Source organism: Hypanus sabinus, chromosome 15 (assembly GCF_030144855.1).
Source record: "Hypanus sabinus isolate sHypSab1 chromosome 15, sHypSab1.hap1, whole genome shotgun sequence".
In the NCBI taxonomy this organism is placed as follows: domain Eukaryota; kingdom Metazoa; phylum Chordata; class Chondrichthyes; order Myliobatiformes; family Dasyatidae; genus Hypanus; species Hypanus sabinus.
In genome coordinates, this window is record NC_082720.1 from 85633929 (window position 1) to 85706017 (window position 72089).

At 42.0% G+C, this 72089-nt stretch overlaps 1 protein-coding gene across 2 annotated transcripts; it reads left to right on the forward strand.

Moving 5' to 3' along the window:
- Positions 1–19608: 19608 nt before the first annotated feature.
- Positions 19609–46350, forward strand: camlg (calcium modulating ligand). 2 transcript variants are annotated; one of them, XM_059990657.1, is made up of 4 exons: positions 19609–19798; positions 24523–24983; positions 29051–29116; positions 46253–46350. In XM_059990657.1, exons 1-4 carry the CDS (start codon positions 19633–19635, stop codon positions 46328–46330), a joined length of 771 nt encoding a protein of 256 aa, XP_059846640.1. In that variant the 5' UTR covers positions 19609–19632; the 3' UTR covers positions 46331–46350. The 2 variants fall into 2 exon arrangements, with proteins under 2 accessions (XP_059846640.1, XP_059846638.1); XM_059990655.1 differs by lacking the exon at positions 46253–46350 and adding an exon at positions 30055–31941.
- Positions 46351–72089: the final 25739 nt, after the last annotated feature.

Genomic DNA, 72089 nt, shown 5'->3' on the forward strand with positions numbered 1-72089 from the left:
TCCCACACCTTTAGAAGAGAAACCTTTTCCCAAAGAGAGAAACGTTTAATGGGGAGTAGTAGTACTACTCTGCCAGCTGCCTGATCACACTGGTCACCTCTCTTTGGGGTGTGGTATGCTTCGTTTAGCAGTCACCTCTGAGTTCAGTCAGCGGCACAGCCGATTACAGAGGCTCAGCATAGATGGCAGGCGATGCTCATAGAATGGTCTTGACAACCGGTTCACTTCTGCCCCTATATTAAAGCTGCAGTTTATATTGAGTATTGTGAACTCACTGGCAATCACAAACTTCCAATTTTAAGGTATTATATGGGGATTATATTTAGAATTGCTTTGGCAGTTGATTCTGTCCGAGTTCAACATGGTAGTTCTACTTTTCAATTATCTACCTCTGGGTAATGAATGCTAATGGAATACATGAGTATATTGTACGATATTAATGCATAAATTAGTAACTCAATGTATTGGTGCTTGTCCATCGTATCTGACAATAACAGGAAAGCTGTGCAGGGAAGTTTTTAAAGTGGAAAACCCACTGCACTGGGACAATTCCACTCTCTTGGCCCTGGGGGTCTGGGTCCAGTGGTATGAGTGGTCATCTCAGTTGGGGTCTTCTGTGGTTGCAGGGATGACCTGGTCTACATCTGTGCTTCATCATGCCCTTTGCTCTCCAGGGAGCGTTGCAGAGCCGCTATTCTGCCCATTGAATCTTACTGTAGATCTCATCCGCCCAGTCCACCCAAGCTGACTTCACAAGCTAGGACAGGCATGTCGCTATCTCATCAGCGTAAGAGGCCCACAGGCTACCCTCACCAGGTTTAGCCCAACTGTCGAAGTGGGGTACTGGGGTGCGACCACCATCGCACGCAAACAGCTACTTGGAGCCTCGGGTGAGATCTGAGTATCTGATGGAGATTGAAGGCGAGTGAGTTGCCCCAGAATGAACACGATGAGCCCCTTCACCAGAGGTGCTGCCCTTCCCTGGATTACACCCCAAAGTATCAACCAATAATTAGTACAGGGAGAGGACATTCAACTCATTTTTCCATCCCAACTCCCAGCAAAGTCATCATTGCAGCCCCTTCTCCCCCTCTGTTCTTTTGTAAATATATTTTATTTCCCATTTTGATTGATGTTGCCCATTACTTATACAGGGCACCTTATACAGGCATTTTCACAAAAGCCACCTCTAAAAACCAGACTACCATGTTCTGGGTCTCAGGAGTTCTGAGTTAGCGACACTAACTTACTCTGCCATTACGCCACCCATTGGGATGATTTTACAGTTGGGATATCACAGAGTGTATAAGATAGAACTTCACATTGCTTGAACTGGCTTTGAACACAAAACTTGTTAAAGATTTCAATCTCGTTCCATAATACTGGGTTGCAGGAAAGCAGTATCCATCACCAGGGACCCCACCACCCAGGACACGCTCTCTTCTCACTGCTGCTATCAGGAAGAAGGTACAGGAGCTTCAGGACCCACACCACCAGGTTCTGAATAGTTATTACTCAGGATTTTGAACCAAAGCTGAGTGAACTACACTCCACTTCATCATTGAAAAGTTTCTACAACTTATGGACTCACTTTCAAGGACTCTTCATCTCACGTTCTCGATATGTATTGCTTATTTATTTACTTTTATTTACTTTATTTACTTTTATTTACTTTAATTCTTTCTTTATTGTACTTGCAGTTTGTGTTTTTGCACACAAGTTCATGCCCAAGGTGGTGAGGTCTTTCATTGATTCTGTCATGGTTATTATGCTTTTATGGATTTATTGAGTATGCCTACAATAAAATGAATCTCAAAGTTGATAATAAATTTACTTTGAATTTTGAACTTAGAGAAAATGGGGGTAATAACCTAGCATAGATGGATGGTTCAAAATTATCTTTCTGTTAATAAAGAATCCTTAAATTCATCTATTCATTACTTTGTCTCAGTGACATATTCAATACTTAAAGTTCAAAATGCATGTTTTCCATTTCATCAAAAAAATGACTTTGAAGTGAAATATTTTTGAACATTGTATTATTGTTGGTGATAAGGTGCTAATAATGTATCCCGCCACGAGAGGGTGCATTCTACTGTATTTTAGAGTTTAGAGTGCGGATCTTAATTGATGGACGCAGCTATTGAGAAACATTCTTCAAAGTGCACCAGAAAAACAGTGTGATAAATGGTTTCCTATCACTGACTTTCACTTTTGTTCACTATTCCCTGTTTCCTTTCTCTATATCTTTGTATCTGATCATCATTATCCTGAAAGGTTGTCCACAATTTGTTCCCGAGCTTGTTGTTCACCTTTGAAACGTTTTTTTTGGACTTATTAAGCTAGTTACTGAAAATGCAAAACAGTTTGGATGCAATTCCATTCCATTCCAGGAAGCCCCACAAGTCAAAAGGGTCGTTTATGCTGTAATGTGATCATGTTAGAAGAGTAATCTACAGAACCATAGCCCACTAAGTACAGAGCATTTGAAAACTGTCTGGACTGGAGTAGAGAATACAGCCATCCTAATAGAAAAGTGCAAACCCTGAACATTTTTCTTCCCACCCTCCCCTTACACCTGTCTGGAAATGCCTTTTTCCCCCTTCCTCTGACAAGGTCATTTCTGGTACCTGGAATTCAACAATTATTTTCACAAACAAAGGAGTGTTTTCCATGCAATGTGTATGGCATTTCACGGAAATTGTGATCTCTAATAAATGTATTCAATTAAGTGTGTCAGTAATCAATCAATCTGTGCATTGTTATTTTGCTTGTGTAAGTTCCATAATACTTCCGATTTCTTTCAAAATAAAGCATAGAAAACCTACAGCACGATACAGGCCCTTCAGCCCACAATGCTGTGCCAAACATGTACTTACTTTAGAAATTATCTAGAGTTACCCATAGCCCTCTATTTTTCTATGCTCCATGTACCTATACAAAAGTGTCTTCAAAGGCCCTATCGTATCCGTCTCCACCACCGTTGCCGGCAGCCCATTCCACACACTCACCACTCTCTGCGTAAAAAAACTTACCCCTGACATCTCCTCTGTACCTATTTCCAAGCACCTTAAAACTATGCCCTTTCATGCTAGCCATTTCAGACCCGGGGAAAAGCCTCTGACTATTCACACGATCCATACCTCTGATTATCTTGTACACCTCTATCAGGTCACCTCTCACCCTCCGTCACTCCAAGGAGAAAAGGCCGAGTTCACTCAACCTAAGACATGCTCCCCAATCCAGGCAACATCCTTGTAAATCTCCTCTGCACCCTTTCTATGGCTTCCACATCCTTCCTGTAAATACTTAATTATCTTCAGAATTCCTCAGCGATATGTCCAAGCTTGTATGAGAAGGTGCAAAATTACCAGCTCACTGTCATGGGTCAGATTTACTCCATATTCCTTGAGCATATAGACATTAAGAAAGAGGATGTGCTGGAGCTTTTGGAAAGCATCGAGTTGGATAAGTCTCTGGGATCAGACAAGCTATTATGGGAGGTGAGGGAGGAGATTGCCAAGCTTCTGACGATGATCCTTGCATCGTCAATGGGGATGGGAGTGGTTCCAGAGGATTGGAGGGTTGCAGATGCTGTTCCCTTATTCAAGAAAGGGAGTAGAGATAGCCCAGGAAATTATAGACCAGTGAGTCTTACATCAGTGGTTGTTAAGTTGATGGAGAAGATCCTGAGAGGCTGGATTTATGAACATTTGGAGAGGCATATTATGATTAGGAATAGTCAGCATGGCTTTGTCAAGGTCTGGTCGTGCCTTACAAGCCTGATTGAATTTTTTGAGGATGTGACTAAACACATTGATGAAGGAAGAGCAATAGATGCAGTGTATATGGATTTCAGCAAGGCATTTGATAAGGTACCCCATGCAAGGCTTATTGAGAAAGTAAAGAGGCATGGGATCCAAGGGGACATTGCTTTGTGGATCCAGAATTGGCTTGCCCAAAGAAGGCAAAGAGTGGTTGTAAACAGGTCATATTCTGCATGGAGGTTGGTCAGCAGTGAAGTGCCTCAGGGATCTGCTCTGGGACCCTTACTCTTTGTGATTTTTATAAATGACCTGGATGAGGAAGTGGAGGGATGGGTTAGTAAATTTGCTGATAACACAAAGTTGGGGAGGTGTTGTGGATAGTGTGGAGGGCTGACAGAGGTTACAATGGGACATTAATAGGATGCAAAACTGGGCTGAGAAGTGACAGATGGACTTCAATCCAGGTAAGTGTGAAGTGACACACACAAAATGCTGGTGGAACGCAGCAGGCCAGGCAGTATCTATACGGAGAAGCACTGTTGATGTTTCGGGCCGAGACCCTTTGTCAGGACTAACCGAAAGGAAAGATAGTAAGAGATTTGAAAGTAGGAAGGGGAGGGGAAAATGTGAAATGATAGAAGACCTGAAGGGGTTGGGTGAAGCTGAGAGCTGGAAAGGTGATTGGCAAAAGGGATACAGAGCTGGAGAAGGGAAAGGATCATGGGACGGGAGGCCTATGGAGAAAGAAAGGGGGAGGGGAGCACCAGAGGGAGATGGACAACAGGCAGAGTGATGGGTAGAAAGAGAGAAAAAAAAAGGGGAGAAAAAAGCTAAATATATCAGAGATGGGGTAAGAAGAGGAGGACGGGCATTAATGGAAGTTAGAGAAGTCAATGTTCATGCCATCAGGTTGAAGGCTATCCAGCCGGTATATAAGGTGTTGTTCCTCCAACCTGAGTGTGGCTTCATCTTGACTGTAGAGGAGGCCATGGATAGACATATCAGAATGGGAATGGGAGGTGGAATTAAAATGTGTGGCCACTGGGAGATCCTGCTTTCTCTGGTGGACAGAGCATAGGTGTTAAGTGAAACGGTCTCCCAGTCTGTGTCGGGTCTCACCAATATATAAAAGGCCACACCGGGAGCACTGGACACAGTATACCACACCAGCCGACTCACAGGTGAAGTGTCACCTCACCTGAAAGGACTGTCTGGGGCCCTGAATGGTGGTGAGGGAGGAAGTGTAAGGGCAGGTGTAGCACTTGTTCCGTTTACAAGGATAAGTGCCAGGAGGGAGATCAGTGGGAAGGGATGGGGGGGACGAGTGGACAAGTTAGTCGCGTAGGGAGCGATCCCTGCAGAAAGCAGAAAGACAGAGTGAGGGAAAGATGTGCTTGGTAGTGAGATCCCATTAGAGGTGGCGGAAGTTACAGAGAATTATACGTTGGACCCAGAGGCTGGTGGGGTGGCAGGTGAGGACAAGGGGAACCGTATCCTGAGTGGGGTGGTGGGCAGATGTGTGGGAAGTGGGAGAGATGCGTTTAAGAGCAGAGTTGATGGTGGAAGAAGGGAAGCCCCTTTGTTTAAAAAAGGAAGACATCTCCTTTGTCCTGGAATGAAAAGCCTCATCCTGAGAGCAGATGCGGTGGAGATGGAGGAATTGTGAGAAGGGGATATCATTTTTGCAAGAGACAGGGTGGGAAGAGTAATAGTCCAGGTAGCTGTGAGAGTCAGTAGGCTTATAGTAGATATCAGTAGATAAGCCATCTCCAGAGATGGAGACAGAAAGATCACGAAAGGGGAGGGAGGTGTCAGAAATGGACCAGGTAAATTTGAGGGCAAGGTGAAAGTTGGAGGCAAAGTTAATGAAGTCAATGAGCTCAGCATGCGTGCAGGAGGCAGCGCCAATGCAGTTATCAATGTAATGAAGGAAAAGAAGGGGTCAGATACCCATATAGGCTTGGAACATGGACTATTCCACAAAGCCAACAAAAAGGCAGGCATAACTGGGACCCATGCGGGTGCCCATGGCTACATCTTTGGTTTGGAGGAAATGGGAGGAGCCAAAGGAGAAATTATTGAGAGTAAGAACTAATTCCACTAGACCGAGGAGAGTGGTGGTAGAGGGGAATTGGTTAGGTCTGGAATCCTAAAAGAAGCGGAGAGATTTGAGACTTTCCTGGTGGGGGATCGAGGTATATAGGGACTGGACGTCCATGGTGAAAATAAGGTGGTGGGGGCCAGGGAACTTAGAAATTATAAGCGTGAGAATTGTCATTAACATAGGTGGGAAGGAATTGAACAAAGGGGGTGATAAAACAATGTCAAGGTATGCAGAAATGAGTTCGGTGGGGCAGGAGCAAGCTGAGACAATGGGTCTACCTGGACAGGCAGGTTTGTGGATCTTGGGTAGGAGATAGAAATGGGAAGTGCGGGGTGTGGGAACTATGAGGTTGGTGGCAGTGGATGGGAGATCCCCAGAGCTGATAAGGTTGGTGATGGTATAGGAGACAGTGGCCTGGTGCTCCTTAGTGGACTCATGATCAAGGGGTAAATAAGAGGAGTTAACTGAGAGTTGTCGCTGTGCCTCGGCCAGGTAGAGGTCAGTATGCCAGACTACAACAGCTCCCCCTTTATCAGCGGGTTTTATAGTAAGGTTGGGATTGGTGCGGAGAGCAAAGTGTTTGGAAGGAGTGAGGTTGGAATTGGAAGTGGTTCATTTTGGTAGGTCAAATATGATGGCAGAATATAGTATTAATGGTGAGACTTGGCAGTGTGGAGGATCAGAGGGATCTTGGGGACTGAGTTCATAGGATGCTCAGAGCAGCTGCGCAGGTTGACTCTGTGGTTAAGAAGGCATATGGTGTATTGGCCTTCATCAATCATGGGATTGAGTTTAAGAGCCAAGAGGTAATGTTACAGCTATGTAGGACCTTGGTCAGACCCCTCTTGGAGCATTGCGCTCAGTTCTAGTCACCTCACTATGGGAAGGAATTGGAAAATATAGAAAGGGTGTAGTGGAGATTTACAAGGATGTTGCCTGGATTGGGGAGCATGCTTTATGAGAATAGGTTGAGTGAACTCGGCCTTTTCTCCTTGGAGCGACGGAGGATGAGAGGTGACTTGACTGAGGTATATAAGATGATGAGAGGCATTAATTGTGTGGATAGTCATTTTCCTAGGGCTGAAATGGCTATCATGAGAGGACACAGATTTAAGGTGCTTGGAAGTAGGTACAGAGGAGATATCAGGGGTAAGTTTTCTATGCAGAGAGTGGTGAGTGCGTGGAATGGGCTGCTGGCGAATGTTGTGGAGGCAGATATGATAGGGTCTTTTAAAAGACTCCTGAATAGGTACATAGAGCTTAGAAAAATAGAGAGCTATGGGTAACCCTGGGTAATTTCTAAAGTAAGTACATGTTTGGCACAGCATCGTGGGTCATAAGGCCTGTATTGTGCTGTATTTTTTCCTGTGTTTCTATGTTCTATGTTCCACTGTTGATGGTTAAGAGAGAAGTTAAAATATAAACAGGCAAATTATGCCTGGATTATTCAGTTCACTATCCAATTGTTCAAGCAACTGCAAAGAAAGAACAAGTTCTCCTTAGTAGTTATATTTTATTTCCAATTAAAGTTTGGCTTTCTGATTAAACAGCATTAAAATGGGATACACTGAGGCCCTCTTCATCATTGCTGGTGACTTCAACCAAGTCAATTTTAAGAGCATGTTACCGAAATATTACCAGCACATCTCCTGTCCCAGCAGAAGTCCAACACCCTTGACCATGGCTCAACAGCCATCAAAGATGCCTACTGATCTGACTCCCATCCTTGGTAAATAAGATGACCAGACTCTGTTCCTTATTAACCCTGCAAACAAACAGATCTGTAACCTGAAGGTACCATACAGAAAGTCTCACAACGCTTGTCTGAGGAAAAAGATGATCTTCCACGCAACCCATTTGAGTGACTAGACGGGTCATGTTGAAAGACACAGCTGCCAGCCTCAGTGAGTATCACCATCACGGACTTTATTAGCAAGTGTGTTAAGGACTGTGTACCGAAGAAGATAATCTGGGGGGTCTCAAATTGGAAGCCATGCATGACCAGGAAGATCCTCTCCAGATTGAAGTCTAGGACTGCAGCAATCTACCAGGTGACCCCAACCTTTACTGGAAATTGAGATTTGACCTCTATAAAACTATCAGAAATACCAAGAGGCAATACCAATCCAAAATTAAATTCCAGACAGCCAACAGTTTTAGCGGAGCTTACGCACTATAACGGGCTACAAAATGTATGTCTGGATGCATCTCTAGCTATGCCCTTAGGCCCAGTGCAGGTCAGCTGGCAGGAGAATTTGGAGAGATTTCCAATCTCTGTCTGCTTCAGTCTGAGATTCTCACCTTATTTAAGAAGGCCCTGTCATCTCAGTAACTAAGAAAACAAGGCAATGTGCCTTTATGACTACTGCCCAGTAGATCTGACATCCACCACTATGAAGAAGATTTGGGAGGTTGGTCATGACACGCATTAACTCCAGCCTCCCACACAAACTCAACCCACTGCAATTTGCCTACCACTGAAGCAGCTCTATACCAAATGCCAATTCCTGGCCTTCCAATCATCTCTGGAGCTCCTGGACAATAAAGACACTTACATTAACTTATTGCTTATTGGCGATTGACTGCACTTTCAAGCAAACTCATTCCCAGACTCTGAGACCTGGGAGTTAATGCCGCCCTCTGCAACTGGATCCTTAATTTCTTGACCAACAGACTGCAATCAGTGAGGATAGATAGCAACACCACCACCAGCTCTAGTGCTCGAGAAGATTATGTTCTCAGCTCCATATTCTACTCAAATTCAAGTTCAGGTTTATTGTCACTCAACTGTACTCATGTGCAACACCAAACAAGATAACGTTCCTCTGGACCATGGTGCACAAGACAGGACATACTCACACACAGCATATAATGTGATAACATTGCAAGTAAGTTAACACATAATAAGGTGCATTTATGACCCAAGTTATAAAAGTAAACTACATAATGCTACTGGCGCTTCATACACGGTAAGACCTGGATAGTGGCCGGGAACTCAGTAGACTCCTGGCCTGGGGGCCGAAGCTGTTTCCTATCCTAATCGTTCTTGTCCAAATGCTACAGTACCTCCCCCAGCTGATGGTAGGGGATTGTTGGATGGATGCGAGGGATCACAGACAATGCTAAGGGCCCTTTGTGCACAGTGCTCTGAACAAATATCTTTGACAGGTGGAAGCGAGACCCAGTGATCCTGTCAGTGGTCCTCAGAATCCCTTGGAGGGACTTGTGGTCAGATGCCTTGCCATTCCTATACCAGACATTGATGCACAGGTCGGGGCACTCAGAATCTCTCTCACGCCTGTGTGGCCAGGTTCTGCTCTCACGCCTACAAGTCTGCAGATGGTTTCACTGGGCTGGGCTGTAATAATGAGTCAGAGTACAGGAAGCAGATAGAGAGCTTCGTGACGTGGCGTCATTGCCACATAAGCGCGGAGCAAGAACCACAATGGAGCAACGTGATCAAACATTTTTATTGAGTCCTGATACACACCGGGAGCGGTGAACTGGGACCGCTGAGACGAAAACATGCCAGCATGAAAACAGAGAGCCTGCAAGCGTAGCAGGCCCCATTGATTCACAAACCAGTCAATGAGCTGCATGTGCACTTGCCATATTCTTGCAATCAGTCTGATAGGGTACAGTCATAACAACAACCTTTCCCTCAATGTCAGCCGAACTACAGAACTAGTCATTGACTTCAGGAAGGGAGTGGTTGCAATACACCTGTTTACATCAGTGGTGTTGAGGTCAACAAGGTTCCTAATTCCTAGGACTCAACATCACCAACAGCCTGTTCTCACTGCAAAGGGCTGTAAACTCAAACTCAGCCAGCTCCATCATGGGCACAAGCCCCCCAACAAGCAAGGATATTTCCAAAAGGCAATGCCTCAAAGTGGCACCATACAACATTAAGAACACCCCACCTCCCAGGACATGCCCTCTTCTCATTGCTGTCGTTAGAGGTCACAGAGGAGGTACGTGAGCCCGAAAACAGTTTAGTGACAGCTTCATGTTGTATTTTATAATGTGGTGCTTTGTACCACTGCCGCAAAACAACTAATTTCACCACATGCAGTATGTCAGTGAAAATAAACCTGAATCTGACAAGATATTCTGGTCCATATCAGACAGTGATGCAGCCTGTCAGAATACTCTCCATGGTACATCTACAGAGGTTTTCAAATGTTTTGTGTAACAACCCAAATCACTTCAAACTCCTAATGAAATATAGCTTCTGTCTTGCCTTCTTTATAGCTGCATCAAATGTCGGGAGATCTTGACATCTAGGAACCTGAAGCTGCTCACTCTCTCCACTTCTGATCTCTCTATGAGGAATGGTTCGTGTTCCCTCGCCTACCTTTCCTGAAGCCAACAACCACCTTACCAACATTGAGAGCACGGTTGTTGCTGCAACACAACTTAACCAGATGGTATATCTCTCTCCTGTACACCCTCTCATCTCCATCTGAGATTCTACCAACAATGGTTGTATCATCAGCAAATTTATAGAGTATTTGAGCTATGCCTAGCCACACAGTCATGTGTATATAGAGAGTAGAGCAGTGCGCTAAGCACACACCCCTGAGGTGCACCAGTGTTGATCATCAGTGAGGAGGAGATGTTATCACCAATCCATACTGACTGTGGTCTTCCGGTTGGGAAGTCGAAAGTCCAATTGCAGTGGGAGGGACAGAGGCCCAGGTTCTGCAATTTATCAATCAGGATTGTGGAAATGATGGTGTTAAATGCTGAGCTATAGTCAACTAACAACATCCTGACATAAGTGTTTGAATTTTCCAGGTGATCTAAGGCTGAGTGAAGAGCCATTGGGATTCTATCTGCCGTTAACCTATTGTGGCGATAGGCAAACTGTAATGGGTCCAGGTCCTTGCTGAGGCAGGAGTTCAGTCTAGTCATGACCAACCTCTCAAAACATTTCATCACTGTAGATGTGAGTGCTACTGGGCAATAGTCATTAAGGCAGCTCACACTACTCTTCTTGGGCACTGGTATAATTGTTGCTTTTTTGAAGCAAGTGGGTACTTCTGAGAGGTTGAAAATGTCCTTGAGTACTCCCGCCAGTTGGTTGGCACAGGTTTTCAGAGCCTTACCAGGTACTCCATCGGGACTTTAAAGACAGTCTAACCTCAGCCTCTGAGACAGAGATCACAGAGTCACCGGATGCACCAGGGATCTTCACAGCTGTAGTTATATTCCCCCTTTCAAAGCGGGCATAGGAGGCATTGAGTTCATCTGGTAGTGAAGCATCACTGCCATTCATGCTATTGGGTTTCCCTTTGTAGGATGGAATGTCCTGCAGACCCTGTCAGAGTTGCCGTGCATCAGATGTCACCTCCAACCTCATTCGAAATTGTCTCTTCACCTTTGATGTAGCCCCCTGCAAATCATACCTGATTTTCTGGTACAGGCCTGGATCACCAGACTTGAATGCCACAGATCTAGCTCTCAGCAGACAACGTACCACCTGGTTCATACACAGCTTTTGGTTTGGGAAGGTACAGTAAGTCTTTGTGGGCACACACTCATCCACACAGGTTTTAATGAAGTCGGTAACTGCAGAAAACTCATCCAGGTTTGACGATGAATCCCTGAATACAGTCCAGTCCACCAATTAAAAGCAGCCCTGTAGAAGCTCCTGTGCTTCCCTTGTCCAAACCTTCTTGGTCCTCACTGCTGGTGCTGCAGTCTTCAGTCTCTGCCTATACTCCAGGAGTATAAGTACAGCCAGGAGATCAGACTTCCCCAAGAGAGGGCTTGGAGTAGGTAGGCATTCTTGATGGTCAAGTGCGTTGTTTCCCCTGGTACTACAAATGATTAGTTGATGGTAATTATTTAGTGACTTTTTCATGCTGGCCAGGTTAAAATCACCCAAAATGATGTTGAAGGCTTCAGGGTGTGCTGTTTCGTGCTTGTTTTCACATCTCTTAGACCATCTGGAGCTTGTTTGACATTGGCCTGGGGTGGAGTGTACACTGCTACCAAACTGATCGCTGAAATGTCCCGTGACAGGTAAAATGGACGGCACTTAATTGCGAGCTGTTCCGGGACTGGTAAGCAAATCTGGGTCATCACTAACACATTTGTCACCAAGATGAGTTGATCTTGAGGCATACATCTCCACCTCGGTTTTTGAGAGACTCAAGAGTCCTATCCTGACTCTGTATAGTGAACCCATCAATCTGAATTGCAGCGCCAGGTATGGAAGGGGTTAACCAGGATCCCCCGATCTGACCAGCAGAGAAAGAAGAATCCAGGAAGAGTCATAATACAGTAAATCAACAGTCTCTCTCCCTCTTATCTGTAGCAAATGTTCTTGCCTGGGCTTTATCTCTCTCTCATGAGCAGCACAGCAACAGCAATAGTTCGTAGTTCTCAGGAGGGGGTTGGGAATGGTTAACTCTGCACCCCATTGACCATCAGGTCAGTTCATCACTCATAACACCAGACGTTATTTCTTCTCCCCTCTCATCAAGCAGAAATACAGAAATCTGAAAGCATCAACCACCAGGTGTAAGGGCCGTTTCTACCCACTGTTATATCTAATAGATCCCCAGTACAATACAATGGAGTTTTAGAAGATGGAGTCAGACTCTTAGAACCGCACAGTACAGAAACAGGCCTTTCAGCCCATCTAGTCCAAGCCAAACTATTATTCTGCCTAGTCGCATCCACCTGTACCTGGACATAGCCCTCTATACTACACCCATCCATGTACTTACCCAAATTTCTCTTAAGCGTTGAAATCGAACAAGCTTCTATTGGCAGCTCCTTCCACACTCACCACCCTGAGCGATGAGGCTCCCCCTCAAGTTGAACATTTCACCTTTCACCCTTAACCATGACTTTTAGTTCTAGTCTCAGCCAGCCTCAGCTGAAAAAGCCGGCTTGCATTTACCCCATCTATACCCCCTTTCTATTAAATTGTCTAGCTCTCTTTTGAATGTCATGAATGAAAAAAAATCCAAATGAATCAATGCCAACACTTTAAAATTTAACTTAAAACTCAAGACTCAAGTCCACTTCCAAATGGGATTCCAAAGCTTTCCCACTGGGAGAAGACATCCGGTCTGTTCCATGTCAACAGCCTGGACAAAAAATGAAGGAGATGACAGTTCTCAACTTTGTGATGAAAATTGGAAATGTCATGGTTGCATTGCATATTCCCAAATAATCTATTTGACATAAGTAGTAAACTAAACACTGTAAAATGCAACTGCAGGGTTTGACAGAACTGTAGCATGGTCTAAGTATTTCTATTCTAACTAGCTTTAACAATTGTAGTAACTGGTGCAGGGATCTCAGAAATTAGCCAAATGGCAAACAAAATTCTGACCTGAGCACAAAATGATAATCTATGGTGGAATCACATACAAACACCATGGCAAGCTAAAGTTGGATGCATATCCATTCTCCCTCTTCGCCTGTTATCTAAATCCCCCCCCCACCAAAAAAGCTGCTTTGTTATTGAAATCTGATGGCATAAAATTATTCAGTCTCCTTGGAAAAACACCCCCACTACAGATGTTAAAAATTTGGAAGAAGAATATCGAAAATGAAATAAAAGGAATCATATTGAAAAGTGACTTTAAACCAAAACATAACTCGACATTATATTGCAGATGTTATGCTGTAAGATGACAACTTTAGCTAAAGTTACCCTGAAAGACCACCTGTATTGGGAAAATAACAATAACCACAGTCATGTTGCGGTTAATGCGATGCTATTGCAGCTCCAGGAGCTCTGTAGTTTGAAGTTCAACTCCAGTGCCAGCTGTAAGGAGTTGTGTGGGTGAACCACGTGGGTTTCCTCCGGGTGCCCCAGTCCAAAGATGTACCGGTTACTGGGTTAATTGGCCATTGTAAGTTGTCCTGCGATTGAGCTAGTGTTACATAGCTGAGTTCCTGGGCAGTGTGGCTCGTTGGGTCAAAGGAGCCTGTTCTGAGCTCTATCTCTAAATAAGTAAAAGAACTAATTAAAGCAGCTTTACAATTTGATTAAGGCATTTATGGTTTACAAATAGAGATAGCAATTTAAAACATTGTTCTGAAAAGAATTCAGTAAACACTAAAATAATTCATTTTTTAAATTGCAGATACAATTCAGAATCAGATCTAATATCATCAGGGAATGTGAAATTTGTTGTCTTTGCGGCAGCAGCACAATGCAATACATAATAATAGAGAGCAAAATCTCTGAATGACAGTAAGCGTGTATATAATAGTCTCATTAAGCAAGCAGTGCAAAAATAGAAATTAAAAAGTAGTGAAGTGGTGCTCATGGGTTCAATGTCCATTCGGAAATCTACTCTGCAATTGAATAGGTTAGTGCAGGCATAATGAATTATTGTTTTGTCTACTTGGATATCTAGATATTTGGATAACTAGACATTTGAATAACCGGATACTTGGATAACTACAAATTACAAGCAAAAGAGAGGGCATACAAGGAAGCCAGAGTGAGTGGGAAGATAGAGGATTGGGGAGTTTTTAAAAATTTGCAGAAGGAAACTAAGAAGGTCATTTGGAAGGAAAAGATGAATTATGAGAGGAAGGTGGTGACTAATATCAAAGAAAATACTAAAAGCTTTTTTAAGTATATAAGGGGTAAAAGAGAGTCAAGGGTATATATAGGACCAATAGAAAATTACGCTGGAGATATTGTAATGAAAGATGCAAAGATGGCAGAGGAACTGAATGTGTATTTTGCATCAGTCTTCACAGTGGAAGACGTCTGTAGTATACCGGACATTCAAGGGTGTCAGGGATGTAAGGTTTGTGCAGTGAAAGTTACAACTGAGAAGGTGCTCAGGAAGCTTAATGGTCTGAGGATGGATAAATCTCCTGGACCTGATGGAATGCACCCTAGGGTTTTGAAGGAAGTAGCTGGAGAGATTGCGGAGGCATTAATTATGACCTTTCGAGAATTAATAGATTCTGGCATTGTACCGGATGACTGGAAAAATTCAAATGTTACTCCACTATTTAAGAAGGGTGGAGGCAGCAGAAAGGAAACTATAGACCTGTTAGCCTGACATCAGTGGTGGGAAGTTGTTGGAATCAATTGTCAGGGATGAGATTACAGAGTACCTGGAGGCACATGACAAGATAGGCCAAAGCCAGCATGGTTTCCTGAAAGGAAAATCCTGCCTGACAAACCTACTGCGATTCTTTGAGGAAATTACAAGCAGGGTAGACAAAGGAGATGCAGTAGATACAGTGTACTTGGATTTTCAGAAGGCCTTTGACAAGGTGCCACACATGGGGCTGCTTAGCAAGATAGATCCCATGGAATTACAGGGAAGTTACTATCATGGGTGGAACATTGGCTGATCGGCAGAAAACAGAGAGTGGGAATAAAGGGATCCTATTCTGGCTGACTGCCAGTTACCAGTGGAGTTCCACAGGGATCAGTGTTGGGACCACTGCTTTTTACAATGCACGTCAATGATTTGGACAATGGGATGAATATATTTGTGGCTAAATTTGCCAATGATACAAAGATAGGTGGAGAAGTGGGTAGTGTTTACAAAACAAAGAGCCTGCAGAGAGACTTAGATAGTTTAATGGAATGGGCAAAGAAGTGGCAAATGAAATACAATGTTGGAAATTGTATGGTCATGCACTTTGGTGGAAGAAATAAATGGGCACACTATTATTTAGATGGGGAGAGAATTCAAAATGCAGAGATGCAAAGAAACTTGGGAGTCCTTGTGCAGGATACTTTAAAGGTTAACCTCCAGGTTGAGTCGGTTGTGAAGAAGGCGAATGTAATGTTGGCATTCATTTCTAGAGATACAGAAAATAAGAGCAGGGATGTGATGTTGAGGCTCTATAAGGCTCTTGTGAGACCACATTTGGAGTATTGTGTGCAGTTTTGGACTCCTTATTTTAAAAAGGATATACTGACATTGAAGAGGGTTCAGAGAAGATTCAGGAGAATGATTCCAGGAATGAAAGGGTTACTGTATGAGGAACATCTGGCAGCTCTTAGGCTGTATTCCCTGGAGTTCAGGAGAATGAAGGGCGATCTCATAGAAATATTAAGAATGTTGAAAGGCCTGAACAGATTAGATATGGCAAAGTTATTTCCCATGATAGGGGATTCTAGGACAAGAGGGCATGACTTCAGGATTTAAGGACGTCCTTTTAGAACTGAGATGCGGAGAAATTACTTTAGTCAGAGGGCGGTAAATCTCTGGAATTTGTAGCCACGAGCGGCTGTGGAGGCCAAGTCATTGGGTGTATTTAAGGCAGAGATCAATAGGTTCTTGATTAGCCAGGGCATCAAAGGGTATGGGGTGAAAGCAGGGGAGTGGGGATGACTGGATGAATCGGATCAGCCCGTGACTGAATGGCGGAGCAGACTCAATGGGCCGAATGGCCTACTTCTGCTCCTAAATCTTAAGGTCTTAGGGTGTTATACAGCATTTTGCATTTTTAAGGAAAGTTTGGAGACCAACAAGAAGCAACAAACAGTGAATCAAAAATGAATTATGCTTGAAGCCAGCTCTTTAAAAAAATGTCAAGTTTTGTTCTGTTGAGAAAAGTCAATATGATGATTGATCGGAAAAATGCCAAATTGTAAAGGTCATACTATCATATTATCAAGAAAAAGACTAAAAACATGAGAAAATCTGCAGATGCTGGAAATCCAAAGCAACACACACACAATGCTGGAGGAACTCAGCAGGCCAGGCAGCGTCTGTAGAAATGAGTAACAGTTAACATTTTGAGGGCCTTCATCAGGACAGGAAAAGACTGATTTTATACGTATATGAAAAGGTTTGCTCTGTTACAGACATTTTTAGATTATGGAAATAGCTACGACAGATTTCCCAGAATATATTAGGTGTAACACTCATCCAGACTTGCCTCATACATCAGGCCTGAACACTGTTCTGAACAGTTTTATATAAAAAGCCTTTCTTTACAGTTTATACTGAATCAGCCAGTTGCTGGGGAAGGGGACTAAGGAGGGGGCATCAGATCCATCTTTTCCAACACTCTATTGATATCCACTAACTACTATCTTTTGTTTCTCTCATTTGTAAGCAAAGTTTCTTTCCTCTTACCTCTCTCTCCACTCTCTTTATTTACATACCCTCCAGTAAGGTATGTTGCTGTTAACAAACTTGCATCATCACTTCCGTGTCAATGCCATCCTTCCGTTCTCCATCCTACTGATAGGTCTCACCACAACCTTGCCCCTCAGCTTCAATAAACTTCCTGCTGGAATAGAATTAATTAACAAGACAAGTGAGAAATTGTTCAACCTACATAGCTACAAAGGTCCCCCAAACTTTAGTCATGGGCATTGGCAATGACAACATGGTCCAAGAACTGGTAAAAACTACCTTGAGGGGTGGGGCACAAACCTTCCTGAACTAACACAGAGTTTGAATCTAGAGATAGGAGGGAATAGATTATTAACAGCACTGATTTTGCAAAGTGGGCGATGAAAGCAGTGTGAGATTATTAACTGGAGTGTTTGTTGAATATACTGTGAGAAACCGATATATACTAAAAACTAGCAACTATATTTTTAGTTAAGTGACATTGGTCTGATGAAAATCCAAATTTTCGTTTTGGTTTTCTTTTGCTTTCTTTAAAATGCATTAACTACAAAGCATAAACGTGCTTAATATTAATAAAAATACATAGTTACACACACAAAATACGGGAGCAACAGGCCAGACAGCATACACGGAGAGGAATAAACATCCGACGTTTCAGGTCAAGAGCCTCCATTAGGACAATAGTATAATAAAAATACTCTACTGCTTAAGTTAAAACATTTGCAAGTGGGCATCGTTCCCCCAAAATACGCCACCTCTTTTTATTTTGGCTTTTTGAATTTCTTCCTCAGGCTTTCATCTAGTTACTCATTTGTCTTTATTGTAAGTGAAGGAATATTCTGCCCACTCACTGCTGGGCTTTGTACATGAACAGAGCACCAGCCTTTGTTTGGGATGGGCGTCGCTTGAGCTGGCACAGTGACACAGATTCACTTAGCTTACAAATGAATTTAAATGCAAGAAATATTTGTGAGAACAGGGGCGGTTCAATTTTCCAGCTTGACTTTGCCCCCGAGGATTGACTGCAGCCTGAAGTTGCCCCGGAGGTTTGACTGCAGCCTGAAGTTGCCCCGGAGGATTGACTGCAGCCTGACTTTGCCCCGGAGGATTGATTGAAGTTGCCCGGAGGATTGATTGAAGTTGCCCCGGAGGATTGACTGCAGCTTGACTTTGCCCCCGAGGATTGACTGCAGCCTGAAGTTGCCCCGGAGGATTGACTGCAGCCTGACTTTGCCCCGGAGGATTGATTGAAGTTGCCCGGAGGATTGATTGAAGTTGCCCCGGAGGATTGACTGAAGTTGCCCCGGAGGATTGACTGACTTTGCCCCGGAGGATTGACTGAAGTTGCCCGGAGGATTGACTGAAGTTGCCCGGAGGATTGATTGAAGTTGCCCCGGAGGATTGACTGACTTTGCCCCGGAGGATTGACTGAAGTTGCCCGGAGGATTGACTGACTTTGCCCCGGAGGATTGACTGACTTTGCCCCGGAGGATTGACTGAAGTTGCCCGGAGGATTGACTGACTTTGCCCCGGAGGATTGACTGAAGTTGCCCGGAGGATTGACTGACTTTGCCCCGGAGGATTGACTGACTTTGCCCCGGAGGATTGACTGAAGTTGCCCGGAGGATTGACTGACTTTGCCCCGGAGGATTGACTGACTTTGCCCCGGAGGATTGACTGAAGTTGCCCGGAGGATTGACTGACTTTGCCCCGGAGGATTGACTGACTTTGCCCCGGAGGATTGACTGAAGTTGCCCGGAGGATTGACTGACTTTGCCCCGGAGGATTGACTGACTTTGCCCCGGAGGATTGACTGAAGTTGCCCGGAGGATTGACTGACTTTGCCCCGGAGGATTGACTGAAGTTGCCCGGAGGATTGACTGAAGTTGCCCGGAGGATTGACTGACTTTGCCCCGGAGGATTGACTGAAGTTGCCCGGAGGATTGACTGACTTTGCCCCGGAGGATTGACTGACTTTGCCCCGGAGGATTGACTGAAGTTGCCCGGAGGATTGACTGACTTTGCCCCGGAGGATTGACTGACTTTGCCCCGGAGGATTGACTGAAGTTGCCCGGAGGATTGACTGACTTTGCCCCGGAGGATTGACTGAAGTTGCCCGGAGGATTGACTGAAGTTGCCCGGAGGATTGATTGAAGTTGCCCGGAGGATTGACTGACTTTGCCCCGGAGGATTGACTGAAGTTGCCCGGAGGATTGACTGACTTTGCCCCGGAGGATTGACTGACTTTGCCCCGGAGGATTGACTGAAGTTGCCCGGAGGATTGACTGACTTTGCCCCGGAGGATTGACTGAAGTTGCCCGGAGGATTGACTGACTTTGCCCCGGAGGATTGACTGAAGTTGCCCGGAGGATTGACTGACTTTGCCCCGGAGGATTGACTGACTTTGCCCCGGAGGATTGACTGAAGTTGCCCCGGAGGATTGACTGACTTTGCCCCGGAGGATTGACTGAAGTTGCCCGGAGGATTGACTGACTTTGCCCCGGAGGATTGACTGAAGTTGCCCGGAGGATTGACTGACTTTGCCCCGGAGGATTGACTGACTTTGCCCCGGAGGATTGACTGACTTTGCCCCGGAGGATTGACTGAAGTTGCCCGGAGACGGTCTCGGTGATGTCATCGGCGTGCGCCCGACTCGCTGTCGGGGATGGAGAGCGGCGGTGGCGGTGGCAGCGGCGGCGCGCTGAACGGCGGAGACGACCAGAGAAAGATGAGCTCGGCACGGAGAAGAGCCGAACTCCGCCGGAGGAAGCTGCTCCTAAACTCGGAGGATCGGCTGAACCGAATCATGGGCTTCAACAAAAACGGGGCGGGTGAGTTAGCAAGTGGATGGAGGAGGCGCGGCCTGGGGCCCGAGCTCAGGCCCTCGGTAACCAGCCGACCAGCGGTCCCTGGACCACGGGGAGCTCCCCCCGCCTTCACCTCTAGCGATTCACATGCACAGGCGGAACCATTGTTAGTGACAACAATAACGCAACAAACAATAAAACGCACCCACTCTTTTGAAACTAGACGCGATTACCGCGCACTGTATATCAGACAAAGGTGAGAAGGGAGGGAATGCAGATCCTGGAATCTCAGCAGGTCGAGCAGCATCTGTTCTCTCATCCATCATTCCTTCCCCTTCACAACTGCTCGACCCGCTGAGTTCTTCCTACAAATTCTTAATGCCGATTACGGAAGATTAGATTAAACGTTTTTGAAAAATGTGTTAATGTATTGGCGTTAATGTCCAATGCCAGGATAAGACAAATGGTTGGGGCCCATTTGCACGTTTAAAAGAAAAATCAAGAATTTGAGATCTTGATCACGTCTGGAGGTTTTCCCACTACTTGTGTCAAACCTAGGCTAATTATGCCTTGAGAATATGAATGGAATAGGTATATACTGTATGGTTGAGAAGGAGAGTAGGATTAATACAGGATAATAGCTTGAAGAAGATCTGGTACGAACAATAATATGAATTATAAACTTCTGAGGGTTTGCTATTTTCTGAGGGGGGTGTTGCAGTTTTGTGTAGGCATGACATAGCAAGAATTATTTTGCTAGCTGAAAAAATGACAGATTTATGACACAAAGATATGTATCTTCATTTATAAATAATGATCTTCAGTAACGTTTGGAACAAATGGAACAGTGTTTTGCACTTTGAACTTTAAATTACTATGCTTGCTATTTCAATATTTCCCATTCTGCTTCATTAATTACATTACGGAGAAATGTGCCTTTTCCTTTTCTAAGTATAAGCTGTACACTTAAAGTGCTTAAAATTAAGATGATAGGCAAATGTTGAAGGTTACGTTTGTCAGCCCAGAAAGGCTGTAGGCAAATAAAAAAGTGGAGATAAATTTCCCTGGATTCACTTTATGATTAACTCTGTGGATTCTAAATCAATCTTCTACTTCAAGACTAGAAGGCAACAATGAATTCTTCCACATATCCAATATTTTCTGTGCAGAACTGTTCACAGTGTTCTCAGCTTTGGTGCAGACCTTTCCTGGTGCTCCCAGGACATGCCTTTTGTAAGTATATATCATCCCTGAATTAATTAAAGTTTGTGACTACGGCAGTTTGGGATTAATTAGAATTGGTTTATTAGAACACGTGCTTGTTTTGCATACTGAGAAGGATTGTGAGGTTAAGAGCCATCTTGTCATACTTGCAGCCATTCAGTAGGTTTGTGGGGTAAAAACTTTGAGCCTGGTGGCACTTGCCTTCAGCATTTTTTATTTTATGTCCAGTGGGAGAGGGGGAGAAGAGAGAATGTCTGGCGTGGGTGGGGTCTTTGATCATGTTGGCTGCTTTACTGAGGCAGTGAGAAGTGCAGATGGAGAGTCCATGGAGTGGAGGCTGGTTTCAATGATGTGCTGGGCTGTGTCCACAACTCTCTGCAGTTTCTTGCAATCATGTATAGAGCAGTTGCCATACTGAACCGTTCTGCATCCAGAGAGGATGCTTCCTATGGTGTACTGATTAAAGATGGACAAGGTTCAATCTTTCTTTAGTAATTGCTTTAGCTTCCTGAGAAAGCAGACACATTGGTGAGTTTTCTTGGCCACGGCATCTATGGTTGGACCAGGACGGGGTATTGGTGATGATCACTCCCTGGTCCCTGAAGCTTTCAACCTCACACTGCTGATGTAAACTGGGGCATACACACTACACTGCCCCTGCCCCTGCCCCCACCCCCCATGGTTGCTGATTTTTGGGAGAAGGTTGGGGGAGTCAGAGTATTTATAAAGCTTTGAAATTTTCATCAGCTGGCCTTTCCTAATGATGACTGTGAACAAGCCATAGCCCTAACAAGCTAATTAAGGTCTGAGACCTTGGTAAAAGTAATCTGAGAGCTCAAATCTATTGGGGTGCCCAAACTTTTGCAGGGTGCTCCTTTCCTTTCTTCCCCACACTAAAATTGTACGAAACAAAAATAATACACTAATCTTAAAATGTTGAAAAGAATGTTTCATCTTTATGACTTTTGGAGATCAGTTCATCTTCTACTTGCTTAACTATTCACAGTAACAGAAATTTTGAACAGGGGTGCCCAAACTTTTGCATGCCACTGAATACCTATCAGAAAGGTCATAACTGACTTCTTTACTGACTAACCTCTGTTTAATATATATAATATATTTTATAATAACTATATATCTCCTAACAAGTGGTAAATTTCTTTCGGTCAATATGTTGAAACACCAGACAGATTTAATTTTTATAGGTTTTTTTTCCTGTTAATGAGTAATGGTTTTAATCTAATTTACCCAATCTATGTGTAGTGTATGTGTCATTAATTCTTAACACTGAATTCCACATGAACCCTATTCGTAGCCCATTAGCAGCTGAAACAGTTTTCTACATTGCATTTGCTAACCAGCCTCTACACTGGGGACACTTCATTCCAAGTTTGAATTGGACACTTCCATTTGATCTGATTTATGAGGGAAAGTTTTTCTGTTTTCTCCGCCTGCAGCAAAACTAAATTATTAATTTTCAGTAAAAACACAAAATGCTGGCAGAACTCAGCAGGCCAGACAGCATCTATGGGAGGAGGTAGTGATGAAGGGTTTCGGCCCGAAACGTCCTCACTACCTCCTCCCATAGATGCTGTCTGGCCTGCTGAGTTCTGCCAGCATTTTGTGTTTTTATTTATTTCCAGCATCTGCAGATTCACGCATGTTGCCTTATTAATTTTCAAGATGCACTATTACCATTTGCACCATTGATGTTGCAATTCCAGGAAGGCGATCTTGATCCTGATTTAAGTCCCTGACTGACGACCTGGTGCTTTATCTTTTGGAATAGCAAAGTTAACGCAGAACATATTGCCTGTATATCTCCTAGGCCACTTTTACCATGTGGCTTTATACTCAGCTTCACTAGTACTGTTTCTCACATCTTTCATTGAAGCTTCAGGAGAGTGTTAATGTGTGGATGAATGTAGGTACCCCACGGTAGCATAGCGGTTAGCATGAAGCTATTACAACTAGGGGCATCAGATTTGGAGTTCAATTCTGGTGCCATCTATAAGGAGCCTGTACGTTCTCCCCGTGGAATATATGAGTTTTCTCCAGGTGCTCTGGTTTCTACCCACAGTCCAAAGACGTGGTGGGATGGTTAATTGGTCATTGTAAATGTCCAGTGATTAGGTTTGGGATGAATCAGTTTTGTCAGGGAATGCTGTGCTGTGCAGCTTGAAGGGCCTATTCCATACTGTATCTTTAAATAAAAAAAGTAAAATCAAAAGCTCTTTTTTTAAAAAAAAGTAAAAGCTCTCAGCTTCACCCCTCCCCCTCCTGTCTTCTCCTATCATTTCAGATCTCCCCCCCCCCCCACTTTCAAATCTCTGACTATCTTTTCTTTCAGTTAGCCCTGACGAAGGGTCTCAGCTCAAAATGTCGACCGTGCTTCTTCCTATAGATGTTGCCTGGCCTGCTGCATTCCACCAGCATTGTGTGTGTGTTGCTTGAATTTCCAGCATCTGCAGATTTCCTCCTGTTTGCAAAATCAAATTTCTCGTTATTTAGACTTAATCACTAATTACATTAAAAGAAGCAAGTGTGACCACTGAAAATTTCTTATCCTTTGTCTTCCTGATTTTTAAAAAAAATTTGCAGATACAATAGGGTCTTTTAAGAGACTCCTGGATAGGTACATGGAGCTTAGAAAATGGGTAACCCTAGGTAATTTCTAAAGTAAGTAAACGTTCAGCACAGCATTGTACTGTTGGTTTTCTTTGTTTCTATCTCCACATGGTTTGTGCTGTTCTGTTATTTGTCTCCTCCTCTGACCCCGCTCTAAAATACAGAGCTCAGTAGCTTGCCTTGACAGCAAATGTTTGATTCTGGGTTCAACAGGAGCATAGTGCAGTTAGTGATGGTGTAAGATGGTTTTGCTCTTTAGGCCAATACAATACATGTGGGATAGCACATTGTTCTTTTATTCTGGGGTGCTGCAGTAGAATCCATCCCACCCAGACATGCCTAGGCAAGCAGCAAAGGGTGCTCTGCTCGGGTTGTAGACAAGCATATTGATATAACATATAATTAATATAACATCATACAGTAACCAGTTGGACTCCAAATTGCCAGAAACATAACTTAGCTTGTAATTTATTCTTTTGATTTGCTTCAAGCAATGAACTAGCAAACATTCTCATGGAACCAGGTAGCAGCATTGAAATTATTCCAGTTGTGGCTGTGCTGTGAACGCTTAGTAAAAGTGAAAATACAAATATATTAAATTTTAGTTCTGTAATGCTTTGCTCTTCCCAATAAAAAGGCATGCTAAATATGAAGATCCTACCATAAATCTGATCAGCTGTTCTGGTATACAATGTTATATGGGCTTCTAAAAGCTCTTCATCAGATTCAACATAAATTATTAAAATAAAAATGAGGACCTAGAATTGGAAGTAACCTTGTAACATGCCAACTTAAAAAATGAAGTGTCCATGATTTTTTTCATACACTTTGAATACTTATTTAATTATACTTACTTGAAAGATAAATACAGTATTTCTTTGTTTCTTTATATGCAGAAGAAGGGAACCGAGCAGATTCTCTTCCACCATATGAACTGGAGAAAACAGAATCTCTGCTGACTTCGGGCTTATCCAAAAGAACTCCAGGAATTCCAGACGAAACTGATGGTTCAGTGGCATCCATTCATTATGCTAATGGAACAGAGAGTCAAGGGCCATATTCTGCAGACAGAAAAGACTCAATTAACAAAACTAATGAGGCTGACGTTGATTTGGGTCCGGGAAGTCAGGACCTGGGAACATCAGAGTTGCCACTGGAGAATTCTCCCCGCCGTGGTATTGAGCAGTATATATCACGCTTTGATGAAGCAATGAAACTTCGAAATCAGCTGATGAGTGAAAAGCCTGTTCAGGAGAATGGAGGTGAAAATGAAGAATTTGGCACATTTCGGGTTTTCCGCTTGGTGGGTAGTGCTCTTCTAGCCTTAATGGTTAGAATCTTTGTATGCAGATATCTGGTAAGTGCTGCATCTGGTTTCTAGTGTAAAATATTTAACCATTTTCGTAGGAATTTCTTTTATGTATGCTTGCAAAGGACCTATGGCATTCCTTAGCAAATGGAAGAATGTGCAATTGCAGTCACAGGGAGATGCAAATGAACCAAGTGAGACAGTGAAGCGAAAGTTTTGGAATTGATTGCTAGTTAATACATACAGTAAAGGCAGAACTGAATTCAGTTTTGCAGAAAGCTTTTGACCAAGGCACTATTCAACTTAAACTTTTCCTTCATCTTGCTCCTGAGATACTGCTGAAGACAAGTCTTTTATTGAATTTTGATTCATTTACATTGTGTACCTGGACATTGCTCCATGACAGTCCCTGGTTTTGTTGGTTTATAGGAACGCTGATGTGCACAGGGACTCCTGGATCAGGCTTTGTGTTGGCATAAATTTGGAAAATTTCAGTACACTGTACCTGCTGTATGCTTCATTACAAATTATTTTATTACAAGACATAGATTAAGCTTTGTTATATGAGGTTTGTTTTCAATGTTTCACCGAGCTAAAGTAACAGCTTGGCAAACTTCCATGCTCGTGCTTTTTTTGTGGAGAGAAGCTATTTCCTATCTTGTAGTATGTTTTATAAGGATTTTTCCATGTGATTTAGTTCTCAGTGAACTTCCTAACAACACCAGGGATGACAATAAATATACCTTGGAATGACTGACTTTGCAACATGGACCTCCCTTTTCCAAGGACAGTTAGGTCTTTGTGAATGTTGGTGAAGCTCAGCTTTGACTTTTATTTTAGCTTAGTAACGAACATTATCTTCATCATGATGGATGGTAGAATCCAGTCATTTATATTGGTACTCTTATTTCCAGAAATCAATTTCTTATTGATAATACCAATGATTATTTTTGAAAAAAATACATTAAATGATTTGATTTTGTTTTCAAAATATTCTTGTCAATGTTATTTTTGAATTCAGATGTTGAAGTTTTATGGTTTTTATAACCATACAGCACAGAAACAGGCCCTTTGGCCCATCCAGTCCATGTCAACCTGTTTTTCTGTGTAGTCTCATCTACCCGGACCCAGACCATAACCGTCCATATCCCTCTCATCCATTTACTTGTCCAAACTTTCCTGAAGTATTGCAATAGAACTCGCACCCACCACTTCTGCTGCCAGCTCATTCTGCACTTGCACCACTCTGAGTGAAGTAGTTCCCCTCAGGTTCCACTTAAGTATTTCACCTTTCACCCTTAGCCTATGGCCTTTAGTTCTAGTCTCACCAGCCTCTGGAAAAAGCCTGCATGATTCACTAACTATATTTTCATAATTTTAAACACCTCTAATAGAGGTATGCAAAATTATGAAGGAGTGAAGTCCTGACGTGTTCAACCTCTCTCTATAACTCAGGTCCTCAAATCTTGGCAACATCCTTGCAAATTTTCTCTGCACTATTTCTATCTTATTGACATCTTTCCTGTAGGTACATGACCAGAACTACAGGCTATACTCCAAATTTGGCCTCACCTACTCTAACATATCGTCCCAACTCTTGTACTCCGTGCACTGATTTATGAAGGCCAGTGTACCAAAAAAAAATCCCTTTACAACCCCATCAACCTGTGATGCCACTTTCAAGGAATTGTGGATCTGTACTCCCAGATCCCTCTGCTTTACTGCTCACCTCTGTGTTCTACAGTGCACAGTTATCTCTGCTGGTGCCAAAGTTACTGTTTGTTGAGTTGGGACTTGTTAGTTTTATAAGACAAATGTAGGAAAAATGTTCTTCACACGCTCTACCAGTCTGTTGTCGCCAGTACAGTCTTCTATGCGGTGGTGTGCTGAGGCATTGGCATCAACATGGGTGATGCCAACTGGTTCAGTAAACTGATTAGAAAGACTGGTTCTGTTTTAGGAGTTAAACTAGACACAGTGGAGGCCCTGGTAGAACACAAGACCCTACGGAAAATCCTGGCAATTCTGGGCAATGTTTCTCACCCTCTGCACGCCACCTTGGCTGAACAGAGGAGCACTTTCAGTAACAGACTAAAACAACTGAGCTACTCTTTGGAGTATATGAGCTCATTCTTACTCTTGGACATTAGCCGAGGAAGTGATGACCCCCAACTGTTAGACTGTTTGAGGTAACTTATTTTTTATTCTTTCTTTCTTCTCTTCTAATATTTGGATATCTGTGCCCTTGTAATGTTACTGTGACTGTAATTTTCTTTGGGATCAATAAAGTATCTATCAAGTTTTATGATATGACAAATAAAATGGATACAACCAACTAAAAATTTAAAGTCCAAATTCCAATTTTTAAAATATTTGCCACCCAGGCAAGTCTACTATTTCTCAGTTGTTTGTGAATTTCAAGGGAAAGATGTTGGTGGTTGCAAAAGATTTCATTTATTTTATAACTGATAGAAGGTCCTGAACCATTATGTTCTATATCCCTGGAGCGTATTGTATGAAAAAAACACTTTTTTGACTTAAACTGAGAGGCAGAATGAATGAAAGTATCAGAAAGATCAAGCAATCATTGCCAATACTTGTTTTATTTCTCAGAAACTTTCGATTAAAATCTCTAGGAAGTAGAGGTGCACTCCGGTAACTTTTTAAAAAGTTAGTTTAAAAACTTAAAAAGTTTAAAACAAGTTTTAAAAAATTGTTCAAATTGATGTTGTTGAGATTGACAATAACATTTTGAATATAGGAAATAATTGATTTTATGTAAAATGAACACTGCACTGAATTAATAATTTATTTCATTAAAATGGGTGCAAAACTGAGTTTGCAAAAGATATGAGAGCTTAAAGGTGGACAAGAGCTGCTGTGAATGCCTTGCCATTTTGATGTGGTGCATTTGTGATATTTCTAAACCAGTTTTTATTTAGTTCAGTTCTTTTATCTGTCTGGTCTATAGAAACAGCAAGCACCAATTTTCTTTAAAATAAAGGATTATTCATCAGAATTGTTCAGAAAATAGTTTTTGTAGTTGTCTCATAACATTGTTTAGGGTCATATTTAGCTGTTGATTTTGAACTCTTTTTACCAGTGAGTATCGTAACAATTACTGTTAGAAAAAATGTGCACATGTAAATGACTGGCTCTACATCAACCTAGAAGTTTCTCTCATCAACAAGAGGTAAATGTGGTAGACCTCAATTATAAAAAAACTAATATTGTTTTTGCATTTTTCTCTGAACTTTGATTCATGCTGTGAAAACAGCATGGATACTTTGAGCATCTTCAGAGATACAGAAACTGTTCAGTTAATTATTTTGAGAATGAAGATTGCAATATGTAATCGACTGGGTTCTTCTCACAGTCATTGGGGGAATAAATTTTGTGTAGTTATGCAGAATTGTTCAGACCCAGTGATTACATAATCATTGTCACATCAGAGCAGATAGTCAGAACAGTAGGCCACCAGATAGCTAATTAATGTTTTGAAACCAATTGTTGATCATTGTAATTACTATTAGGTGTGGTGCTTATAGAAAACAGCTGTGCAGAGGATATGAAAAGTGGGTTTGGATAGAAATATTAACTTTTATAATCTTGTCCATCTTGCTGTACTTGTCATGGTCCCTGATGTTTTAGCTATAAATCTTGTCAATATAAACATGCTATTTTTCTTATTTTAATTTATAAATGCTTACATTTGTTCAACTGGTGATACTTTTAAGAAACGCGAACAGTCTTGGAAATTCTTATGCAGTATCATGACCATAAAAGGAAACACTTAATGTTTTGGTTTGTGACATCTTTTTACATTAATGTTATGTCACATTTGTGTTTCCAAACATTTCTAAATTTCAAGCTGTGTATCGCCTGAGTTTTTGGAGTTGTTGAAACTCATACTGCAAAACAGTTCAGTCTTTTAGCACGTTCAGAATTTCTGCATTAAACTACACATGACAGCAGTTTCACCACTGCAAATTCAGAACCAATGCTTCTAGAAGTTTACAATTAATGATGCACCCTTTCACTTGTAATGGGTGTGTAAAGGTCATTCAACTCAGCTCCACATGTAGCTTTTTCACTAATTAATCTTTTTCTTGCAGGCCATTTTTGCTCCCTTTTTGACTCTTCAACTTGCATATATTGGTCTATCAAAGTACTTTCCGAAGGTAAGATTTAATTCTTTCACTATGTAATTAAGTAGGATGGAGCTTTAAAAACAATTCCAACAAAGCATGAAATTAGTAGCAAGATAGCCTTTTAGAAAAGGCCTGAAAGTTGGTCTGGATTTCAGTTTGGATAGAACTTCAGCTAATTTGTAGCAAAAATAAATGTGAAGGTAAAAGGTGCAGATGGTATGCATCTGGTATCTTCCAATGTTTTACACATCATTTGTAATGCATCTTGCAAATGTTACTTCAGTTACCTAGAATTGATTTGCTTCTGTATAGTTCTTGGGGGAAAATGTTATACATACAGCAGGAAATGTTAGCATTCTTCAGCTACCACTGATTTGAAGGTAATTTATGAAATCATCATTCACATAATTAAGTGCTGTGTGACTTAGGATATATCTGTCATCTAAGTTGATTAAATTCCAGGTGATTTTTATAGAAGTATGTATTGTTTATTTTTATAAACTACTGCAGCCAAAAATAACAGCCCCCATTGCAGAATGACTAAAAAGACTTTTTTAAAAAGAGCCACTGAAGAAATGCACAATAATCCACTGTTGATTATTGACATCACATGTTGCTCTTGCATTCTAGTGCACTATCTTTGTAACTTACAAAGCTACTGATTTCACAAAATGCATAACTTTTAGTCTTTTTTTTCTATACATTGCATTCCCAGTGAGTGAGTTTCATCTTGTGTTTTGTCTGTTTAGTTTGACACTGAGGATTAATAGAGGGTAATTTCAGGACTACACCATAAAAGGTGCAGTCTGTGTTGTAGTTAATGCTGTCATTCACTTCAGTATTGGTGAAGCACCATTAGGGTCATATCTTTACCTCTCCATCACAAGCTTGATTGAGTGCAAGAGTCACACAATGTTTTACATGAAGAGATTTTTAAAAAGGTAATAGCAATTCTGTTCCTTTTGTAGAGTGAGAAGAAGGTAAAGACAACGGTATTGACTGCAGCCTTGCTTCTGTCAGGAATCCCTGCAGAAGTCATCAATCGCTCAATGGATACATATGGGAAAATGGGAGATGTATTTGCAGATCTTTGTGTCTATTTTTTCACCTTTATCTTCTCCCATGAAATCCTTCTCTTTCTTGGAGTTGATGTACCTTGACTTCATTCAGCACAGGAGGGAAGGGAAAAGTGAGAAAAGTTTTTTTTCATTTAACTTTGCGGTATGTACTTCTGTGCCGTTCATTCCTTTAGACTTAACAGGCACTGGTCTTTCAGGCTATTGGAGGCTTTCAGTTACTTTTATCCCGCGGATCAATTCACTCAAATAATAGTTGAAGGAAAAATAAGATTCAGCAAAAAAAATAAGCTGTGTGGTTGGAAAGCCATAATGAAAGAACTTCAAGAAATATTTTACCTTTAATCCATTTTTGCAAAGTTTGTTACGACTACTAGTTTAAACAAAAGCAGTTCAGAATGCACTGAGAACCTCACTTTGCCTGTATATCATATTATATCTGTATGATTAGCACAAGCCATTTGGTGATGCAAAGAGAACTAAGAATACAACAAAAGAGTGTATCATTTTGAAAAGTTGACACTATAAATGACTGTTTATCTGATGTTTGTTTCTACAGTTTGGGACTCTGTTTGAATGAAAAGTTCAGTGTGAACTTGTTCAAAGTTGAAAGTTTAATTGTTCAGTGTGTTTATTCTTTCATTGTGCATATTGTGATTAAATTATTTCACCCAGTTTTCGTATTTATATTAGATTTTGTGTTTTCTGTAAGCCGTTCAAGAGCATAGTGAATGTTTTTATTTTGCAATGCAAAATCAATTAAAAGTTAGGCGCACAACAATTTACATATTTAGTCTAATTATTTGTGTAAATCTCTGCAATAAAACTGCCATTGATATAACGGTTTACTTGACAGCCAGCACTAAAGTTTTGTATTTATGTGACTTTGTAGTGTAGATGATACATGGGTATTCTCAACACTATTCAGTCTCTGTTGCCCTCCAGCAAAGGGGCAGGATGAATCAACAAGGAAGTCATGTATAACAACAGCAGTGAATTTTTTTCTCTATATACTGGGTGCTTGCGTGATACGTGAAGGGGAATATGCCTCTCTATTTGAGTGGCTGCAGAGTTATGTCACATTATGATGAGGTAAATGCTGGAATCTTGAATAAAATCCTGTTACATAGTTCAAACCATTTTCATTTTCCTTTTGATTTGGTGTCTGTTATTGTTTTCTAAATCATGCTGTTTAATACTAGAAGATGTATTAAAGGTTAATTTGATTGCGAGGCAATCATATCAAGTTCAGACTTCACTACATTAAACATTTAAATGAGAAATTGCTACTAGTTAAATTGTGAACCATTACTGTAAAGAGGTACTTAAAAATAATATTCATGTATGCATGTGGGTTTTTAAAAAATCTTGGTGAAGCTGCTGTATAGCATGTGATTTTGTTCAGTAAGAGGCAACTCCCAAGATCCTATGTTGTCAAAACCAATGTGTGGCAGTGATGAGCAGCTCATGGGAAAAGCAACTTTGAAGTGAAGGAGAGCTGCCATATCTTATAAATACATTGTAAAACTATCAATATGTATTTCCTTGAATGAATCTTTAAGCAAATAACCTGTCACTTCAGGTTAATTGAATTTTTATTTTAAACCATTCTTTAATCTGGTTTAAAAAAAGAACAAATCCTGTGCTTACAAATGTTGCTTTGGTTGAATTTAGTGAATGATGATGAGTGGATCTTTTTGTTGAATTTAGTTTGCACCCCATGTTACCATTTATCATTACTCTGTAAAAGAAACTTAATTAAATGTTTGATATACTATCCTAAAATTGGATTTTTTATTATTGTACTTTTTCTCATTTGCAGAGATGATAATTTTTTTGTTATTTGGGGTGATCACAGCCACATCTGTCTCTAAATGCAGTACCTTCCCAGTTAAGGACACTCACTAGAATTTTTTCTCGTTACTCCATTTCCTTATTTCATGGACCTGCGTACAAAGCTGTCATTGTGCGGATGGAGAGGGGAAATACAAGGAGCTTCCACCACCAACACCCTTTGAAGTGTGTTCCAGATGCAGATCATTCCCTGTTTTAAAAAATACTTTCTCCTGACATCTAAACTTTCTTCCATTCATTTTATCCATACTCGCCAATAAGGGTGGAAAGTGGTGCAAGGTGGATGCAATTCAGTATGCAAATAGGTGAGTTAGTGGCAAGTATATTATTCGCACTGGTTGGAAGATTAAACAATATTTTGCTTTTAACAATAATTGCTAGTATTTAGTGGAATTTAGATGCCTTTGTAGACAAAACACAGTTAACATAAGCAATTAAGAAGGTAATTGGCAGGCTAATTTCAATTTCTGCACTGTTTCTTGTATTCACATACAGATTTATAGAACTGTAGCAATTGTCCAGTATATTAATATCTGTGTTTAAATTGCAATTTTGTCATCACTAAGTATACTCATCCATGCTCTTGCAAGGATAAACAATCAAAATGGTATGGATCAATGGTGATTCTGGTGGACACTATTAGTGTCAATGGAAGAGAGTTTCCTGAAGGAAATGTTTATAAAAAATGAAAAAAAGCAGTTATTTCAATAGAAAGTTGATTTTCACAGCTCTTTTTTAAAAATCAGATTTCCATTCTACCAGTATGTTTGCCAAAATGGACCTCTATAGTCATACAAAGGGATTTAATTTCATATTATTCTGAAAAGGCTAAAGGGAGCTTCATGCACCTTGAACTCGGAAATCAACTGGGAAACCTTCGAAGTATATCCTTTGCATAGGAAGTTAGTCCTGTTTAGATGATTTTTTTCTTATGCTGAGGTTTGCAACACTAGCATGCATCAATAGCATAAGGTACTACATTTAAGTGTAAAGTTGTGGATAGAATTGTGCACCTCACTTTTGAATTCAGTGTTATTCTGAAAAGTAGTACTGTAATAGAATGAAGAATTCCAATCCATTCCATTTGTCCCGAGGTGTCACGTGACATCATTTCACTCTTCACAATCTTCGAGAATACTTTGGGCTTTTCCTTCATTCTGCCCACTCAGGCACTCTCATGACCCCCTCTGGCTCACCAACTTCCATCCTTAAGCTGCTTCCTCGTTGCCTTATGGTCTTCTACATCTCTAACATTACCTAGCTCTCTGAACCTTTTGTAAGTGTTATTACATCCTTTGTACACCACAGTTCCTGAACCCTACCATAACTTCCCTGTCTCAATGGAACATACCTATACACAACTCCGCACAAATAACCCCAGAATATTTGCCACATTTCCTCCATACTTTTCCCAGAGAACATTTTTCAATTTAAGCCTCCAATTTCCTGCCAGATAGCCTAATAATTCCCCTTACTCCAATTAAAAATATTTCTGACTTGTCTGTTCCTATGCTTCTCCAATGCTATTGTAAAGAGATAGAATTATGATCACTATCTCCAAAATGCCCTCCCACTGAGAGATTTGACACCTGACCAGTTTCATTTCCCAATGTCAATCAAGTATAGCCTCTCCTCTTGTAGGTTTATCTACATAGTGTCAGGAAACATTGCTGAACACACCTAACAAACTCTACCCCATCTAAACCCCTTGCTCTAGGGAGATGCCAATCGATACTTGGGAAATTAAAATCTTCCGGCATGACAACTTATTATTACACCTTTCAAGGATCTCTTTCCCTATCTGCTCAGCATCCCTGTTACTATTAGGTGGCCCATAAAAAAAACACCCAATAAATTTATTGACCACTTCCTCTTCCTAACCACACCCACAAAGACTCTGTAGACAATCCCTCCAGGGCGTCCACCTTTTCTGCAGCTGTGACCAATCCTCTCCCTGAGCCATCCAAGTTTCTGTGATGGCCACGACATCATATCTCCAAGTACTGATCAACGCTCTAGTTTCATCTGCTTTCTTCACAACACTTCTTGCATTAAAATAGACACACCTGAAGCCCTCGGTCTCAGCGCGTCCCTTCTCTATCACCTGCCTATCCTCCCTCTCGCACTGCCTACAAGCTTTCTCTATTTGTGAGCCAACCTCTTCTTCCCCAGTCTCTTCAGTTCGGTTCCCACTCCCCAACGATTCTAGTTTAAACTCTCCCCGTAGTCTAAGCAAACCTCCCTGCCAGGATATTGGTTCCCCTGGGATTCGAGTGCAACCTGTCCTTTCTGTACAGTTCACACCTGCACCAAAAGAAGTCCCAGTGATCCAGAAAGCCGAATCCCTGCCCCCTGCTCCAGATCCTCAGCCATGCATTTATCCTCCACTTCATTCCTATTCCTATTCTCACTGTCGCGTGGCACAGGCAGTAATCCCGAGATTATTACCTATGTGGTCCTGCTTCTCAACTTCCTTCGTAGCACCCTGTAGTCTGGTTTCAGGACTACTTCACTTTTCCTACCTGTGTCATTGGTACCAATATGTACCACAACCTCTGGCTGTTCTCCCTCCCGCTGCGGGATATCTTGGATGCAATCCGGAACATCCCGGACCCTGGCACCTTGGAGGCAAACTTGCATCTGAGTTTCTTTCCTGCATCCGCAGAATCGCCTGCCTGATCCCCTAACTTTAGGGTCCCCTATCACTACTGCCTTCCTCTTCCTTTCCCTACCCTCCTGAGCCACAGGGCCAGACTCTGTGCCAGAGGTACTGCCACTACTGCTTCCCCCAGGTAGGCTGTTCCCCCCCCCCCCCAACAGTACTCAGACAGGAGTACTTATTTATCAAGGGGTACAGCCACAGGGGTACTCTCTAGTACCTGACTCTTCCCCTTCCCTCTCCTGACTGTGACCCACTTCTCTGTCTCCCATGGCCCTGGTGTGACCACCTGCCTATAACTCTCTATCAACTCCTCACTCTCCCTAACCAGCCGAAGGTCACTGAAATGCATCTCCAGTTCCCTAACTCGGTCCCTCAGGAGCTGCGGCTCGACGCACCTGGTGCGGATGTGGCTGTCCGAGAGGCTGGGAGACTCCAGGACCCCCCGCGCCTGTCACTGAGCACAGAAAACTGGCCTCACGCATAATTCCTACCTCGCCTCGACCCGTTACCACCTAAGCCAGTTCAGCAAAAGCCCTGCCACTCTGCTACCTCTCACTCCACTGCCCGCTCCAATGCTGCCTGCTGGATATGGTGGTCTCTTTAAACCTTTCGTGCGCTACTGGCTGACATCATGTGCCTGCGCAGTCTCGCCTTTCTTTAACCCGAGTAGGAAAAAAACTCCCTTTGCTCCGAAAAATCAGCAGTTCACTTGCAGCCTTCTTGCTCCGAATTGACACCAGTGCCTTTTGAGTAGAAAATCCTATTTGATTTGGCCCAGTTCATCATGGATAAAACCCTCCCAGCCATTGAGCACATCGACATGAAACATTGCGGTAGAAAATCAGCATCCATCATCAAAGATTCTCAGCACCCAGGCCATGCTCTTTTCTCACTGCTCTCATCAGGTAGAAGGTACAAGTGTATCAGGACTCACACCACCAGCTTCAAGAACAGTTATGACCCCTCAACCATCAGGCTCTTGTACGAAAGGGGATAGCTACACTCATTTAGGACTCTGTTACATTGCCTTTTCATGTTTGCTGTTTATTGGGGTTATTTATATCTGGATCTGAGAGATTGTTGTGGCACCATTCAGCCAGCTTTTCAATCTTCCTCCTATTATGCTGATTCATCACCACCTTTGACAGTGACAATGACAGTGTTGTCGTCAGCAAACTTGAATATGGTATTGGAGCTATGCCTAGCCTCACAGTCATAAGTGTAAAGTGAGTAGAGAAGGGGACTAAGCAGTCTTCAATTCACAGGCTAAATAAGATTGTTTTATTGCAAAACCCTGTGATTGACAAGTCCAGTAACACCCTTTTAACTTTCAACCACGCACCCTCCTGTTGCATTGTCTGCATGAGGGAATTCTTCCACAAACTGATGGAAGAAAGAAAGCAAGAGTGCCTCTAATTCAGGAGTCTTTGGAAGTTTGGTATATCCTCAAAAACCTTGGCAGACTTCTGTGGTGGAAAGTGTGCTCACTGGTTGTATTACAACCTGATTTAGGAACACCAATGCCTTTTGAGTGCAAAATCCTATAAAGCCCAGTACATCATGGGTAAGGCCCTCCCAAACATTGAGCACATCTACATGATACATTGCCAAAGGAAAGCAGCATCTGTTATTGTAGATCCACACCACACAGGCCACGCTCTTTTCTCACTGCTGTCATCAGGCAGAAGGTACAAGTGCCTCAGGACTCGCACCACCAGGTTTAAGAACAGTTACTACCCCTCAACCGTCAGGATCTTGAACAAAAGGGGATAACTACACTCATTCTATTTCTGGTGTGCCCACGATCAATGGTCTCATTTTCAGGACTCTTTATCTTGTTGTTTCATACACATTACTTATTGGTCTTTATATTTGTATTTGCACAGTTTATTGTTCATTGATCCTGTTTACAGTTACTGTTGTGTAGATTTGCTATGTATGCCCACAGAAAATGAGTCTTTGGATTGTATGTAGCGACATATATGAACTCTGATAATAAATTTTACTTTGGATGGTATACAATCTTAGGATTCATTTTATTGTGGGCATACTCAATAAATCCACAGAATAACCACAACAGTCAATGAAAGACCGCGCTAACTTGAGTGTTCAAGCAGTGTGTGAGACAAGTTATGCAAATACAAAAAGCAATCAATAACAAATAAGCAATAAGCATCAAGAACTTGAGATAGAGAGTCCTTGAAAGTGAGTCCATTGGTTGCCAAAACATTTCATGAATGGGCAAGTGAAGTTGTCCCCTCTGGTTTGAGAGACTTATGGTTGATAACTGTTCTTGAACCTGGAGGTTTGAGTCCTGAGGCTCCTGTACCATCTTCCTGATAACAGCAGTAAGAAGAGAAGATAGTGGTTTTGTCGGTAAACTTGACTATGGCGTTGGAGCTGTGCTTAGCCACACTGTTGTAAGTGTAAAGTGGGTGGAGCAGGGGGCTAAGCACGCAGCCTTGTGGTGCTCCTGTGGTGATGGAGGTCATGGAGCAGATGATGTTGCCAATCCAAACCTCCTAGATGTAATTTGGTTTATGAAGACCAATGTGCCAAAAGCTCTTTACAAGCTCTTTTATACTGAAGGAAATGTAAATATTACCAGAAAAAGATATTAGAAATTCTATCACTTCAGTCCATTGGGTTAGCTCTGCAAAATCAGTAGTAATATTCAATAGGTCATAAGGTCAAGCTGCAAATACATAGGAATGGGTTATCCAGGGAGTCTTGTTCTGGGCTAAAATGTAAACCTACTTGTACATGGAGCAGCCCTACCTGGAAACATTAATGGAACAATAAAATGTTCCAGGATGCAAAATGAATTTCTATCAGAAACAAAAGCTGCTTATCTGATTATTTACTTGTGGGACTTTCCTGTGTAACAAATGCACTTTTCCCATATATAATAAAGTAGTAATTGTATGTGGAAGCTTAATTGCATGAAGTTCCCACAATCAGAGTGAAACTTAAAATACTCTCAATCAATAAAGTATGAAGCAAAATACCGGGGCTCATAGGCTGCAGGCACTGGACGCATTCAAAATAAAAACAGAAAATACAGGAGGCAAGGAGGACTGGCAGTGTTTGTGGAAAGATAAATAATTGCTACCTTGAGTCCAAGGCTCTTCATCAGAACTGAAAGAAATTAGTTCGTCTAGGTGGAGGAGAAGGAGGGAATGGATAGAATTTTTTATAAGGGGCAGTTAAATTTCACGGCTGCATATCAATCTATCAGAAAATTCTTCAATAGGTGAATCTTCAGAACTCTCTCTCCAAGGGGGATGTGGAAATTTACTCAATAAACAGTCAAGGCACAGATAACTGATATTTTCAATGTTGAGGTTAAAGGATGTCCAGCTTCAAGTTCCTGGCTACTGACATCTTAAACGATCTATTCTGGACCTAATGTATAGATGCTATCACAGAAAAGGCACACCAGTGTCTCCACTTCATTAGGCGAATTAATGTGTTACTATAGACCTTATTGAATTCCTACAGATTGATAGTGGAGAGCTTTCTGACGAGCTGCACGGCTGCCCGCCAGTCAGGCTCCAATGCAAAGGATCGAAAGAGGCTGCAGAGGGATGTTAACTCAGCAAGCACCTTTATGGCCACGACCCTCCGCACAATTGAGGACATCATTGGGCAGTTCTTCAAGAAGGCAGCTTCTATCATTAAGGATCCTCACCATCCAGGGCATGCCCTCTTCTCATTGCTACCACCAGGGAGGAGGACAGGGATCTGAAGATCCAGACTGATTGTTTTAGGAGCAGCTTCTTCCCCTCTACCATCTGAGTTCTGGTTCATGAACAGCATCTTTTGTACTATTATTTTTTATTGTAATATAATACCATATGGCCCAGGAGCAGAATTAGGCCATTTGGTCCATTGAGCCCGCTCTGCCATTCCATCATGGCTGATTTATTATCCCTCTCAATCCCATTCTCCTGACTTCTCCCTGTACCTTTTGACACCCTGACTAATCAAGAACATATCTTCTTCTGCTTTAAATATACTCAATGACTGGGCTCCCACTGCCATCTGTGGCAATGAATTTCACAGATTCTAGACTCTGCTTGAAGGAATTGCTCCTCATCTCTTCTAAATGGATGTCCCTCTATTCTGAGATTGTGCCTGTGGGTCCTAGATGCCCCCACTATAGGAAACATCCTTCCTACATCCACTCTATCCATATCTTTCTATTTGTTTTGTTTCAATGAGATACCCTCGTCATTCTTCTAAACTCCAGCGAGAACATGCCCAAAGCCATCAAATGTATATAACGAAAGGGTTAACCCTTTCATTTATTCGGTCATTTTCATGAACATCCCCCGGGCTCTCCAATGCCAGCACATCCTTTCTTAGGTGAGGAGCTCAAAGCTGCTGAAAATACTACTGCTACTGCTATCCTTGCTCTTGTATTCTAGTCCTCTTGAAACGAATACTAATGTTGCATTTGCATACCTTACCACTGACTCAACCTGCAAGTTAAACTTCAAGGAATCCTGGGCAAGGACTCACAAGTCCCTTTGCATCTCTGATTCTTTTATTTTTGTACTTTCTCCATATAGTAATTAGGCTATACCTTTATTCCTTCTACAAAAGTGGATGATCATGTACTTCCCTACACAATATTCCATCTGCCAATCCTTTGCCTATTCTCCAAATCTAATCCTTCTGCAGACTCCCTGCTTTTTCAGACTACTTGTCCCTTCACATAACTTTTCGTCGTCCACAAAATTGGCCATAAAGCCATCCATTCCATCATCCAAATCATTAAAGTATAACGTCAAAAGAAGTACAGGCCAGTGATGTTAAACCTGGTTTTGATTCTGCAAGGAGGTGAAGGATCAAACATAATATAGTTGAAGACAAGGGGCTGAATGGTCTCTTTCTGCTATCCATTAAGTTATGCCATTGCACTCATTCCTTCATTGGTACTTGGTAAATATTATGAAGTTTTATTGTTGAAGATTTCTCATCATTCTTTGATTTCAATAATGAAAGAAATACTATTACGAAAGAAATTACTAGTGCCTGTGGTCTCCTATATCATTGCAAGACATTGATTCTTGCAGAACTAAATAAGGCACAGTATCACCTGCTTGGGAACTTAACCAGAAATAAAACAGACCAACATGCCAACATCAATAACGTCTTGTGAAAAGATTTTAGAAAAGGATAACAAATGAAAATAAAACTGGTCTTCATGGTGACTTTTAAGGATTAATTAGAAAACAAAGCTTAGCAAATGCATTTCAATGCATGGAGAATGAGTTGAAATGGAACTTTAAATGTTGCATTAAAGTGTCCATGTTGTTAGATACCAATTTTCAAGGATCGACTTTAGCATCAATGCTCAACTTCATTCAAAGTGTGAGGGATGATTGATAAGTTCGTGCCCTAAGGTAGAAGGAGCCAATTTATTTTTAGCACATTTATTTTTCAACATAGTCCCTTCCTGCATTTACACTCTCAGTCCAGCGGTTGTGGAGCATATGGATCTTGGACCTCCAGAAAGTGTCCACAGCAGGAGTGATTGATAGGTTCGTGGCCTAAGGTAGAAGGAGATGAGTTATACAGCTCTCGTTACATGCACATGTAGTTCAACTCTTCGAGTGATTATGCAGAAAGTTTGAAGTTAATAACTCATTGATTTTGCGAACTTTTGGTAATGCCCCCCTTCACCATTCCCCATCCCTTTTCCCTCTCACCTTATTTCCTTGCCTGCCCATTGCCTCCCTCTGATGCTCCTCCCCCCTTTTCTTTCTTCCATGCACTCTGTCCTCTCTTATTAAATTACCCCTTCTCCAGCCCTGTACCTCCTTCACCAACCAACATCCCAGCTCTTTACTTCACCCCACCCCCTCCTGGTTTCACCTATCACCTTATTTCTCCTCTGCCTCCCCCCACCTTTTAAATCTACACCTCATCTTTATCTTTTCTTTTCTTCAGCCCTACTGAAGGGTCTTGGCTGGAAAGGTCGACTATACTCTTCCATAGATGCTGCCTGGCCTGCTGAGTTCCACCAGATTTTCTCTTGCTCTTAATAACTTTTTCTATTGATTCATTGAAGAGGAATTTGTTTTTTCATATTTCCTAAAAAGTGGGTCAATAATAAAGCATTGGTCTGAAAGTAACCTGGAAGGGAAGCCAAGGATCTAGAGTGAAGATGTGGGAAATGTGTTGAGACAGAAAAAGAATGTTGTGCCAGGTGAAATGTTGGAAACTGATCCACAAGAAATATTGCATGCACTCTATAGGAACTTCTGAAAGTTCACAGACAGAGCAAGAGAATTCCTTCTAAACTTTGATGGTCTCAAAATCATGATTTTGGGAAGGGAAATGCTTCCCAGATATTCTCTAGCAATAAACCCAAAGTCACTTGAAAAGTGAGGTGAACCTTGGGAGTTAAGATTAGCTTTATTTGTCACGTGTACATTGAAACATTGAGACCTACAGTGAAATGCATTCTTTGCATCAAATCAAATCAAAGTGGATTGTGGTCCGGGCACAAGTGAAACCACAGTTCCAGAGCTAACGTGCACACAAGTTCCTAACCCTATCCATAATGTCTTCGGAATGTGGAGGAAGCTGGAGTACCCCAAGGAAACCCACATAGTCACAGGGAGAACATACAAACTCCTTACAATCAGTGGTGGGAATCACAGCCTCAGCTTCAGTTCATCACACTATGGAGCAAGTTGTTGCAAAGCTCCCAGACACTAAGCTGGGAGCAGCCACAGTATGACACAGGCTCAGCACTGGGGAAAGTGGAGTAAAACATCGTGGAGCAGGAGCATAACCAGCCCTGACCTTCGCCTCCAGTCCTGACACCCTGCCCTTCCAGTCCATTTAAAATATCCAAGCACCGGGTCATCTCACACACGAGGACCCAGGCCCCGCTGCAGTGATACGCTCTGAGCTGGCCCATACTCACCATTTCAAAGTGGCCTGGTGTTTGGATGGATCAAATCTCACTCCCAGTTCGCGTGGGTGGGCTTTGAAAAAGCTCCACTCCAATTTTTCTCTGCTCCGCTCTCTTCAACACCGTCTCAGACTCTGTTTCGAACATGCCTCCACCTCACTCCAGCCACAAGAACTTGCTTTCACTGTCGGATCAGCCTTGCCTTTGCTCGTGTCTTCATTGTGGCGATAACTTATCACAGTTTTCCACATAAAGTGTTATTAATAGAGTAGTTAGTCATATTCCTTGCTTGGAAAGCCACCAGTAATCTATCTCCCACCTTCAGTAACGCTACCTTGATCTGGAAGTTTAAATAGACACATGTCTTCAACAGACACAACACAGGCACTTAAAGTTTGTCTTATAAATAGTGGGTTGAATAGCTATTGGTTCATTATATTACATGTAGTAATATACCTGAAAAGCTTGTCTTGCATGCTGTTGATATCATTACACAGTGCATTGGGCTGGAATAACGTCAACCAATAAGATTGTAGAATGAAGTGTAAAAGCTACTGTAAGAGTTCAGTGCAGGTAAATGAAATACAAGATCATAATCAGATACGCTTCAAGGCCAAGAGTCCAGCTTACTGTACAAGAGGTCTGTCCAAGAGTCCGATAACAGTGAGGCGGAAGCTGTCCTCGACCCTGGTGGTACATGCTTTCAGGTTTTTGTACCTTCTGCCCGGTGGGAGAGGAAAGGAGAGAGCTCGTGTGGCAGGTGGGGTTTTTCATTATGCCGGCTGCTTTACTGAGGCAGCAAGAAATGTGGACAGAGTACACAGAGAGGAGGCTGGTTCTTGCAATGTGCTGTGATGTGTCCGTAACCCTCTGGTTCCTTGTGATCTTGTGCAGAGTGTGTTGTATGACTGATTCTACACACACACTGGGTCTCCAGTCATCTTGCATTCCATGTCACAGAACCTACAGTGTCAAGGACAATGTGATGTCTGTCTGTGCATCAACCTCCCCACATTAAGCAAAGTGACTCAGAGGCTTTCTCCACTAAGGGAATCTACCCTAACATATGACTTCTTGGGAGACCATCAAACTCGACTCGAGCGTGTGCACTAATGCTAGATCATTAATAGTGTATTGTTGATTTATTGATTTATTTGGAGATGCAATATGGTAACAGTAAGTTTCAATTCATTGAATCCACACTACCCAGTTCAAAGTAAATTTATTATCAAAGTGCATATATATCACCCTGAGATTCATTTTCTTGTGGTCATACTTAATAAATCTATAGAATAATAACCATAACAGAATCAATGAAAGAACGCCCAAATAGGATGTTCAACCAGAGTTCAGAAGACAACAAACTTTGCAAATACAAAAAGAAGAAATAATAATAAATAAGCAATAAATATCGAGAACACGAGATGAGTCTATAGATTGTGGGAGTGCTTCAATGATGAGGCAAGTGAAGTTATCCCCTCTGGTTCAAGAACCTGATGGTTGAGGAGCAGTTACACCCATGCAATAGACAATAGACAATAGACAGTAGGTGCAGGAGTAGGCCATTCGGCCCTTCTAGCCAGCACCGCCATTCATTGTGATCATGCACAATCAGTACCCCGTTCCTGCCCTCTCCCCATATCCCTTGACCCCGCTATCTATAAGAGCTCTATCTAACTCTCTCTTGAATGCATCCAGAGACTTGGCCTCCACTGCCTTCTGGGGCAGAGCATTCCACATATCCACCACTCTCTGGGTGAAAAAGTTTTTCCGCATCTCTGTTCTAAATGGCCTACCCCTTATTCTTAAACTGTGGTCTCTAGTTCTGGACTCACCCATCAGAGGGAACATGCGTTCAATTAACCTAATCAGTGTGTCTTTGGAATATGGGAGAAAACTGGAGCACCCGCAAGAATCCCTTGCAGTTAAGGGGAGAAGGTACAAACTCCTTAGACGTCTTTGGAATTGAGCCTGGTTTGCAGGTGCTTCAGTAGAGTTTTGCTTTCTGCTACACTACTGTGGTACCCATAAGTAATTTTGCTTTTAGTCTCTCTCTCTCTCTTTCATTTGCTCCAATAACCATTCCAGACTCTGTAGAAGTTTGTTTAAAAAAAGCTATAAATGTATTTAATAGCTCCAGAGTGGACTTTGAGAATTTTGAAATGAACATTGTGGGATTTGTCAGCTTTCAACTTTATATCTCTTTAAAAAAAAACTCATCCTAAATTCTTTCTGTTCCCTAATCTAGGTCTTGGTCTAATCTAATCTAATCCTAATCTAATCTCTTGGTCCTCTAGCATGTTATTCTTTTCTTTGAAGACAGATACAAAACATTAACTTCTCTATCACTTTTACATTCTCCATTATTAATTCTCCTGTCTGTCTTTAATTTCTCACTTTGCCTTTTACTTGTCTTTTACTTTTTTGCATATCAGTATAAACTTTAATTGTCTTTTCTTCCAATTTCTATGTCTTTGATTTCTAAAATGCTCGTGATTGTCAGGTCCAATGCTATTTCTAATGTTAGAAGCCTTTTCTGTGGATTTAGTGCTATAGCATCTCTTTTTATTCCCGGTTAACCAAAGATTGTCCTTTTTTCCTGTTGGATTTTTGTGGCTATTATAAGGGAATTGATTTTTTTTGCCATTCATATACACTATCTCAGTGTCCACTTTATGTCGTACCTCCTGTATCTAGTAAAGTGGCCCCTGAGTGTATGTTTATGATCTTTAGCTGTTGTAGCCAGCCGCTTCAAGGTTTGACATGCTGTGTTTACAGAGTTATACTTCTGCGCATCACTGTAATGCACGGTTATTTGAGTTACTGTTGCCTTCCTGTCAACTTGAACCAGTCTGGCCATTCTCCTCTGACCTCTCTCTTTAACAAGTCATTTTCACCCACAGAACTGCCACTCACTGGATGTATTTTTGATTTTTGCGCCATGCTCTATGAACTCTCGAGACTGTTGTGCATAAATCTCAGGACGTCACCCTTAACCAATGACCTCAAACTACCCAATTTGGCACTGCTTTAAATACATAATACAAAGTTTAAGTACATTTTTGTTCCTTAAGTTTGTCATAGCTGGGATGGGGCTAGTGGGGATTAACTCCCACCACCCATTAAATGCTCCCATAATCCATTAAATGTTCCCAATAGCATGTGCCTCAAATAACCTCTGATAACTAAGTCCAGATCCTGGCATTAGTGGCTGTGAAAGTAAGCTCAGCTTCTGGGGCCTCCTCTGTGACAGTTGTAAAAGTTGACTCTGAGACTACAGGAAATAGTTCTGACAGCTCTGGACACTCTCTCTCTCCGGATCTACTTTGATCCCTTTCTTCTTCTTTCTCGTTTCTTCTCTCCATTTCTTATTTCCTTTTTCTTTATTTGAGCATCTTGACCTTGGGAAGGTCCATTTAGTTCACTGGAGAACATTAGTTCTCTTACTAATTCTTCTATTGCCCCCTTTATGATCTGATCTCTCCTATTGGCTTCTGCATCCACAACATCATCTGATGGATGTTCTGTCTTTATCTCCATTGATGCCGTTCTTTTTGGCATCCCATTCATCCAGCTGGGCTTTGGTCTTTCCATCTACTTTTACAAGGAGATTTTTGTCTCCCTCTTGAATTTCATTCCGTTACCTTAATGAATGCAGAATAGATTCTGGTCCTTTATACTCACAAAAGCTGAATGCATGCAACTTTCCTGAAGCTCCTTGAACTTTCTCTCAGCTTAAAACCAAGCCACTGTTTGCAAGTAACTGACTGATTAACATATCAGAAGCTTCCTCAGATGCATTGCCAATGAAAACTCCTGTAGTTGGACCACTTCTTTTGTCACTTTCACACTTCCTCAGAGCAGCATAGTCCGTCCTTATTTCAAGATACTTTTCAATCAGGCACAGAGGTTGGCACCAACGTGTAGTTGTGCTCTGTTGGACAATGATTCATGGTGTTCAGCATGGAGACGGTGGTGGCATCATCCAGTACTTTTCTATATCCTCCTTCTGTTGGCTTCATTGCAGGGAATGTGACAAGCAGATGGCGGATGGATCTCCAATCAAGTTGCAATTGTCTCAGCCAGTCAAGCCCCCACAAGGCTGATCCTTTTGTAATTTTTACCTCGTACAAGATCAATAAGGCTTGTTGGTTGTTGTATTTCACAGTCACATGTCATTCTCACAGGAGTTATCCTTTCTCTAGTAGAAGTTCTTAGTTGGATATCTTCAGACTTCTGTCCATTATATTTTAAATTTTTAATACCCTAACCCTATCCCTGGGAATGGGCAAATGGATTGATACTGCGGCTGCTTTCTAGATTAGTGGCCACTCGCCGGGGTAGACGGAACGGACTAATCAAGGACCACTGTCAATTAAATCTTTTGTTTCCCTCGGTTCCGATTCTTATTTACGCCTTTGGGAGTTCAAGAGGATTTGTGTTAAACTGTGAGCAACTCCAGCGCTAATAACCATCTCTACCGTGTACCGTGTGCGCGTCTGTTGAGTATTGTCCATTAACTCTTCAATGTTCCAAATTTTGCTTTGTATTCTTTAATTGTTAATACGTGTCATTGGCTTTTCTTTAAGTAGTGCATTTGTCTGGATTTACAGATCCTCTTAACCCTTTCCCTCGTGATCTAGGGGTCGTGTGGTCCTTCGGCCAGGAGAAGTTGGGCGCTTTCAGGGCTCCTCGCTCCTGGACCGGGCGCTGCTCAATAGCTGGACGGTAGCGTGAAGAGAGAGAAAAGTTACGCCTTGATGGGATGAAGTGGAAACAGAAGCGCTTCTTGCAAATGACCGGCCTGGTTATCGTGGCTCTGGTTTTCCTGCCCAATATTGGATTGTAATCGCTTTATAAGGAGAAGCAATTGGAGAAATCCAATGAGTCCGGAGACCAGGTAAAAGCCAGGGGAATCGGGGTTAAGCGGGAAAAGTGGATGCAGTACCTCAAGAGGGGTCTCAATTGGTCTTAAAACCCGTTGGTCAACTCAACTGACCAATCTGTTTCTTTTTCACACCAATTTCCTTGTAAGATATCAAGCGGCTGTGCTCGGCGGTATGGATTTAAGTAGTCTGGGTACGGATGTGTATGTAATTATTGGAGTAGAGTTTGCAACATTCGGAATGAAATTAACCAGATCTCTTTTGAGAATCATTAGCAGGAAGGGAAAACATCTTGACAATATTTTAAAAGAAAACACATTCCCCCCCTCCGTTGTGCGGGTCAAGGCAAACGCCATGATTACACACGTGAATCCCGTAGCGATCGACCCGAAGTTCCCCCAGCTCCCCTGTAGCATGAAAAAAGTATGAGAGAAGAAAAAATAATATCTCTACTCTCAATTAATATTTCTCAAATGTTTACCTTTCTCCCCTGTATCATGATTAAAAGTATATTTAAATATTCTTCTGTCCTTAATGTCCATCAACTCACTTCACTGTCCTTGTCTTCATCTTTAATCTGTTTCACTTTTAAATCTTTACTGTGTCTAGTGAATATTTGGGAGTTCTTGTGCAAACTCCTCTGCATCCCGATGATCAGTAAAAAATCTTCTTTTTCCTTCATCCAAAAAAATTATCAGTTTTGCTGGGTGGTGCAATATAAATTTATAACCCTTTTCCCATAAAACTTTTTCTGCTGGATTAAATTCCTTCTTTCTCTTCAAAAGGTCATAACTTATATCAGGATAGAAAAGAACTGCTTTCCCTTCTATCATCAATGGCTCATTTCTCTTTCTGGCACCTTGGGCAGCCGCCTTCAGGATCTTTTCTTTATCTTGATATCTTAAGCATTTTATCAAGATTGTCATGGGTTTTGATCAGGTTGAGGTTTTCGTCTTAAGGCTCTGTGGGCCCTTTCGATTTCAATCAACTGGGTTCCCTCTTCCATTTCTAAATTTTCTGGGATCCATTTTTGAAAAAAAATTATTGGATCCTCTCCCTCTATCCCTTTAAGACCAACCATTTTAATATTGTTTCGTCTACTAAAATTTTCAAGCATGGCTATTTTTTCCAACAGTCGTTTTCTTTCTGATGTCTAGGCAAGAATATTATCTTCCATTTTATTCACTCTATCAATAGTGTCTCCCGTTATTTCTTACAGCTTTTCAACTTTCTTGTCCATTTTCTCCTGTTTTTTCACCATTTTATCAAACATAGTCTTCATATTTTTAATATCTTCTTTTATTGTTTTTAATGTTTTTAATTCTTTTAATTCATGCATTATTTGCACCAAAGCTTTTCTTATGTCTCCAGAAGATCTTCCACCTCCAGCCTCTTCCTGTTCTTCTTTTGCCTCCTCATCTTCATTTGTATGTTCCAGAGAATCCAAATCCACCTTGGGTTCATTTTCACTTCCACTTCCAATCGTAGCTGGGATTTGTAGTTCAAATTGCTCACGTTTGCACATGCCCTTTCCTTGGCGCACGCGCAGTTCCTGTTGTTCCTTCTTGGAGACTGTTGATGTTGCTGTCGATTCCTGTTCTGTATTGCCAGAGGTGAGATGCACTTGAGCCCAAGGCTCCTTCATGGTGGCCGGCCCAGCTTGTACTGTCTTCAAAGTAGTCGTTTTCTTCTGCGTCTGTTTAGGAGGCATATCCAAGGAAAATCCTGAGTGGTTTAGATGTTTTTAGAAAATATTTACTAACTTTTCTTCACTTAAACATTAATTTATTAGTTTTTTACGGGAAAGCTGGATTTCCATCCTACGTCATCACGTGACGTCCCCCCTGTTTTATTCTTCTTAACACCATTCTCCCTATAACCTTTTGACACTATTACTAATTAAGAACTTATTAAAGACCGCTTTAAATGTACCCAATGAACTGGCCTCTGTAGCCGTCTAAGACAATGAATATCATAGGTCCACCATGCTCTGACTAAAGAAATTCCTCTTGCTCTCAGTTCAAAAGGGGCATCCTTATTTTGAAGCTGTGCCCTGCAGTCCTTAATTCCCTCACTATAAGAAATATCCTCTCTGCATTCATCATCAGTCTATCCCAAGTCATAATAACCAATTGAAATTATTTAAAAAATCCTCCAAGTGTATTTTTAAATCTCATTATTTTAAATCTGCATCCCTTGGTTGTTCCCTACTTCATCAAAATCCTTCAGGATTTTGAAAAACTCCAGCTAAGATGTCTCTTAACCTTTGCTGAAAGAGGTCCAAACTTTGAATCTCAAGTCACCATGTAATGAAATCTCTCTCTCATGTACCTTACTAATATTAATGTGACTAAACTACTTTTGCTGTTGTAAATAATGAGGCAATAGTGTACTGTTCACGTAGTTATTCTTCCCTGAACGTGGTAAATGGATGTCTGATATCATTGTATGATGGTCTTGTTACATATTCCTACATTGTTTGCTAAAGTGGCTGCTCTTTCTGTTAATGGGACCGGGTAAGGTCTGGGACACTATAACCAAAATGCAGACATAGTATTAAAACCTAATGGGTCATATGAATGTCTTCAACATTGATTTTAATTTAAGGGTCTTGAAATAAATTCAAAGCTGTTAGATGTGTGGTTACCTTTTGAAATGCCAACCATTTCAGACAGAGGAAAATTCCATAAGGTGCTGAGAATGCAAAATTATCCAAATCTTAAGGCAAATTGATTTGTATTTTCATACATCTAGTGAGTAAATCCAATAAAATCAACAAATTTTGAACTATTGTCTAATAGGAAAACTAGTTAAGGAGACTGCACATCTTTTGTACATTAGTTGTTTATCAGACTTTGCTTGTGTGCAGTTAATTGATTTTATTGCCTTTCTTTGTTCTACTGTGAATGCCTGCAAGGAAATTAATCTCAGGGTAGCTGCACTCAGTGGCCGGTTTATTAGGTACATCTGCTCATTTTTTTGAATCAGCCTATGACAGCAACTCAATTAATAGAAACGTGCAGACATGGTCACCACTTTTTGCTGGCTGTCCACTCTGTCTCTTCCTCAGGGCACCACTGCTCAGTACAAGAGGACATTGCTTTAAGGTAAGGGGAGGGAAGTTCAAGGGGGATATGAGAGGTATGTTTTTTACTCAGAGAGTGGTTGGTGCGTGGAATGCACTGCCTGAGTCAGTGGTGGAGGCAGACACACTAGTGAAGTTTAAGAGACTACTAGACAGGTATGTGGAGGAATTTAAGGTGGGGGGATTATATGGGAGGTGGGGTTTGAGGGTCGACCCAACATTGTGGGCTGAAGGGCCTGTAATGTGCTGTACTGTTCTATGTTCACTTGAGTGTTGTTGGGATATGGGAATATTAGGAGCTGCGTGATATCATGGTGTCACAGTTAGTGCTGCTGTCAAACAGATCCAGCAATCTGGATCCAATCTAGACATTCCTCCCATGTCCATGTCGAATTCCCTTAGTTGTTCAGCTGTCTTCCCACATCCCAGCTCATAAATTTCTACAGAAGTACCGTGGAGAACATACTGACTGGTTGGATCACCATCTGCTTTGGAAGATCCAATGCCCAGGGTCACAAAAAGCTGCGGAGCATCGTTGCCTTGACCAGCTCCACCATTAACACTAGCCCCCACCCAGTTCAGATTAGAATCAGTTAATTTCCCTGGCATATGTTGTGAAACTTGTTGTTTTGTGGAAGCAGTATATTGCAATACATAATCATAACAACTAAATTACAATGTATACTATACATTAAAAAACAAAATTTTAAAAGTAGTGCAAGTTAAAAGAGGAAGGAAAAATAGTTTTCATAGGTTCATTGTCTGTTCTGAAATCTAATGGCAGAGTGAGGAAGAAATATGATCCAAGTGACTTTGACCATGGAATAATTGCTGCTAGACAGGGTGCTTTTTTAAATATCTCAGAAACTGCTGATCTCTTGGGATTTTCATACTCTATAATTTCTAGGGTTTATATAGAATGGTGTGAGAGAGAAAATAAAATATGCTGTGAGTGAAAACATCTTGCTAATGAGAGAGGTTAGAGAAGAACAGCCAGACTGGTTCCAGCTGACAGGAAGGTGACAGTGACTCAAATGAGCATGCAGCACAACATTGGTGTGCAGGAGAGCATGTCCGAATGCAGAGGTCAATCCTTGATGGATGGGCTACAGCAGAAGGAGAATACACCAGGTTCCAATCCTGTACCTACTAAAGTGACTACTCAGTATGTATGTACTTTCATAATAAATTTACTTTGAACTGAAATAAAAACAGGATATGCCAGAAGTCCTCAGCAGCTCAGGCTGCATTTGTGAAGGGAAAAGCAGGTCGATGACCTTTCCTCTGATCCCTGTACCTTGGCTGCTGACCTCTCTGGTTATGCTTTGTATTCACAAATATTCTAGCAATATTAAATTCCACTGTTTATTCCCTTGACACTGGAAGGTTCATTTGATTTATGACAGGACAGCTTGCTTATTTCCCTATAGTTTACTTTCCAGATCCCTTTTGCTACTTATCAACAGTAAAGGTAATTTACAGTGGTCAATTAACCTATCAGAAACAGGTTCATTAGCACTGACATGAAATTTGGTGACTGCTGTACAGTGCAAAACATAAAAAAAAATACCATGTTACAATAAAAGTAATTAGTGCAAAATTGTGAGGTCATGTTGACGGCTTGAACAGAAATCTGATGTTCAGTCGTTATGTGATGTGGCTGATCATGGTCATTCCATGGCCGGGAGTGTTCTGAGCAAATTTTATCCACAGAAGTGGTTTGCCATGGCTGCCTTCTGGGCAGTGCCTTTACAAGATGGGTGACCCCAGCCATTATCAATACTCTTCAGAGATTGTCTGCCTGGCATTAGTGGTCACATAACCAGGACTTGTGATATGCACTGGCAGATCACACAATCCGCCATAACCTGCTTCAGTGGCTTCACATGACCCTGATCGGGTGGCTAAACGGGTGCTACCTGTCCAAACGTCACCTGCAGGCTAGCAGAGGGAAGGAGCACCTTACACCTCCACTGGTAGAGACACATCTCGATCTCGCCACCCAAGAAATCTGATGGTGGAGGGGAAGAAGCTGTTCGTAAAACATTGAAAATGCATCTTGAGGGCTCTGTACCATATCCTTGATGGTGGTAATGAGAAGAAGACATGTTCTGGATGGTGAAGGTCCTTCATGATTGATTCCACTTTCTACAGTCATTGTCTTTTGAAGATGCCGTCTGCGGTGGGAGTAGGTGGGGGTCAGTGTTCATGGTGAGCTGGTTGAGTCTACAACCCTCTGTAGCTTTTTCTGACCCTGTGCATTGGACTTCCATACCAAATGGTGTCACAACCAGTTACAATGTTCTCTGCAGTATATCTGTGGCAATTTGCAAGAGTTGGGAAGTGGGAGGAAAGCAGATGAATGTACATGGGCAAGGAAGGAATGGCTGGATCTGTGTGAAATCAGTGTGACATCATGGTGTCAGGCAATTCTTAATATTGCCATAACCCAGCAACACTCAAGAGAAAGCGGTAGGAAAAATGCGGTTTCCCAAGTGACAATGATTATAAAGCATTTTGCCTATAAGATGTAAGAACCTATTAATTACCTTTCTTTCTTCCATATTTAATACAACAGGCTTTACTGCCAAAATGGCCATATTTAAATCCTTTTGTGTGCTGTAGTACCTCCTATGATCTTCACGTTGATAGATTTTCACATTTGCACATGAACTCAAATTAAAGTTTAGCATTGGTAATAAATGTGCAATGAAAAGCAATTACTGTATAAGACATCTTGCTGTAATATGTGATTGATCAATCAAGCAAAATTGACATATGTGACTTAAAATAATGGAATGGGTGAGTTTAGGCCATTAGACGTAGAGGAGTAGAATGAGGCCATTCAGCCCATGGAGTCTGCCTCGCCATTCCATCATGGCTGATTTATTACTTCTCTCAGCCCCATTCTCCAGCCATCTGTGGTAATGAATTCAACAGATTCACCACTCTCTGGTGAAAAAAATTCCTTCTCATCTAAATGGACATCCTTCTATTCTGAGGCTGTGCCCTCTGGTCCTAGACTCCCCACTATAGGAAACATCCTCTCCACATCTGCTATCTATGCCATTCAATAGGTTTCAAAGAGATCCCCTCTCATTCTTCTAAACTCCAGCAAATACAGGCCCAGAGCCAACAAACATGTGTTAACCCTTTCATTCCTGGGGTAATTCTCCTGGACCTCCTCCACAGCCTCTCCAAAGCCAGCAGATTTTTTTCATAGATAAGGGGCCAGAAACTGCTCACACTACTCCATGTTTGGTCTGATTAATGCCTTTTAAAGCCTCAATATTACATCCTTTTCAGAAAGGATAATGGAAATCCAGAATTTAGATACCAACCTGCTTCATTTGAAAATTTGCACTTGCCCGCCCAGCACAAATTGGCTGGAAAACATGGCAGGAGAAAGTCTGAGATTCAGATTAATTGCTGGGCAATTTCTAATCTATCTTTATTGCTGCGTGACCCCTGAGTGTGTGTGGTGACATTGAACTGTCTGTACTCTCATGTGGTAGTAGGGTTATGAACGTTTCCTTTGTGCTCCCTTTTCACCATCTTACTCCCTTCCTGCATCTGAGATCATGCCCTGTCCCCATCAGTCTCTTTAGTTCTGTTAAGATCTTAACTCAGTCTCTTTTGAAAGCCACAATTGAATTTGCACTAATCACCACATACAAGGATGTTTCGTCTACTGTCTCGCCCAGAATGATCAATTCATAGAGTGACACAACATGAAAGTAGGTCCTTCAGCTCAACACACCCATGCCATCCAGGTATCTACCTGAGCTAGTTCCATTTGCCTGTAATATTCATAGAAATAGGCCATTTTGGCCCAGCTGGTCCATGCCAAACTATCATTCTACCTAGTCCTATGAACCTTCACCATAGACCTCCATGCCCTTATGTTTGACCCATATATATCGTGGCTTTTGTATCAATATATCTGTCCAAATTTCTTTTAAAACCTATAATTATTTACCCCTCTGCCACTTCCTCTGGCAGTTTATTCCAATATATATCCATTTGCCAAGATCCTTAAACGTTCCTATTGTATCAGCCTCTACCATCACTCCTGGCAGTGTGTTCCAGACATATACCGTTATTTAAAAAAAAACTCTCAGACATCTCCCCTAAATGATCCCACACTCATCCTAAGCAGTTGTCTTTTTTTATTGGCCATTGCTGCCCTAGGAGAAAGGTACTGACCGTTCACTCTATCTATGCCTCTCATAATCTTATACACTTCTGTCAAATCACATCTCATCCTCCTTCACGTCAAAGAGAAAAGACCTAGCTTACTCAGTGTATCCTCTTAAAATGTGCCCTCTAATCTAGGCAGCATCCTGGCAGATCCCTTCTACACCCTCTCTAAAGTGAAGGAGAAGTTTGGGTCTGACATAAGAACGTCTTCTAAATTATAAAGGCATTGGAAATGATAGATAACTACTGGTGTAGGAATACAAAAAGAGATAAAAGATCACCCACTGTTATGCAGTCAGAGTCCTCTTTATTAGGTTCTCCTGTACACCTGGTTGTTAATGCAAATATCTGATCAGCCAACATGTGGCAGCAACTCAGTGCGTAAAAGCATGCAGACATGGTCAAGAGGTTCAGTTGTTCAGATCAAACAATAGAATGGGGAAGACATTAGTGACTTTGACCCTGGAGTGATTGTTAGTACCAGACAGGGTGGTTGAGTATCTCAGAAACTGCTGATCTCCTGGGATTTTCACACACAACATTGTCTAGAGTTTACAGAGAATGGTGTGAAAAATAAAATACATCCAGTGTGCAGCATTTCTGTGGGGGTGAGGGGGAGAGAAACTCCTTGTTAATGAGAGAGGTCAGAGGAGAATGGCCACACTGATTCAAGCTATTAGTAAGGTAACAGTAACTCACATAACCATGCGTTACAACAGTATTGTGTAGAAGAGCATCTCTGGATGCACAACACACCAAACATTGACGTGAATGGGCTACAACAGCACAAGTCCACAAACATACACTGAGTGTCCATTTCAGGAGGTACCCAATAAAGTAGCCACTGAGTAAATTGGTGGGAATTTCGGACAAGCAATGGTTACAGATTTGAATTAATACAAGGAATGTCTTGCTGCAAGGCAGTTTCCTGGGCTATTGGTGCAATCAGGAGTTATTTACATTCATGCCATTGATCGTTAGTATACAATGAAGTGAACGCACATAAATGTGTACCTGTGTAGAACTGTGCCACCAACTCAACCACATTGGAAGATATTTATTGCTAGTCTGCCAGGAACCTTGCAAGCATCTCCTAATCAGTTCATTTCCAATACATTTCCCATGCATAAACTCTTAAATGTGAAATATTTCAATTATTTGGAATTAAGTGCTCGTAAGTGAAATCAGATCACTTCTGAGGCTGGTGGAAAAGATTAGATTTCCAGTAATTAGTTCATCATTTCTGAACTCATTTTATCAGAACCAGTTACCCTTCAGTTCTGAAGTTCAAAGTTTAAATTTAAGTTTATTATAAGATCACATACATATCACTGTATACAGTACTGTGCAATAGTGTTGGGCACATATAAAAACAATTCTGTAAAGCGAATTGGCCTCCTGTATATCGGTGAGCCCTGATGTAGATTGGAAGACAATGCTTTAGTAAGCATGGTGGGATCTCCAAGTGGTCACCCATTTTAATAACACTTCCCATTCCCATTCCAAAATGTCTATCCATGGCTTCCTCCACTGTCGTGATGAGGCCGCATTTGGGTTGGAGGACTAACACTTTATATTCTGTCTGGGTCGCCTCCAACCTGTTGCATGAACATTGATTTCTCCAACTTCTGGAAATGCAACCCCATACCCATTCACCATTCTGTCTACCCTTTTCCCTCTCTCATCTTATTCTCATGCCTGCCCATTGCCTCCCTCTAGTGTTCCTCACCCCTTGACCTTCTTCCATGGCCTTCTGTCCTCTTCTATCAGACTTCTCCTTCTCCACCTCTGTATCCCTTTCACCAATCAACTTCCCACATCTTTATTTCATCCCTCCCCTTTCAGTTTTCATCTATCGCATTGTTTCTCTCTCCTCTCAACCCACCTTTAAAATCTACTCCTCAGCTCTTCTTCTCCAATCTTGCTGAAGGGGCTTGGCCAGAAATGTTGACTGCAGTCTTTTCCATAGACGCTGCCTGGCCTGCCGAGTTCCTCCAGCATTCTGTGTGTGTTGTTCTGATTTCTAGCATCTGCAGATTTTCTCTAATTTGCGATTTACAAATTATAGTTGTGAATTGGAGACATTATTCAGTTATTCACCAGTTTAAAAGCAAATGTAAAAATCCAGTGATTTCTTTAAAGGCTGGTGGTTGTGCCAAACAGTCGAAGCCATGCTAAGATCTAAGGCAATATTGGGCAGATACTCAGTTTAAAGTGGAAGTGCTCAGCAGGTTGGATGTATCTGTAGAGCAAGGATAAGATGGGCTAACATTGCACATCAATGAGAGTTACTGACTGTTCCCTTCATTGACCTGTTTGACCTGCTGAGTTCCTCCAGTACTCTGTGTGTGTATTTGTTATCAGAACATAAACATAAGAAATGGAAGTAGGAGTAGGCCATCAACCCCGGCAAGCCTGATCTGCCATTTGATAAGATTATAGTTGATTTGACCATGGACTCAGCTCTATCTACTGACTTTTTTCCCCGTAACCCTTTTCCCCTGGTATCCAAAAATCTATCTGTCTCAAATACAATCTATGCCAGTTAATTAGGACACATCAGTACCATTACATGTTGGCCCAATTAAGCAGTTACCCCAATTAGCCAAAGATTCATTCCAATGAGAAGGAAGGATTCAAAGAGGGGGAAGGGGCCACAGTGGTTGACGAAGGAAGTCAGAGATTGTATAGCATTAAAGAAAAAGAAGTATGACAGGGCTAAGATGAGTGGGAATACAGATGATTGGGAAAGTTTTAAGGAACAGCAGATCTTAACTAAAAAAGCAATACGGAGAGAAAAAATCAGGTATGAGCTCAGTCTAGCCAGGAATATAAAAGGGGATAGCAAAAGCTTTTTTAGCTATGTGGAGAGAAAGAAGATAGTTAAGAACAATGTTGGCCCTTGAAGAATGAATTGGGAGAAATTGTTATGGGAAACAGGGAAATGGCAACAGAATTTAATGCGTACTTTAGATCTGTCTTCACCAGGGAGGACACAAGCAATCTCCCAGATGTATGGATGGGTCAGGGTCATAAGATATCAGAGGAATTGAGACAGATTGACATTAGGAAAGAAACTGTGATGAGTAGACTGGTAGGACTGAAGGCTAATAAATCCCCAGGTCCAGATGGTCTGCATCCGAGGGTTCTAAAAGAGGTGGCTCAGGAAATTGCGGATGCATTAGTAATCATTTTCCAATGTTCCTTAGATTCAGGATCAGTTCCTGAAGATTGGAGAGTGGCTAATGTTATCCCACTTTTCAAGAAGGGAGTGAAGGAGAAAACGGAGAACTATCGCCCTGTTAGCCTAACGTCAGTGGTGGGGAAGATGCTTGAGTCCATTATTAAGGACGAAATAGTGGCACATCTTGATGGCAGAAATAGGATTAGGTCGAGCCAGCATGGATTTACCAATGGGCAAATCATGCTTGACTAATCTGTTGGAGTTTTTTGAGGGTGTAACAAGGATGTTAGATGAGGGTAAGCCAGTGGATGTTGTGTACCTAGATTTCCAGAAGGCATTCGATAAGGTGCCACATAGGAGACTGGTGAGTAAAATCAGAGCTCATGGCATTGGGGGCAGGGTTTCAACATGGATAGAAAACTGGTTGGCAGATAGAAAGCAAAGGGTAGCAGTGAATGGGTGTTTCTCGGACTGGCTGGAGGTGACTAGTGGGGTACCACAGGGCTCTGTATTGGGACCACAGTTCTTTACGATTTATGTCAATGATTTAGATGAGGGCATTGAAAACTATATCAGCAAGTTTGCTGACGATACGAAACTGGGTGGCAGTGTGACATGCGAAGAGGACATTAGGAGAATACAGGGAGACTTGGATAGGCTGGGTGAGTGGGCAGATACTTGGCAGATGTCATTTAATGTGAATAAATATGAAGTTATCCACTTTGGAAGCAGGAACAAGAGAGCAGAGTATTGTCTGAACGGTGTAGAGTTAGGTAAGGGAGAAATGCAAAGAGACCTAGGAGTCCTAGTTCACCAGTCAATGAAGGTGAATGAGCAAGTGCAACAGGCAGTGAAGAGGGCAAATTGAATGTTGGCCTTTGTTACAAGGGGAATTGAGTACAAGAGCAAGGATGTCCTTTTGCATTTGTACAGGGTCCTGGTGAGACCACACCTGGAATATTGTGTACACATTTGGTCTCCAGGTTTAAGGAAGGACATTCTGGCAATTGAGGAAGTGCAGCGTAGATTCACTAGGTTGATTCCTGGGATGGCAGGGCTGTCTTACGCAGAGAGATTGGAAAGATTGGGCTTGTACACGCTGGAATTGAGGAGATTGAGAGGGGATCTGATTGAAACGTTTAAGATAATTAAAGGATTTGATAGGATTGAGGCAGGAAATATGTTCCAGATGTTGGGAGAGTCCAGTACCAGAGGGCATGGATTGAGAATAAGAGGTCAGTTATTTAAAACAGAGTTGAGGAAGAACTTCTTCTCCCAGAGAGTTGTGGAGGTGTGGAATGCACTGCCTCGGAAGACGGATGCTTTCAAGTAGGAGCTAGATAGATATCTGATGGATAGGGGAATCAAGGGATATAGGGACAAGGCAGGGACTGGGTATTGATAGTGAATGATCAGCCGTGATCTCAGAATGGCGGTGCAGACTAGAGGGGCCGAATGGTCTACTTCTGCACCTATTGTCTATTGTCTATTGTCTATTCAGGGAAATAGATAAAAAGGTATTAAAAAGAGGCAAAGTGAGTGATAAGTTACTTAAACGAAATACAGAATGAATCATTCTACAGTGTTATAAAACCTGAGTCATCAAGGGAGGAATTCATCCAGTGTACACACAAAGTACACTGCAGATGCTGGGGTTAAATCAACACGTACAAACAAGCTGGAGGAACTCAGCTGGTCCGGCAGAATCTGTGGAAACGAGCAGTCAACGGTTCAGGAAAAAGTCCTGACGAAGGGTCATGACCTGAAACATTGACTGTTCGTTTCCACGGATGCTGCTCATCCAGTGTATGCAGTGAACACTATCAGTGCAGACACCTAGTGAAGGTAATGGGCTGCCTTTATAATATGCCATCAATGACAGCATTATCCAAGTCTTCATTTTTACTGTTACATTCAAGATGAGTTTCAATGCCTTCAAACTCTCTGTAGTTAAAGTAGTGAAATAGTTTCATTTGCACTTCCAGCCGTTTTTGACACCTCAAAGCCTGTTTACTTGAAACTGCAGTGAGCAAAACAGTTTCAAATTGTCTTGCTGCTTATTTCTCACCAACTATTCGTAACCAAAAAAAAAACCACTGCTTTCTGATCACAAACACGTGCAACTGACACTATTTATAAAAGTTGTTCATTCTGAGCACGGCAGTAGTGTCTAGCGGCCATGCAAGTGCATGCGGTTGATGCTAGTTAGAAACTGTTCGGCACCAGTCTCCTGTCTCAGTTAAGTGACAGTGTCCTAAATAAACAGAAATTAATCCCAACTATTGTCTCAATTAGGTTTTGTTCTTTGAGTTGCCCAAAATAAATGGCTGTCCAAATTAACTGATGGCTCAATTAACTGGAACCCACTGTATATTTAATGAGGTAGTCTCCACTGATTCCCTGGGCAGAAAATTCCACAGATTCACTACTCCTGGGGGAAAAGCAGTTTCCTCTCTTCATCCTAAATTTATTCCCCTGAATCTTGAGGCTATGCCTCCTAATTCTGCTGGTAGTCTCACCTACCAGTGGAAAGAATTTCTGTCTCTATCTTATCAGTCCTGTTCTAATCCATAATGTCGTTAAACAAAGCATTGGTATGACAAAAAATGAAATCTGTTATTACTTAACAATTCCATTGCCACTCCTCCCTTTTTGACAAGAATTTAAATACACATTGAGTGATGCTGTCAGGGAAGAAAGCTGTAGCCTTTTGTGCACCATTGCCATTTCTTTCTAAGCTAAATCTACAACTGCTTTCAGAACCAGGTTTAATATCACCAGCATCTGCGTGAAATTTTTTTGTTAGTCAAAGCAGTAAGATATTTTGTGCAGTTAGAATATAATGTAAGCCTTCTTTCCATACCCTGCAACTAAAAAATGTGTTCTTTCTGAGAACTGGCTATAACACTAAGTTTCTGTTAGACAAAGTTTGGTAGTTCTGACTGTTTGACAAGTACAATGCCTCTCAACCTGTCTTTAGATTGTTCCCTTGATGACCCAGCCCACACAAACGGTCACACCCAATATTGTTTCAGTTCATTTCATTGTCATGTATTTATTTATTTTAGAGATGTGATGTAGAACACGTCCCCCCAGCCCAACAAGCCACAACACCCTGCAACTCTTGTATTTCAAAGGTCCATTTTATTATCAAAGTATGTATGCAGAATACAACTCTTGAGATTTGCCTTCAGATAGGCAAATACAGAAAAAGCATAGAAAGAATAACATCAATCCCTTTGCTCAAAGGAAAAATAAGCAAAAACATGCAAACTCAAATCCCTCACCCCTCCCCTGCACTGAAACTAACAGGCCACCCAATTCCCCAGCCCGGAAATCAGCAACAAGAAAGAATGGGTGAGAACATGAAAGAAACTTAGAGCTAAAAGAGATCAATATGAACTACAGTCCAATCACAGCATTTAACACTAGTCTAATCACAGAACAGTTCACAATGACCATTTCACCGTATATTTTTGGACTCTGGGAGGAAACCAGAGCACCCAGAGGAAACCCACGTGGTCACAGGGAGAACACACAAACTCCTTACAGATGGCACCAAAATTGAACTCTAAATATCAGAGTGCCCCAAGCTATAATAGCATCACTCTAACCACAATGCTACTGTGGAACCCCTGTCTGTACAAATATCCTATCTTCCTCATCCCTAATGATATCTAAATTACTGGTAGAATTGATACAACTCAATACTGCTGTTAGTCCAGAAAACTTTAATACTTAGCTACAGATATGTACAAATTTTGTTTAATTTTAGATCTTAGTTTGAATTTAAAGTACATTTTTTATCAAAGTATGTATGCAGTATACAACCCTGAGATTATTCTTCCTACAAAGAGCCATGAAACAAAGAAATACTTTGGAACCGTTTCAAAGTTAACATCAAGCACCCAACGGGCAAGCAAAAAATAGTGCAAACAGCAAACATAGAGTGAAAAACACAGAATATAAACCATGAGAGTCATTGAACTAGCTTTGGAAGGTTCAGTTTAATTTAGTGCTGAACTGCAATCACAGACAAGAGAAAATCTACAGATGCTGGAAATCCAAGCAACACACACAAATTGCAAACCCTAACCCCATTTGGGGTCTGCTGCTTTGGGCAGATTTCAGCATTTGCTAGGAACTCAGCAGGCCAGGCAGCACCTATAGAGAAGTGTATAGTCGACGTTTCAGTCCGAGACCCTTCATCAGGACTGGAGAAAAAAAGGATGAGAAGTCAGAATAAGAAGGTGGGGGGAGGGTAGTGACCAGAAATGCATAATATGAGCTACAGAGTGCAAACCATTCATTATCCAACACAGGTCAGTAACACAGACTAAAGACATGTCAGGCTATATGATTTGCTGTATTATTTCAGTTTAATCTGGCCAAGTGTGAAGTTTTGCACTTTGGGGGATCAAATGTAAAGGGACAGTACGCAGCAAATGGCATGGCTATTAAAACCATTGATATATAGAATCATCTTGGCATCCAAGTCCTTAACTCCCTGAAAATATCAGCACAAGTTGATAGGCTGCTGCATCATTCATCGACTCAGGGTCTCGGACTATTTTTTTGAGTCATTGTATTTGACTAACATCTTATGTGCTATATGGGCCTTTAACTGTGTGCTACTGTTGCCCCTGGAGTAGTGCTGTTTCGTTTGGCTGTTTTCATGTATGGGCGAATGACAATTAAACTTGAACTTGAAAATGTGCTTGCCTTAATTAGTCAAGGTGTGAAGTTCAAAGGTCAGGTGATTATGCTGCAACTTTTAAAAATGGATTGGGCTGCAAGTGGGGTACTGTCGTCAGTCTAGTCACCCCATTATAGGAAGGATATGGAGTCTTTGGATTCGGTGGTGAAGAGGTTTAGCTAATGTTCTGCCTGTGTTAGAGGAAATGTGCTTCAGGAGAAGCTGTATAGACATAGAACAGTACGACACAGTACAGGCCTTTTGGCCCATTGTATTGTGCCAAGCTTTTAACGTATTCCAAGATCAATCGAACACTTCACTCTCACATAGCCCTCCATTTTCCTTTCATCTGTGTGCTTATCTTAAATGTCTGTGTCTGCCTCTACCACCAACTCTACTGCCACATTCCATGCACCCACTCTGTTTATAAGAAATGTCTCTGACATCTCTTGTATTCTTCAAGCACCTTACAATTATGCCCTCTAATATTAGCCTTGGGGGAAAAGGTGCTGGCTGTTCACTCTATCTATGTCTCTTCCCTTGTATACCTCTACCAAGTGAACTTTCATTCTCCTTCACTCCAAAGAGACATCCTAGCTCGCTCAACCCTTCACCATAAGGTATGCTCTCCTGTCCAGTAAACTTAGAGCAACACGCAAAATGCTGGAGGAACTCAGCAGGTCAGGCAGCATCTGTGGAAAGGAATAAACAGTTGACTTTTTGGGCCGAGACCCTTCGGCAGAACCCAGAAAACCTGGGTAGTTTTTCCTGAAGCATTGGAGGCTGAATTTTCCATCCCAGGTAAGGTCCATGCAAGTCTTGGTAGTCTTCTCCCACATTCCAAAGGTGTGCCAGTTAGTCGGTTAACTGGGCATGTGGGTGTAACTGGGAAACCTGAAAGAAGTTTAAGTGATTGAGAGGCAAAGTCAAATGAAAGGATCAGTACCTTTCCACAGAGGACATTTTTTAAGGTGAGAGGGGGTAAATTGAAGGGGATGCACAGGCAATTTTTTTTTAGTCACCTGTACCAGGAATGAGGAGGCGGTAAATATGAAAGATGTTGAAGAGGTTCTTCGATAGGGTCATGAATGTGCAGAGAATGGAAGGAGAGGGATATTGTGAGGCAGAAGGGATTAGGTAATTATTAGTCTAGCTTGTTTGGCACAGCATTCTGGGCCAAGGGGCCTGTTCCAGTGCACTATTCAAGATTACAACCATCCTCTTGGTTGGGACAAAGAAACCCGGCCGACTCTAACCCTTTCACTCCTCAGTTTAAATCCACGATCTTAGCCTTCTGTAGTCTGTTATGGAGAAACTTTCCTTGTCTATATCCCATAGACTGCACACATCTCGGATCCCCCGAAAGCAGGGATTCTCAACCTGGGACCTATGGACCCCTCGGTTGATGGTAGGGGTCCATGGCATAAAATAAATGGGAAACCTGCCCGACAGCCGCCTTTGCACCAAGGAAAATACGCAGTTGATCCAGTCTCATAGCTGAATTTCCCATCCCATATTAGATCCAGCTAAGTCTTGGTCGTCTTCTCCCACAAAGACGTACAGGTTAGTAGGTCAATTGGGCACGTGGGAGTGATTGTGCAGTGTGGGCTTGTGGGGTCAGAAGGACCTGTTACTAAGCAGTATCTCGAAATCAAGAATAAAAGTTCCCTGCACTCTCTGTTATCCTTTTAAAGGTAATACTTCCATTAATACCATCTTTAAAGAAAGCTCAGCTGAGTTCCTCATTCAGTCTGGATTCCTGCGGTTCTTTGCCTTCAGTGCCTCATCCTGCAAATAGAAGAAAATTACACTGCTTTAAAAAAAAACTGAATTCCCCGATGATTCATGTAGAGTGGAGATTTAGTGCTCAAAAGTATGTTTCACTTTTTAGAGCTTTTGAATTAAGAGTACAATGTACTGTGATATAACCCCCCAAAAATGACTAGCACTTGATGCACATATCAATTTGCTATCACAGCTTTTTTTATAAATGGAAACATTAACTCAAACTGATTGATGTCTCTAACATAATGAAGAAAGGAATTTGTGTGTGTTTGACTGTATCGCTGACTGCCACCTCTCTGTTACGAGTATCCAACACACGATGTACTCAATTAAACTGCTTCCAGGTAGGAGACTTGTATTGAGAGGCTGGGGGCAGGTGCTAAACTATTTCTTGTCACACATCATTACTGATTATTTATAGGAAAGCTTCTGTATGATCCCCAGCTGTGGGTAAATAGCTCCACTGCCTTGTGGGCACCCTCAGGCTATGGGAGTAAACCCAGACAGAATATCCAAACTGGAGACACTAAGGTGGCTGGACATCACCGAACATCCTTCCGGCAGCTCCTGCAGCCAAGCCGGTGCCAAACATGTTGCTGTGCTTTCCTTTGGACCACACCTGTGAGGCTGAGAGGGGTATCTAGACCACTGGGCATCACAGGATCTCCATACTTTCTGCCCAGGATTGTGTCCTGGAGCATCCAAGTGTCCTGAAGGACACATCCGTCGTCATCAACATCATCATCATCATCATCATCATCATCATCATCATCATCATCATCGTCATCAACATCATCATCATCATCATCATCATCATCATCATCATCATCGTCATCAACATCATCATCATCATCATCATCATCAACATCATCATTGTCATGGCAAACAGTTATGCTCCCTCAGGGTTAAACCGAAACTGGAACATAAAGGCACAGTGGCTCCTAGTCAGTATTTGTGAATATTTTGCTGCAAGTTCTGCTGTAAGTGTTGGTAAATAGAGGACCCTTGTCTCTCAATACAGTTTTAAAATTATATAACAGGATATAAAGCGATCATCCTTCCAAATGTACTTACTTAATGCCAGTTATGCTCATGGAATTCAGGGCAGCAATAAAGCTGCTCCATCTCTGTCTGTACTTGGCCATCATCTCTATTGTACCCCAGGTGTGTTTCAGAGTCCTCATTTCTGCCTCTGCAGTACGGCCTCAAGTTGTCTTTGGTCTCTCGTGTTTCCTCTGCCCTTCGGGGATGATGGAGTTGATCTCTTCTCATCACGTACCCAATCCATCTCCAACATTCCTCCTGATGATTCAGAATCGGATTTAATATCACCAGCATATGTCACCAAATTTGACTTAGTGGCAGCACTGCAATGCAATACATGATAAATATAGGAAGAAAATAAAAAAGTAAATCAATTATAGTAAGATATATATAGAGAGAAAATAGTTACATTAAAAATGGTGCAAAAACAGATTAAAAAAACTGAGGTAGTTTTCTTGGGTTCAATGTTCATTTAGAAATCAGATGGCAGAGGGGAAGAACTGTTCCTGAATTGCTGATTGTGGCCATGTCTCTTTGATGATACAAAAGGAGCAGGGCGTGGTTGGAGATCTTTCTTGGCCAGAAAATATGGAGGATCTTCGGAGGCTCGTGGTGTGAAATGATGACAGCTTGGCAGGGTGGCTCTCTGTCATGCGCCAGCATTCTGACCCGTACAAGAGTGTGTATAGAGCACAGCTCTGGGTACAGCTTCACCTTGGTGTGGGCACTGTACTTGGCTGATCCCCATTTGTCGCACACCTTCCAAATGCAAACACATTTAAATTGCTGTACATGACCCTCCTCCCAACCTGATTCATTTGATTCCATTTCCTTTCATTATTTGTAGAACATAGACCAATACAGCACAGTACAGGCCCTTCAGCTGCATAGCCCTCCCACATAGTCTTTCTTTCATCTGTGTGTCTATATGAGTCTCTTAAATGTTTTTAATGTAGCTGTCTCTACCACCATCCCTGGCAGTGCATTGCAACTCCTCTGACATTCCCTTTATACTTCCCTCCAATCTCCTTAAAATTATGCCCCCTCATATTATCAATTTCTGCACTAAAAGACTCTGGTTGACCACTATCTATCCTCTTGTCATCTTGTATAACTCTATCAAGTCACCTCTCACCCTGTCTACTATCTAGATTCTCATGGCATGATCATTTATCTGGATTGCTCCATGGGAGAGGGGTGTTGAAGCGTAGTCACTGGGTCCCTTGCAGGGGAAGTCAACAGGTTTTCAGGTACTGAGTGGATGTGGGGTTGGATTATGGTAGAGCTGTGCCATGCTAATTGCTGGCAATGACTAACCCCAGATGCAAAGGAATGGCAGACTCCATCATGGTGAGGACTAGCAAAAAGCCAAAACCAAGTGCGGAGAAAGGGCAGACTCTGTCACGGTGAGTGTTGGCAACAACCAAGATGCATTTGGTAAAAGCAACAATAGTGCAGACTATTATCTAAACGGGGAGATGGTTCAAACATCAGAGGTGCAGAGGGACTTAACAGTCCTTGTGCAAGACTCCCAGAAGGTTAATTTGCAGGTTGAGTCTGTGGTAAAGAAAGCAGATGCAATGTTGGCATTTATTGTAAGGGAAATAGAATATAAAAACAAGGAGATAATGCTGACAACAACACACACAAAATGCTGGTGGAACACAGCAGGCCAGGCAGCATCTATAGGGAGAAACACTGTCGATGTTTAGGGCCGACCCTTTGCCAGGACTAACCAAAAGGAAAGATAGTAAGAGATTTGAAAGTAGTGGGAGGAGGGGGAAATGTGAAATGATAGGAGAAGACCGGAGGGGGTGGGATGAAGCTGAGAGCTGGAAAGGTGATTGGCGAAAGTGATACAGAGCTGGAGAAGGGAAAGGATCATGGGACGGGAGGCCTCAGGAGAAAGAGAGGAGGGGGGAGCACCAGAGGGAGATGGAGAACAGGCAAACAACTAAATATGTCAGGGATGGGGTAAGAAGGGGAGGAGGGGCATTAACAGAAGTTAGAGAAGTCAATGTTCATGCCATCAGGTTGGAGGCTACCCAGCTGGTATATAAGGTGTTGTTCTTCCAACCTGAGTTTGGATTCATTTTGACAGTAGAGGAGGCCATGGATAGACATATCAGAATGGGAATGGGACGTGGAATTAAAATGTGTGGCCACTGGGAGATCCTGCTTTTTCTGGCAGACCGAGTGTAGGTGTTCAGCAAAACGGTCTCCCAGTCTGTGTCGGGTCTCACCAATATATAAAAGGCCACACCGTGAGCACCGGACGCAGTATACCACACCAGCCGACTCACAGGTGAAGTGTCGCCTCACCTGGAAGGACTGTCTGGGGCCCTGAATGGTGGTGAGGGAAGAAGTGTAAGGGCAGGTGTAGCACTTGTTCCGTTTACAAGGATAAGTGCCAGGAGGGAGATCGGTGGGAAGGGACGAGTGGACAAGGGAGTCGCGTAGGGAGCGATCCCCGCGAAGAGCAGAAGGGGGGGAGGGGAAAATGTGTTTGGTAGTGGGATCCCGTTGGAGGTGGCGGAATTTGGCAGATCTTAGATGGTGGCGAGGAGCTGTGAGGGACTGAGGTAGATCCGCTGGTTGAGTGGTGTTGCATCATTAGTAATAGCAAGGAATTGATTACAGACTTCAGGGAGGGAAAGGACACAGACAAGTCCTCATCGAGGTGTCAGCGGTGGAAAGGGGCAAGTTCTTCAAGTTCCTGGGTGTCAACATCTGAGGATCTGTGCTTGGCCCAATATATTGATACACTCATGAAGGAAACATTTCAGCAGTATACCTAATTAGGAGTTCTAGGAGATTTGGTATATCAGTAAAGACTCTAGCAAGTTTCTACGGATGTACCATGGCGGGTCTTCTGGCTGGTTGCATCACCATCTTGTGTGGAGGCTCTGAGGCACATGAATACAATACTGCAGGGCGTTGTACACTCAGCCAGCTCCACCGTAAGCACGTACAAAGACATCTCCAAAAGACAGTGCCTCAAGAAGGCAGCATTCATCATTAGAGATCCTCATCTATTCCTATTACTGCCATCGGGGGGAGGTACGGGAGCCTAAAAACCCACATTTGTAAGCTCCTCCCTCCGCCAACAGATCTCTGAATGGCCCATTAACACAACAACGCAACTTCACCACTTTGCTCTCTTTTTGCAATATTTATTTTTTAAATACTTTCTATTGTGCCATTGTGTATTGTGCACTACTGCTTCTGCAAAACAACACCCAATCACCAGGTTCAGAAACCATTACTACCCATCAAGCCACTCCCTTTCGAACCAGAGTGGATAACTTCACCTCAACACTGAACTGATTCCTCAACACATGGACTCACTTTAGGACTGTGCAACTTGTGTTTTTGATATTTATTCATTATTAGTATCATTATTTTCTATTTTTTCACTTGTACATTATTGTCTTTTGCACGTTGGTTGTATGTCTCTGTTGTGTGAGGTTATCATTGATTCTATCGTGTTTCTTTGTATTTACTATGAATGCCCACAAGAAAATGAGTCTCGGGGCTGGAATAGTGACATATATCTACTTTGAAAAGAAATTTACTTGGAACTTTGAGTTGTCAATGAGAATGAACCTGGGTTTGATTTTGACACCTCCTGATGTGGTCAATATCAGATTTTTATCTGAGGAGATTCCTGCCAACACCTCATTAATCTGGCAACGTAAATGCAATCTGTTCTTTAAATGTATTTGGCACTTTGTGCCTTTATCAATGACATTTAGACACACCACACAAAATGCTAGAGGAACTCAGCAGATCAGGCAGCATCTATGGAGAGGAATAAACAATTGATGTTTCAGGCCAAGACCCCTTATCAGGACATATTGATTTGATCACAAATCAGTGACCAGATTTCATTAGGAAATTGAGTCCTGATGAGAGGTCTCTGCCTAAAACTTTGACTGTTCTTTCCTCTCTCTTCATCAGATCTTATCCCAAAATTTTAAATGCTTATTCCTCTCAATAGATGCTGACTGACCTGCTGGGTTCCTCCAGTATTTTGTGCATGAGTTCTATGGATTTTCAGCCTCTGCAGAATCTCTTGTTTATGGATTTCTTTGTCTTTATGTATTATAGTGTCAAATGGATGGGTGGTTAGCAAATGATCAGTTATCTCCATCACTGAATGGCTCAATGAGCTGAAGTGCCTCTTCCACTCTCACTTCCTGTATTTTGTAACATCTCGCACTGGACAGCAGGTGGTGCTATTTTGACCTTTTGTATCAATGCACGAGAAATTAGATGTCAGGCCCACTGTAAAGTGGATAAGGCAGTCAAGTTCAACAGGGACAAAACAGTGACTCAGCAAACCCTGAGGTTTCTGGGTTCCACTCCTTCCGATAAATGCAAAGCTTTTGCTGAGTGCACAAAAAGTATTTTGAGGAATGAGACAAGTTAACTTGGAAGAGAGGAGTATACAGTGAGGGCTGTTAGAGCTATTCAAAAGAATGAAGCGTCAAGACAGAGTAGATAGAAAACCAATTCCTATTGGTCCAGGGGGTCACGGACAGCATGAAGGTGATTCGCAAAGGAGCGAAAACAACTCTAGCACAAGAGTTTCTTCAGATGCTGGGAATTCAGAGTAACACATACAAAATGTTGGAGGAAAGCAGCAAGCCAGGCAGCATCTATTGAAAAGAGTAAGCAGCTGAAGTTTCAGATTGAGACCCTTCATCAGGTCCTGATGGAAGGAATTCCTTCCGTGTTTTGGTGAGTGAAGTTTTCCACTCTCGTTCAGGAGCCTGATGGTTGAAGGGTAATAGTTCCTGAACCCGATGGTGTGGGACCTAAGACTCCTGTACATCCTTCATGATGGCACCTATACAGAGGAATGACGATTTGATGTTTCAGGCAGGGACCCTTCATTGGGACTCGTTTCCATTGATGTCGCATGACCTGCTGAGTTCCTCCAGCGTTTTGTGTGTGTGTTACTCTTAGACTGACATTGGAAGTTTTGATTTGCTTCTGTGGCTGGTTAGACTAAAAACATGGTGTACGAGCAGAATTAGGCCATTTGACCCATTGAGCATGCTCCACTCTTTCATCATGGCTGATTCATTATCCCTCTCAACCCTATTCTCCTGTCTTCTTCCCGTAGCCTTTGATGCCCTTATTATTAAGAACCAATCAAACTCCATTTTAAATATTCATATGTTATTATTATGTAGTCATATATGGCAATGAATTCCACAGATTTATCACCACCTGGCTAAAGAAATGCCTCCTCTTCTCTTTTCTAAATGGACATCTTATGCTGAATCTGTGCCCTCTGGCTCTAGACTTTCCTACTATAGGAAGCATACTTCCCATATGCACTATATCTAGGCCTTTCAATAATTGATACTCTCAATGAGATTCCCCCTCATTCTTCTAAACTCCAGTGAGTACAGAGCCATCAAATGCTCCTCATACAGTTAAAGCCTGTGAGTAATGATTGAGCCACTATCGGTTATAGTATTCAGGGGGAGGATGGTTAATATCAGTCTGTGTGCCTGTGGTGGGGAGAACAAAGGCAGATTTTAGGGAGAAGACTAGGAGTGAATGGCTCTTGCATAAAACTGGGAAGGAATTGATGGGCTGTAACGATTCTGTGAATCTGAAATACCGGTTGGTATGTTTTTGTTGGAAACATTTGGAGATTACTTGATAAGTGTGATTCTGCATTGAGTGGAGAAATAATGGCATTAGTGAATAAATTCTTCTTGGGCGTCCATCTGGGTACAGGTGTTGATTGTAACCAATGTTACAATGAAAAATTCCACCATATTCATCATCTCTGATGTCTAGGCACATCTAGTCCGGTGGTATATACACCCCCATTGTCCATCCCTCCTGATTGATTAGTCCTCATCTGTTCGGGTTTCCACTGTCCCACGTTGCTTACAATCGAATTCCAGTTCTGACTTAGAGCGAGATCTTCTTGTTTGTTAAAATCCTTTTCTATTTTTATATCAATGGCTTCCTTCACCAGGTGGTCCCAAAAACCATTGCAGTTTTGTGCCATCAAAGTCAAACCTGTGGCCATTGCAAATGCAGTGTTCTGCCAATGACGATTTCTCTAGGTAACCCAAATAAATACACCTTCAATGCTTCTTGGTACTGTTATGAATGTACCACAGCTCTGAGGGGCCGAATGGGCGGGAGCAGCCCCCTCCTTCTGGAGAATCGCAAGATCACTATTAATTCGGGTCTCGGACCCAGGAAGTGAGAGACAATGCAACGGTTTTGGCCATTGTTCTTAGAGGCACCTGTGTGACGTGCATGTCCCTGCTACGTGACAGCTACCATGGATATGGACACCCTCGGGCAATGTGGGGGTGGGGATTGCATCACCCTACTTTGATGGACATCTACAACTCTGCAAGTCAAGTTAAAAGGGGACTACAGGAGACAGTACCCCAGCGACGCACCAGAAGGACACCCTCGCTCAGTGCTCCCGTGGCTGGAAGCCACTCAACGCCACGTGCGCTCCTAACTCCTTTGCCTGGGGAGCGGGTGGCTGATAATACCGAGAAGGACTTTGAACTAACAACGGGGAAACAACGTTCCCCTGATTTTATGGAGTGGCTTCATAAAGACCCGGGCAAGTTTTTTTTTCGTTTTTCACCGATCCCTCTAAAACACGTGAAACCCAACGATTCCCCGAAAGGCTAAAGTCTGCAGACTTCTGAGTGGCTTTTATATTTCCAATGGACAATATATTATCCCTTAGACAACAGTCGAGATTACTTCTTAACGATGATTATTACTATACCCGCGCTTTAGATTGAGTATTGACGACGTGCATTATCTGAATGTTTGTAGTAACCTTACTTTTGTGCCCCTTTATAAATAAAAATATTTGAAAATAGTGACATCAGACTTCAATGGACCTCTCTATCTTTGCTGGTAAGTTATCCAGTTATGGGATACGTAACAGTACGTGTTTCAACCATGCACCCTGTCTAGTCAATTTACACTGCCCCACATTCACAAGAAATCCTGTAAATGCCAGCTGTCCTGAGTCCCAAGTCGTCTCTGACCTGCACAAGCTGTGATGTGAGCTTCCCTCTGGGTTTGTGGATGGTATTAATCTGGAATTTTTCCAGGATACTGGCGATCCTGCCCGAAACCATGGAAATACGGGGAAGACAGGTGTGAGTAACTGGTTCTTCCTCATTAGGTTTCCTGATTTTTCCCATCAGCCCTCTTAAGGGTCCTATTGACTTCCTTCACTTTGTAGCCATTCTGTAGTAATGTCGTGTGTAATTGTCTTATTTTCTCAGGGAGACCCTCTGGGTCTGAAATACTTTCAGCATGGTCAATCAAAGTAGAAAGAATCGTACCTCATTGGGAGACATGATGGCAACTGTTATAAGATCAGAAGACCTTAAGACATTGGACTGTTTAATTATAATGGGCCCCTTTTGTTTTTCTTTACCATCCTTTAGTTAAGACTCATAAATATCATTCCTTTAGTCGTATGCAGTGTGCTGTTTCGTGGCAGCAGGTTGTAACATGGCAGCAGATTACACAGCATCCACACAAACCGGTGTTTGGGGTGGGAGATTCATCTCAATCTCACAGT

What these genes read in the sequence shown, in the direction of transcription:
- camlg (XM_059990655.1), top strand. Translation starts at nt 19,633, where the DNA reads ATGGAGAGCGGCGGTGGCGGTGGCAGCGGCGGCGCGCTGAACGGCGGA. An exon ending in TCTTTGTATGCAGATATCTG is followed by an intron (nt 24,984 to 29,050) that starts GTAAGTGCTGCA and finishes TTTTTCTTGCAG; the next exon opens with GCCATTTTTGCTCCCTTTTT. An exon ending in TATCAAAGTACTTTCCGAAG is followed by an intron (nt 29,117 to 30,054) that starts GTAAGATTTAAT and finishes TTCCTTTTGTAG; the next exon opens with AGTGAGAAGAAGGTAAAGAC.